The sequence below is a fragment of the Balaenoptera physalus genome (genome assembly GCF_965194825.1).
Source record: "Balaenoptera physalus genome assembly, chromosome: 8".
NCBI classification, from domain to species: Eukaryota; Metazoa; Chordata; class Mammalia; order Artiodactyla; family Balaenopteridae; genus Balaenoptera; species Balaenoptera physalus.
Genome location: NC_138887.1, coordinates 111,898,524 through 111,970,612, shown reverse-complemented (window position 1 = coordinate 111,970,612; position 72,089 = coordinate 111,898,524). Strand labels below are relative to the sequence as shown.

The window sequence follows — 72,089 nt, the reverse complement described above, 5'->3', positions numbered from 1 at the left end:
GGTGATATCCCATTGTGGGTTTTGGTTTCCATTTCTCTGATGAGCAATGATGAGCATCTCTTACATGCCCATTGGCATCTGTATGTCTTTTATGGAAAATTGTCTCTTCAGTCTTCTCCTCGTTTTTTAATTGGGTTGTTGTGTTTTTCATATTGAGTTGCTTGAACTGTTTAGATATATTGGATAGTAACGCTTTATTGGTTATATAGCTTGCAAATATTTTCTCCCATTCAGCAGGTTGTCTTTTTTTTGATCAGTGGTTTCGTTTGCTGTTCAAAGCTTTTAAGCTTTGTTGAGCTTTGTTATTCAGTTGAGACATCAGTTGAGAAGTGTAAAGACTAAAATGAAGTAGGCTAATGTGAAGTCTTGGCAAAAAACATTTTAATACATAAATTCCTTATGAGTATTAAAAAGTGCATTCATAATACATTTCTTAAAATAATTTTAGGAAAAACTAAGGAAAACTTCAACAAAATATGTGCAGGACATGTTCGATAAAAAAATACAAAGCCATGCTGAGAGAAGTTAAAAAGAACTCAGTAAAGTAGCATGCGGGGATGTTTGGGGAGGGGGAGATATTCTGTGTCTTGATTGTCATGTGGTTACGTGGGTGTAAAAACTTGTCAAAGTGTTTTGAAATATATACTTAAAATGGGTGCAGTTTATTGTGGGTATGTGATGCCTCAAAATTGCTTTAAAAACTTTCATGATAATAAGTGGTGCTGGGAAACCTGGACAGCTACATGTAAAAGAATGAAATTAGGACACTCCCTAACACCATACACAAAAATAAACTCAAAATGGATTCGACACCTAAATGTAAGGCCAGACACTATCAAACTCTTAGAGGAAAACATAGGTAGAACACTCTATGACATAAATCACAGCAAGATCCTTTTTGACCCACCTCCTAGAGAAATGGAAATAAAAACAAAAATAAACAAATGAGACCTAATGAAACTTAAAAGCTTTTGCACAGCAAAGGAAACCATAAACAAGACGAAAAGACAACCCTCAGAATGGGAGAAAATATTTGCAAATGAAGCAACTGACAAAGGATTAATCTCCAAAATTTACAAGCAGCTCATGCAGCTCAATATCAAGAAAACAAACAACCCAATCCAAAAATGGGCAGAAGACCTAAATAGACATTTCTCCAAAGAAGATATACAGATTGCCAACAAACACATGAAAGGATGCACAACATCACTAATCATTAGAGAAATGCAAATGAAAACTACAATGAGGTATCACCTCACACCAGTCAGAATGGCCATCATCAAAAAATCTACAAACAATAAATGCTGGAGAGGGTGTGGAGAAAAGGGAACCCTCTTGCACTGTTGGTGGGAATGTAAATTGATATAGCCACTATGGAGAACAGTATGGAGGTTCCTTAAAAAACTAAAAATAGAACTACCATACGACCCAACAGTCCCCCACTACTGGGCATATACTCTGAGAAAACCATAATTCAAAAAGAGTCATGTACCACAATGTTCATTGCAGCTCTATTTACAATAGCGAGGACATGGAAGCAACCTAAGTGTCCATCGACAGATGAATGGATAAAGAAGATGTGGCACATATATACAATGGAATATTAGCCATAAAAAGAAACAAAATTGAGTTATTTGTAGTGAGGTGGGTGGACTTAGAGTTTGTCATACAGAGTGAAGTAAGTCAGAAAGAGAAAAATGCTAACACATATATATGGAATCTAAAAAAAAAAAAAAAAAAACGGTTCTGAAGAACCTAGGGGCAGGGCAGGAATAAAGATGCAGACATAGAGAATGGACTTGAGGACACGGGGAAGGGGAAGGGGAAGCTGGGACGAAGTGAGAGAGTGGCATGGACATATATACACTACTAAATGTAAAATAGCTAGTGAGAAGCAGCCGCATAGCACAAGGAGATCAGCTCGGTGCTTTGTGTCCACCTAGAGGGTTGTGATAGAGAGGGTGGGAGGGAGATGCAAGAGGGAGGAGATATGGGGATATATGTATATGTATAGTTGATTCACTTTTTTATACAGTAGAAACTAACACACCACTGTAAAGCAGTTATACTCCAGTAAAGATGTTTAAAAAAAACCAGTCCAACAGTTCATGAACTGTTTTCAAATGTTAAACATGTAGGACTCAATTGGCACTTAGTATTTTAATTTTGCCAGTGTATTAGGTTAAAATGGTATCTCACTGTAGTTTTAGTTTGCAGTTTTAGGATTGCTAAAGGGATTAATATTTTGTATATTTATAGGCCACTAGTGCTTTTCTGTACACTGGTTGATTAGCTATCATTTATTTGTAACAGTTCTTTATATATTCTGGACACCAAACTTTGTCATTTATATATCTTGCTAGTATATTTTCAATTTGTTGCTTGTGTTTTTACTCTTTGTAATTGTTTTTGTTGATATTCCTAATTTAGTAGAGTCTATCATTCTTTTTTGGGAGGATATGCATTCTTTAATTCTTTGTAAGCAATGTTGCCATAGCTCAAGTTCATAAAAATGTACTACCATATTATTTACAAAATAGTTAATAATTTAAATGTTGCATTTAAGCATTTAATCCTTTTAGAATTTATTTTTGCATATGCTGTGAGAAAGAGTTTAATTTTTCCTTCTGTGGATACCACTTGTCCCAGAAGAACTTGTTGTATAGTGCATTATTCCCCTACATACCTGCAATGATAGCTCTACCATATATTAATTGCCTATATATGCATGGTGCTATTTTAAACCTATGATTTTTCATTTGTCCATTCATTTATTCCTTTTTAATTATCCTAAAATAATTAAAATATTATTGATAATAATTAAAATAATTGATAACAGTTAAAATAATTTGATGATTAGACGGGGAATTCACGTCACTTTGTACTTCTTTAATATTATCTTGAGTATTCTTTCCTCTTTCTCCACTTCAATTTCTGATTACTTTTGTCAAATTTCATGAAAATATCTTTTGTGATTTTGCTTAGTGCTGCATTGAATACATAGATGATAGTGCAGAAATTGGAATGCTTTTAGTATTAGTTTCACTTATTCATAATGGAATATAACTTCACTTATTTCAGATTTAAAATGCCTTCCTCTGAAATTGAATAAGTTTCTTAATTGCTTATCTTCTAATAGATTTGCGGTTTTTTTGTATTTTATATGTTACTATTTGTAAATGATCTCTCTTTAAAAATCTATTTTTCAACTGTTTGTTGCTAGTATATGGAAATAAACTGACTTTATTTTAATTTTAGTTAACTTACTAAATGTTGTTATAAGTAATGCAATGCTTCTTTAGATTCCCTTGTGTCTTCTAAACTTGTCATCTCTCTATAATCACTTTTTTCCCCTTCTTTTCTCATCCTCACCCTTTTTTCTTGTTCTACTGGCTGGGAATTCAGCACAAAGTGGAATAGAAATGGTGGTGGCATTCATTTACTTACTTACCAATTACGTATGACTAGGACAACTATAGGTACTGGATATGTGGTACATGCTATGGTCGTTACAAAGTGGACGATTAGATCCTATTTTAAGGACGTATTAGCATCCCAGGATATCTGCAAATCATTCTCGCAACTGTTACTGAACGAGGTTCATTTTGCCCTAAGCACGGGGAGCCAAAATATTGAGACTCTGATGTTTGCAACAAAGAAAGGGTTTATTCTCAAGGCAGCCAAGCAAGAGGATGGCAGAAAAGACCTCAAATCCACCTCCCAAAAGGCAAGGGGCACTGGGTATTTATAGGGTCATGAATGAAGAAGCAGGATGGTCTGACGTATGGGGAGCACGGGGCACTCGGGAAGCTTGGGGAAAGGTTATTGGGAAAAGGTGCATGAATCATCTTTCTGCACAGATGTAACTAAGCTAAAGCCTCTGCATGTTCATAACAGAAGTGCTTAGCAGGATCTGAGCATGGAGTCTTTGGTCCTCTGAGGTCAAAATGTCACCAAGCAGACGCTTGTGCATGCCTAGAAGGAGGGTCGCTGCTTCTAACCAGTCTTAACCAGTTCAGCTCAAACTAGACACAGCTGACTCTGGGCTCAGCTGAACTACGTGAAGTTTCCTGGAAAATAACTCAGGCAAACATCTTATTTAGGCTACGTGCCCCTTGGAGGCAAGTCTTAAAACAACCTTGATTAGTGAAGGCAGGTGCAATGGATTTGACTAATCATTACCCACGGTTCCAAACCACTACCTAAAGGATCTCACCTGAGTTCCCTGAAGTATCTAACAAGTCTTCTCAGATGAAGGAAGGTCTGTGCCTGCCTTTTATGCTCCGAGGTGTTTTACAGAAAGACCCACATCACCCCCTAGTGGTCAAAGGGGCACATTTCTCACATGCCCTCTGGTCTCTCAGCGCCTTCACCTCCTGCGTGGTGAGTGGGGAGTTGCTGGTTCCACACTGCGCATCCAGGCCCCCCAAGTATCAGAGCAGAACTAGGAAACACGCGGCCATCGGTGTGGTGACCTGCTGGGGTACTGCAGAGATCTACTAGTATTTAGTTACGCAAGTAGTCACTAATCCCATTGATTGGTATTATTGATCAGTATAATTAACCTTCTCAACCTCTTGCAGCCACATTCAAGGTGAGTGGGCTCCTCAGATCTCTGTCCTAAGTCCTCTGCTCTTTTGTTTGTATATTCTATCATCAAGGGATCATGTACACTTTCATTCTTCCAACTATGGAAATTGTCCTGAATTTTTCAGTTTCATCCAGGTCCTTTTTTTTGAGTCCCTGACTTGTACATACAACTGCTTTCTGCATATTTCTGGTCAGATTTCTGTCTCAAAGGCACCCCCAGTGTGAAGTGAATCATGATCTTCTTTCCACTGGGTCCTCCTAACCATCTGGCTGGTGGTCACAACCATCCTCCCTATATATTGCCTCTTGTGTCTAATCAATTACCCCATCCTTTGATTTTGTTTCCTAATTATGTTTTAAATCTCTCATTTCCCTGTATTTTAGCACCACCATCATTGTCCTAGCTTCATTATCACCTGGCTGGGCAATGGCATTGGCTGACTCTATTCTCTGCTTCATCCTTTCCACACTGCCCATTGTTGTTTCACACTGTAGCCAGAATAATTAAAAACAAAACAAAACAGTGCACACACACACACACAGCAAGAACAGCAAACAACAATTACTACAGAAGTCAAATACTTAAAACCTCAATGGCAGGGCAAGGAGTATATGAGAACTCTCTGTATCTTCTGCTCAGTTTTGCTGTGAACCTAAAACTGTGCTTAAAAATTGTCTATAAAAAAACCCTCAATGGCTCCTAGTAAATTTTATGTTAAATTCCACATCATATATGTTGAGGTTCCTCAATAATAACTTAGACTAAAATCTTTCTAAGGATATATTCAAACATCTTTTGCCCCCTGTGTAATGAGGAGAAAGTAATGTTTCTGGTAAAAGGACACACAAATCTTGATGTAAAGCATATAAGAATAATTTTTAGTGTTTTCGCTCATACCTTTCCCAAAGGGAGGATAATTTGATCGTCACCAGCAGTCACTTAGTCTGTTTTTGTTAGAAAAACAAAAGAATCTTAATTGATTTTAAAAAAATGGAACCAGAGAGAGAATTATAGATAAAAAAAACAGTAAGATATTTAGAGACTATTTGAAATTGACTCTTAATCACTCAAAAGTGTCCAATTGCTTTGCTTTCCGTGTTGCAGAATGGAAACACAGGGAAGCAGCCAATCAAATGATCACCTTCAGACACCTAATGTATATTATATACTGCAGCAATTGTGTTGAGAGTCTTGTAAACCAGTTCCAGAAATTATTTTTGTGAGATGTTGAATTTCAATGCCAGTTGACTCACAACCTTGCCAATCTCTTATGTGTAAAGTAGGGTATTGAGTAAGAAATGGACATTCAGAATGGTGATATCCAAGGATATGGAAGTCTTAAAGCCTCTTGACTCCCTCAAAGCCTCTGAAATTCTCCCCATGGCCTCTCTATTACTGGAGAACACTGTGCCTCTGTTGTGTGTGTGTGTTGGGGAGGGGGAGATAAAGAGTCTATCTCTTACTCCATCCATCACTGGCTCTCAGAGGCTAACTTGGTTTCAAATACAACAGAGCCCAGAGAGTAGAATATAGACTCAGAGCACGAAGACAAAGCATTACACTTAAAAAACTTCCCACTTGTATCATGAAAACTTTGGAGGTAATGTAGTAGTAGTACTACTACTACTACTACTACTACTATTATATTCAGTATACCATACTCCCCTAAAATAACACATGTGAACAGCAGGCTGACTCTGATAGTCAGCTGGATTGGAAAAGGTAAGTTCGGACGCAGCATCCGTCCATGCTAACTGACACTGGAATATGATCCTCTTACGTTTAATGTAGAGGAAGGAAATAAATGACAGCTTGAGATAGAGATGTTATCACTTTCTAACTATGTTTCATGCCAGAGCCTAAAATGCTCTTATCTTTTGCTTGCTGTTGGTGAAGGAAGCAGTGAGATATTTAAAAAATATTTTACTAGTTCTCTAGGCTGGAAATGCTGACACAGCAGGGGGCTGCTACTAAAATAGGTCCCTGGTTTCAGTGGAAATGAACAAAGTCTGAGGGCAGGTGACTGAACTTACGTGGGGTATTTAATCACAGTAACAAATGGACATGGTCATCATGTAGATATAAAGTGGCAGCATGTCCATTGCTGAGTCGGTTCCCATTTTTTCTGGTCAGTTCCACCTGGTCAGGGACAAGGTCTTATCTTCATGTCTTCATTTTCACACTTGGTGTCTACGCACCAACTCCCTGGTTCTCACTATATAATGTCCTTCATCCTGCTCTTTCACAAACTGTAATCCCTTCAGTTATTTGTTTTGTTTTTCTCTCCTTTTTGATCTCATAGACATAGGATTTGATTGGTCTTAACCCTTGGCTCATAACACACAGGCATTGTTTATTGATGCATGTTATTTATTTATTTAAAAATGTAGTGGGTACTTATGAAACATCTCCCCCGCTCATCCAATGATATGCAAGGTAGACCTTGACAATATTTAAATATTGAAACTATGTGGTTTACCCCCATCCCATCTCCTGCCACTCCCCATCCAAGTCCCATATTAAACATCACCCTGAACTTGGGTCATCATCCTCCCTTGCCACTGTGTGTTGGTAAATGTTTGACAACCAGCTCTCTCTGCAGGAAAATACAACAAGCCCTGATTTGTGGTGTCTGCTGATTACTGTGGCGTAAGCATCTCTGCTATGGCTGATTTCAAGCTATTAGCATGATGTCACTGACGTTAAAGTTGGGAAGGATGTGTACAATGGGCCCTCATGAGCTGGTAAAAGCCAGTTCCAGCAACAGCTGTTTCTTGCTTTACTTTTAATGTAATCTTTTTCTAATATATTTGAGGTTGTGAAAATTATTTTCTTGATTCAGTTGTTTTTAGCTTTATAAAAACTGTGTCATGCTTTACAAAATCTTACCAGGGTTAGTTTCTGTAGTTGGTATTATATTGCTAAGATAACCTATAACATTGCTCATCCCTGTACTGCATTCATTTTGACTGACGTATATAGTTTTCCACCACATGGATATACCACAGTTTATTCATTCACTCTCTTGTCAATGCGTATGTGCCTTGGTTGCATGTTTTGCTACTGTGAACAGTGCTGCTGAGAACAGATTTTTATTTATGTCATCTGATAAGCACATGCAGAAGCTTCCTTGATGTAGTGGATTTGTTGGGTCATGGAATAAAGGAATGACCAACAATATGAGATAATGCCAGTGTTTCCAAATTGTTTGCATCACTTATGCTCACAGCAGTAATCCTGTGGATCCAGACCCCCTCTAACAGTTTATATTTCTAAGCTTTTTATATTTTGCTAATCAAATGGGTATCAACTTACATATCATTGCATCTTGCTTCATGTTTCCTGATCACCAGTGGAGTCAAATATCTCCTCATGTGTTTATTGATCATAGATGATTCTTCTATTAAGTGTATGTTAATATCTTTTGCTTATTTTTATTGGGCCATACAAGATTTGTGGTCAATGTGTGATTTTTCCTAGAAAAGGATTTTTTTGAGGAGTTTACACTCACTGCTCCACTTACTATCTTGTGGCTTCCGACAGAACTTTCTAGTTTTGTAGACAAGAATTGTTGTCTGAAGTGTTTCTTATTTACTTTGTCTTCTCTTCCCTCTGACACCTTTGTTGAGAGACAGAAACACATTCCCTGTGAAGGTTCGGGGCATGCTCTGTACCTGGGTTTAAAGGGTGCACCCCATCCAGTCCTACCCTATTCATTCATCAACCCCAATACTATATATAGCACATCACTGAATTCTTTCAAGAGTGAACATCTCTACTTGGCCTCCTAATGATTCTGTTTATCTTGAGGGCCTAGGATGGTGACAAGACAGTGCAAGACATTTTCTTGGAGAGACAAATGCCAGAGTTTATTATAAAAATACACAGTGCATTATAGAAGCATTTTGAGATCTGCCTATAGGATTATGTGTTGATTTATCTAAGAAGATATGATTAACATATGGCAGAGTCAGAAGAAAAATCCAGGTTTTATAATTTTCAGCCCAGGGAACTTTCCAGGTTGGTTGGCCATTTATAGGACCAGCTCCATTCCCATATGGCTAGCTCTCTAACACACACCATACTTTCTCCACGCTCCGTACTCAGATATTTTCTCTCTCTCTCTACATACACATAGTCGCAGATGACTCAGTCAGAGAGGCTGTGGTTTTTCTCTCTCCACACCTCCTACCACGGGGCTCCATGCATTTGGTGGGGTGGGGAGTGGGAGCTGTTACAAAGGTTCTTGTTTGGGTCTCTGATCTCCGCCCAGCGCTGTGTCTCTGGCACCACAGAAGTAGAGGCTGCTGTCTGCAGGATGCACATTTGTCACCATCAGAGATGAAAATGTGAGGTTTGGGTGGCTGATGGGGTACTTGGCCTTGGTATAACCTTGTTCGTATGTGGCATCAGAGCCCTCATTAGAAGTGGCTATCAGCACGAGGCCCTGTTTTGGGAACTGATGATACCAAAACACAGTTGAGGCTTGAAAGTCCACTGAACGGCACTGGATGGTCACAGACGCTCCACTCTTACAGATAGCCCTGCTGGGATGTTGAGAGACGAGAGCACTGAGCCCAGAGCCTGCTGAGACAGAGGTCAAGGAGGTGAGAGGCCAGCAGGACAGACAGACATGACCACAGGCAGAAAAATCACAGCCACGCTCGCTCACCTTTCTCCCAGCTCCCAGAGAATCCTGTTTGTTTTGTGAAATCTTCCTATCCTAATCCCCCGTCTCTCCTGACTGGTGACTTCTCACCTTACCCTTTACAGCTCCAGAGAGCAAGGATGTCCCCTCTCATTTTGATCAGTGTAAAAAACCCACAATCTCTGGCTGTCACTTCACTCATGCCAACACACACGCACACTTGCCCAAATTACTCAGATAATAAGGCCCGTACTGGGTCCCAGAAGCAGCAGAAACACCAGCATCTTCAGGACCCAGCCTCACACCACACGTCTCTGAAGAAAGGTAGGACCTTGCTCTTCAGTCTTCCTTTTTCCACCCCTAGAAGGAGGGATGACTGTTTACGTAATCCTAAAGATGCTCAAATCTGCCTCCTGGTGGTCATCGTTGCCAATGATGCAGGACCCATCGCTCTTTCTGAATAGCAAAGAACCATACAAACATTGCTGGGAGGGGCCTCAGAGATGTTCTAACTCAACTCCCAATTTTATAGAACATAAATTGAGACCTAGATCATTGAAATGACTTCAGTTTCTTAGTCTTATATAAGGAAAGGGCTATATGTTTGTGTAGTAAATGACATTATAGTTAATTCTTTACTTCTGTTACATATCCTTAAAGTAACCGAGACAACTCACTAGAACTAGTGATTAACTATGTTAATCACTAGAACTATGGCTGAACATAAGAAATCCTAGACTAGAAGCTCAATGTTTCTTCACACTGATAAGGACACTTCCTCATCTTCTCAAAGAAGTATGTATTTCATGACTATCTTATACCAGGCCCCTCATACTGATGGACTTAATACTAAACATATCTATTTATTACAGTCTGTATGTCTGTGTAAATCAACGTGGAGGCTATGAGGATAAGTTATAGCTATTTCATCATGATACAGGTCGTAAGCTAAGCATTGGACAATGGAAATAGCTTATAGGAGATCTAGGGAATTATTTCTGTTTTGAACATGCTAGAATATGTTCTAAATGGCTCAAGCTTGGAAATGTATAGCAATTTCAAAGAGGTTAAAGATTTTTCTCCAAGGCAGTATACTTTCATTTTCATAACAACCTCCTAGTTGTGTTTTCACTTAATATTTAGTTCTTTGTAACTGGAATGGGTAACTAAAAAAAGGTGGAATTAGAATGTGACCCATCAAATTGTATTAGTACTATAGTGACATAGATTTTTATCATGGAAATGACTGCATACTACATAGTACTATACACATAATACTGATATATGTATTAAAGGCCATCTGACATGCCCTTGTGGTTGGTTTTATTTTTTTATGATTGGGGTAGATCACATTAGAATGGGATCATCTCCCATTATAACTGTACCTTTTCTGCTAAGAGCAGGTGAATGTGCCTTGTAATGGATTACTTCTGGCACAATATTATAACATATGGGATTAAGTGGCCGGAAGCTCCTGGGTCAGAAGACAATCTTTCTACTCCTTTTGACGACCACCAGCCATTAGGTATATACCTGCAGTGTTTTATATTACTGTGTCAACTTAACTAAGGAGGAAATAAATTTCCCAGAATTTTCTTCGGGTTATAGTTCTTGATTAGAGTTGACCTCAAAAACAGTATTTGCAAATGAAGCAGCTGTCATTATGCTCTGAAGTCATCATCGGTCCAAGGCAATGAGGAATAGAATCAGAAGTACCCATTTTTCATGCTATGGTAGCTACTCTTCAAAGATGGCACCAGATGAAACACACCTCCCAGTATCCACATTCCTCTAAGTCCCTTCCTCTTGAATCTGGGCTTGCCTGAATGGAGGTGATGCTATGACTTTCCAAGCCGGGTCATAAGTAGCCTTGTAGATCCCACCTGGGTCTCTTGAATTCTCACTCTCGGGGAAGCCAGCCACTAGGTGATCATTTTCACTACCCTGAGGCCACCATGCTGTGAGGAAACTCACCTAACCACATTGAGGGGCTGTGTGTAGAAAGAGAGACATGCCAGGCTGGTCCACAGCTGTTCCAGTCACCTCAGGCGAGGGATCAGGCATGTGCGGAAAGAAGCCACCTTGGATGTGCAGGCAACTTGAGCCTTAAGGTGTCTCCAGCCTCAGGGACTATCTGACCGTGACTGCATGAGAGGCCCCAAGTGGGAGCTGCCCAGCCGAGCCCGCTCAGCCCACAAATCATGAGAGATAATACATGTTTAAGTCACTATAGTTTGAAGTGGTTGTTGTTATCATGGTTTTTCTAAGCTTTTAAAATGAGATATAAAGTACATATAATAGACTGCACAAATCTTGAGTGTACAACGTAGTGAACTTTCACAAATGAGTACATCCTATGGAAAAACCCGAATGAATTTTTTGGCCAACCCAATATATAACTACCACCCAAATCAAGATATAGGGGCTTCCCTGGTGGCGCAGTGGTTGAGAGTCTGCCTGTCAATGCAGGGGACACGGGTTCGAGCCCTGGTCTGGGAGGATCCCACATGCCGCGGAGCAACTGGGCCCGTGGGCCACAACTACTGAGCCTGTGCGTCTGGAGCCTGTGCTCCGCGACAAGAGAGGCCGCAACAGTGAGAGGCCCGCGCACCGCAATGAAGGGTGGCCCCCGCTCGCCGTAACTAGAGAAAGCCCTCGCACAGAAACGAAGACCCAACACAGCCAAAAATAAATAAATAAATTTATTAAAAAAAAAAAAAGATATAAGACATTTTCAGAACCCCAGAAGCCTCCCTCATTCTTCTCTCCAAGTAAATTTAAAATGCCCTCAAATGTAGCCACTATTTTAACTTTGTATAGTGTGTACTCTGGCTTCTTTTTTGTTTAACATTATGTGTATGAGATTCATCCATGATTGTGCAAATAATATTTGTGTTTTTGCTATATTTTATCCTATTACTAAGTGTAACTCTATACATTGCATGGTTGATGGACAATTGGGTGTTTTCCAGCTTGAGGTCGTCATGAATAAAGCTGCTGGGATAGTATGTTTTTCTCACATCTCCTTTTCTATTTCCTCAGAATTCTGGAATATTTCTTAAGTTTGTGTACAGTTAAATTGGTTTTCTGACTTGCCTAATTTACTACTGATTGCTTACAGTATATTTAAATTCAGAAATTTGATTTTATTTTTCCATAAATTTTTCTTCCTAGGTGATAGATGCAATGGCTTCTTAAAACTTGCTAAGAAAGCATTTAGTGATACTTTATCTTTTTTGACTTTCATTTCATACAGTAACTCTTTTACAACTTGGTCATGGGAATGGGGGCTATTATGAAATTTCACAGCTAAAGAGTTCTTTTTAGTACTAGGACCACTCTGAAAAAGTAAATGGTTCAATAGTTTTAGAGTGGACGTTTTAAAATCAAGTAAAGTCCATCTGCTTTGTTTCATAAATTCTTCCACTGACAGGAAGAAAACTGTATCCTTTCTGGTTACGCCCAAGATAAAGAAAAACAAGATTACCTATCTCTTTTTTAAAAATTGTTTTTATTTTTAACATCTTTATTGGAGTATAACTGCTTTACAATGGTGTGTTAGTTTCTGCTGCATAACAAAGTGAATCAGCTATATGTATACATATATCCCCATATCCCCTCCCTCTTGTGTCTCCCTCCCACCCTCCCTATCCCACCCCTCTAGGTGGTCACAAAGCACCGAGCTGCTCTCCCTGTTCTATGCGGCTGCTTCCCACTACTATCTAGTTTACATTTAAGATTACCTGTCTCTTACTGTCCTCCCTTTAATTTCCTTTCTCTCATTGGACAGATAGCCTCACCCTTTCCCAGGATTTCTGGAGCATGGCTTCTACACGGGAGCAGAGAACTCGAGGGGCTGTGTCTCCTACTGGTCTATGACTGCATCAGCTAGCTCAGGAGAGGACTGGTTTGGAGGCATCTGTGAGCATGGTCTGGACAAAGTAAAGGATCTTAGATCCATCCATTCCCCACTATCTCCTTACTATTTCAGAGAACACTAGCTGCAGTGAGGGCTTGAAGTTCTCATCATGTCACATTTTAGTGTTTTAAATCCTATTCAAGGGGTTAGTATCTCTTTTCCACCTCTGTTTCTCAGTACTTTGGTCCTAGTGTGAATATGTGGGAGAATATATGGGAGAAGAAAGCCAAAGTTAACACAAAATTCAAGAAGGAACCCAAATAAAATGCCTGGAGCCAAGGCTTGTACGTAATGGTCAGGGACTCCCCACATGTTCCCCAAAATTGCTTGTCCCAAGAGACACAGGGTCACACCGAAGAGACTGGGACTCTTAAATTCTTCCAAGAATGATTTAAAAATATGTTTAATACAGCATTTTTAGCTGTATGCAGTGGGACAGTTAGTCTGAATAATATGGACTGTCAATCTTTTCTAGAAACAGAACTATGTGATTAAATAAATATTCGTGACAAAATGAAGTCCCAAGAATTAACACACTTGCCTCCTAATTTGATAGATTGGTGGCAGACCACAAAAGGAGAAAATATACACAAAATGTAAAGACCATTTGCAAAATAGTGCTGACCACCTGTCTGCTTATTAGTCATGCAAACATTTCTCTGAAGCCTGACTCTCTCTTCTAAGTGCCAAGCCTACATTTACAAGAGCCTGGTAGGTATTTCTATGCACACATCCAAGGAAGGCCCACTAGAACTAGAAGCCCAATTTTGCTTAATAATTTTGCTCCACCCATTTTTCCAAATTTTCTCCTATTGCCATATTCCGGGGAGGGGGTGGTGATCATCTTTTCCCTATTTTATCTCATGATTTTCTCCTGCCGTAGTTCCCTAAGCCTGTATCATTACGCTGGCGTTTGTCCATCTGGTGAAATCCTACTCACATTCGAGTTTCATCTCACATTTCGCCTTTTCTTTGAAGCCCTTCCTGATGTCAACAGACAGAACTGACCGTGTTATTTCCTGCACTCCACTAATACCTCTGACGAAAGCACACATTCTATGATACTTGATTACAGTATGTTTCTACACATTTCTCTCCCCACTAGACTTTTTTGTCTTTCTGAAGGAAGGGACCATTTTCTGTTCATTTTTTGTTTTCCAGTATTTGGTAAAAAAAAAAAAAAAAAAAAAAAAAAGCTGGGCTGTGAAATTACCCTCTCCTCTCTCTCTGATGTAGGTAGATATAGATAAATAGGTTTATGTAATTTTAAAAGTCAACTTAGTGGATCGCTGAATTGTGACGGTGCCATCCCACAACGTGTGCTGTTGCAGCAGCTGCTGTGTCTGCCTGGTTGAGGAGGAAGAAAGGGGGCTGACCAGGGTACTAAAAACAGAAAAGCCCCGCCACCTGGTGGGGAAGCAGGGCTTGGGCCGCATTTATGTGCAGAGAGGAGGTGGCTTTGCTTCACTGTGTCTATATTAGTGGCACAGAGATAGAGAGCCGTCTGGTTCTTTTGTGTCGATGTCAAGGTGAGAGGAAAGAGTGACTTCTTCTCCCGGGAGGCACTGTATCCTTCAGCTATGTCTCCTTTCCGAACATCATTTACAATTTGAGAGTAGTAGATCAGTCTCAGCCCTTGTCCTGGGTCCTGTCGGTACCAGTACATGACGTCGTAATCAAAATCCTGTTCACATTTCAGGGTCACATCTCGTCCTTCCACTTTGAACAGGTATTTTGGGGTCTGAGTGACCCCACCATCCACAGTGCCTATGGAAGAAAGGGAGTGGCTCTGGAAACACGGCCCAAGAGGGCGTCTAATGCTGCTGCCATGAGGGAAAGGCTTAGCTCTGGAGCTCAGCCCCTTTGGGACAGGAACTTGCTTCCTGAACCCAGGACTCACCTGCTCCGAGGAGACAAAGGGCCACACAGCAGATCACCTTGCCCATAGTGGGAAGGGGGTCTCCTTGTAGCTCTGAGCACAGACAAATGAGGAAAGAAACTTAGCTCTGGGGCTCCCTCTGGCTTAATGGGTGGAATCTGTCATAAGGCCAGAAAAGATAGTTGGATAGAATCCTGGAGATATTCAAGACAGGCTCCCTAATTTTGCAGATGAGGAGATTAAGAACAGAGATCTGAATCACTTGCTCCCCCTTGTGCCTTCCTCCCCAGAACTCTGCATTTTGTCTGGTCTGGGTGGGTGGTACCACCACATTTCCAGGCCAGAGCCTGGAAATGATTGGCCCACGGGTTTTCACCTTTCTGGTTATGGTAACGTCTGCTTACTATGGGAGCATAGTAGGTGCTCTGGTCACACAAGCATGCAGAGTTTATTTTTAATCCCCTCGCTGCCATAGTTACTGCTCCAGATCTGTAGCAGAGGAGGAACAGAGCTAACACCAGGTTGAAACTGCCTCCCTTACTCTTTAGCTTATGTATCCTATTACTTTAGCCCTGCACATCAAGAGTTAAACATTAGAGAAATGTTGCTTGTGCCCAAATAGCTCATTAAGTTCCCTTAAGAAAGTCCCCATCCCGCAGTCCCAGGTTCCTTATGGCTCTTACTTGTTGTAGATAAGTTTGCTTTCAGCCTAGAAACCTTGTGAATAAGCAGAGATAAGAGTGGTAAAGTAAAAATAACTGCTAACAACTTGAAGTTTTGCAGGAGCCTGGTGATGCAGCCTTGTGAGCAAGCAGAAGAACAAAGAAATGTTATGCCGCCCTTGAAGGCCGGGTGGCTCCAAGAAGTCTGTAATCTGCCTTTACCCTTAATTATTAAACCCTCCTGCTTCCCCTTTTTCCTTAGCATAAAAGCAGCCTGAATTCTACTGCAAAATTTAGGACATTAGTCTACCCTCTTGTCGTTTTGCTGGCTTTCCGAATAAAGTCGCTATTCTTTGCTCCAATACCTTGTCTCTTGACTTACTGGCCTGTGGTGCATGGGTCAGTAAGAGCTTGGACTTGGTAACAAAATTTGACAAGCCAGCCAGGAATCTTGCTGCTCGTGGCCAGCTGGCCCTCGTCAGGGAATTTTGCTTGGCAGGGCCCTAGCAGCAGTCAGGACCTCTTGTCCTGGGGATCCTCCTTCAAAGGTCCTCAGGGCAACACCAGCTGCCCTAGCGCTTAGCAGCTGGAGCAAGGACTTGACATTTGGGAGTCAACAGTCTCAATGCAGTAGGGCAAGTCACTTCAGTGTGTACAACCAAAAACTCCCTTCCCCTCCACTCTGGGCTTTTCCTGTCTGGAATAAGCCCATTTGTTTTGCATTTGTGTGGGGTACCCTGTTGAAGAGGTAGATAGTTGTTGGATTCTACCTGATTTGTGAACCAGTTCATTTGTTTCTTTAGATGCTAGCATTTGGTTTTGGGGGCACCACTTGCGCTTTGTTTTTCTTGCCTTTCTGTTTTTTGAAAGATGGGAAACATTTCATCCATCCCTAAAGAAAACTCTCTGGTCGCATTTGGAAAAATTGTCTGATTATAGCTGTGAACCTATGACAGAAACAGATGACATTTTATTGCAAAAATGTCTGGCCACATTATTCATCGGCATCTGAGGAATGGTGGCCTCTGAATGGTTCTCTGAATTATTATACAATCTTGCAGTTAGAGTTATTCTGTGAAAGAGCGGGGGAAATGAGGAGATTCCTTACGTGCAAGCATTTATGTTGTTACATCAGGATGAGAAGAAGTCAGACAGTTGCTACCTTATGGTACAAGGGTCTGAAAAGAAACCCAAGAGAAAATCTGTTCTACAGGAGGACAAGGAAGGGAACGACAGTGAGGATATATTGCTGCAAACCTTAAATCCTCCTCTGGCCATGCTGGCTGTCCCGGCATCTGCTCTAACCACCCTCATGCAACTGATGTCCATCCCTTCCATTGCCTCCTGTTTCTATACCCCAGCTCCTGACACTGAGGTGCGGGAAGTAGTCAGACTGGCTCCCCCTTCTTATAGGATCAATCGGAAAATCTTGTGTTGGTTTCTAGGGCACAGCGACGTGGTCTGGCATCGTCACTTAAGACCCAACTGGGCACTCAGTTTAGACCCGGAGCCACTTCCAGGGCAGGGCAATTTCCCATTATCCTGTAGGGAGCCTCAATGAGAATGGCCAGCCAACTGGGTTTTTGAGGATGCACAGTCCATTTTCAACCTCAGATTTGTTTAACTGGAAGGACTGAAACCCTCCATATAGAAAGGATCCTTTTCAAATGACAGAATTGTTCACTTCCATTTTCACTACCCACCAGCTTTCACGGCAGACATTTGTATTCCCAACGTGATGCTTACCGGGCGATGAGAAGATGATGGTCATGGATAAAGCTAGAGAGGTAGCACACCAGCTCCACCTTATGGACCCAAATGGCATACCCAAAACCCACTTGGCAGTACCCACTGCTGAACCAAACTAGGACTCCAGAGAAAGAGGGATGCTCTTAACAGAGTACTACTGTAAGTGCATCTTGGCAGGGCTTCAGAAAGGGGCACCAAAACAAAAGCGTGTAAACAAAATTCAAGAGATTCAGCAAAAACAAAGTAAAACCGCTCTGAGTTTTTGGAAAGAATATACTGTGCCTATAAGCATTACACTGATGCAGACCCTGAGGCCCCTGAAAACACTTGAATGGTAAACATGAATTTATCAGACAAAGTGCCCCAGATAGCAGGAGAAAATTACAGAAACTAGATGGTACATTTGAAATGAATCCTTCTCAGTTGGTAGACATTGCTTTTAAAGGTATTTAACAGCAGAGAACAGAAGCAGAGAAAGGAAAACTCAAAGAATATTACTCAGCCATAAAAAAGAACGAAATAATGCCATTTGCAGCAACAGGGATGGACATAGAGATTCTCATACTGAGTGAAGTTAAGTCAGACAGAGAAAGACAAATATCATATGATATCACTTATATGTGAAATCTAAAAACAAGGGGTACAAATGAACTTATCTACAAAACAGAAATAGAGTTACAGATGTAGAAAAAAAACTTATGGTTACTGGGGGAAAGGGGGTGGGGAGGGATAAATTGGAAGATTGGGATTGACACACTACTATATATAAAGTAGATAACTCAAAAGGACCTACTGCATAGCACAGGGAACTCTACTCAATACTCTGTAATGGCCTATATGGGGAAAGAATCTAAAAAAGAGTGGATATATGTATAACTGATTCACCTTGCTGTACACCTGAAACTAACACAACATTGTAAATCAACTATACTCCAATAAAAATTTAAAAAAAACAAAATGCCACTTTTCTGGCTGCCACATTGGATTCCAAAAGAAAGGTCAACTATCACTAGGCAAGGAAATATGCATGTATTATAAAGAGGAGGAACATTGGAAGAGGGGATGCCCCAGACCAAAGAAAAAGAGGATTGAGGAAAAGAAAAGGGTTGAGCCCTCCCAGATGGTAGAGAGAGAGGAATGCTCAGATGATGAATAAAGCAGCCAAGGGGCTCCCCTGGATTTGTGGCACCCAATTCAAATATCCTCACCAGAGCCCCAGTTAAAACTGACAGTAAGGAACAAATTGATTGACCTTCTAGTAGACATGGGTGCAACCCATTCCATGCTAAAACACCAAAATGGCGCACAGAACACCTCAGTCCACCCCTGATCATTTTTACAATCATTGGAACGTCAATTAGGAGACCTGACAGTTTCTTGTATGTGTCTGAATGCCCTATGTCCCTCTTGGGTTGAGATCTCCTTTGTAAACTAAATGCACAAGTGACTTTTTTGCCAGGACAACTTGATATATGGGTCCCACCAGAACACATTTTTTAAAAATTAATTAATTAATTAATTAATTAATTAATTTTTAACTGTGTTGGGTCTTCGTTTCTGTGTGAGGGCTTTCTCTAGTTGCGGCGAGCGGGGGCCACTCTTCATCGCGGTGCGCGGGCCTTTCACTGTTGCGGCCTCACCAGGGCTCGAACCTGTGTCCCCTGCATTGGCAGGCAGATTCTCAACCACTGCGCCACCAGGGAAGCCCAGAACACATTTTTAAACCTCCAGATGGCTCTCATAGAAAACCCAGAGAAGGAGATGGAACTTCCTCCCCCTGAGGTCTACGAAAAGACCAAAAGTATGGGGTGCTGGCACCCCAGGAAAGGCCAAAAATGCAAGGCCAATACAAATCCCATTAAGAAAGGATGCTGGGACACCTAACCTAAAATAATATCCTCGGATGCAAGAGGCCCAAAAGGGAATATAGCCAATTCCTGAGAGATTCTTAAAAACGGGACCGATTAGATCTTGCGAGCCCCCATACAAGACCCCTATCCTCCCAGTTAAAAAGCCAAACTCAGCAGAGTGTCACTTTGTTCAAGACTTCAGGGCTGTTAATGAGACAGTCCAAGATCTGCACCTTGTCATCCCTAATTCGTACACTCTGCTCACAACTGTTCTGGGAGAATATGGCTGGCTGTCAGTTTCACACTTGAAAGATGCTTTTTCTTTGCATCCCTACTGCAGAGAGTCACAGCAGCTATTCACCTTCGAATGGCAGGACCCAGAAACGTGGGTAACCCAACAACATTGCTGGACAGTCTTACCTCAGGGGTTTAAAATTTCTCCTACTTTTTTTTTTGGAGAAGTGTTGGCTAAAGACCTCCAGAACGTAACACTAGATGAAGGGTCCTTGCTCCAATATGTGGATGAGTTGCTGATAGCGAACCCCACGTATGAAAAGTGTCTACAAAATATCATTAAACCTCTGAACTATTTGGCTGAATATGGATATAAAGTCTCTCCAGAAAAGGTCCAGCTATGTAAGCAGCAGGCCGTGTATCTGGGTTTTGCTCTCTCCCAAGGACAATGAGATCTATTGCCTGGCAGAAAAACAGGCAAGTGCAGTCTTAGGAGTACCTAAGACTCACAGACAACCAAGGGGGAATGGCAAGATTCTGTGGGATTTGATCCCGAATTATGGGCTCACAGTAAAGCCCCTCAAAAAGCTTTAAAAGAGTGCCAAATAGCCTCTGAAACAATAAAAATGAAGTTAATCTCAGCCCCAGACTTGGGGCTACAAGATTTGAAGAAACCTTTCAAATTGTATGTCCATGAAAGTCTTGGGGTATTAATTCAAGCTCTGGGAAGTATTCCTTGACCTGTTGTCTACTTCTCAAAACAACTAGATCAGACAGTTAAAGAATGGACCCCTTCATGGTATATGTCCCTCACCATGTCCTTTGTTTGCTAGAACAAAAGGGGGACTATTGGCTGACTTCTGGGAGAATGGGAAAGTATCAAGACATTCTCCCAGATAATCCCAGTGTAAGACCACAGGTCACTTCGGCTCTAAATCCAGCCACATTGCTCCCAGTTAATGCTACACAATCCTCAGAGCGTGATTGCTTACATGTCATCGAGTTAGTATACTCCAGCAGACCAGACTTAACAGGCCAACCCTTGGCTGAGCTGAATTTGGAACTTTTCACCAGTGGGAGCAGCATCATGGATCAAGGGTAGGCAATGCACTGGGTAAGGTAACCTTAGAGAAAAATATTGAGGAAAAAGCCTGCCCCAGGGGAGGTTGGCTCAGAAGGCAGAAATCATTGCTCTGACAAGTACCCTCCTACTCACCAAAGGGAAGAAAGTGAGTATACACAGACTTTCGTTATGCATTCTCTGTAGTACAGGACAATCTGGAAGGAAAGGGAGCTTCTTGCTTCAAAAAATAAAGATATAAAACATGCTTCTGAAATCCTGTTACCACTAGAAGCAGTCTATAAGCCCTCACAAGTGGTCATAATGCATGGCCCAGGCCAGCACCAGGTGAGACTCATAATTAAAGGCAATCAGTCAGCTGACCAACCGGCAAAGAAGGCAGCAAAGAAAAGTGATTACCAAGCCATGATAGCTCACTTCTCCCACAAACTGATTTCTCAAAATATCAGCCAGTGTATTCAAAAAGGGACAAAGAAAGGGCCAAAGCATGGGGTTTCCCTTTTGATTACACCTCCCCACGCTGGAAATGTAACGCATAAGGAATGGTTTTGATCTGTGAGGCCCTTTTGAGTACCATGTTACGACACATTCATAACAGTTCCCATTATGAAAGAGATGTCGCCTAACAATGCATTCAGAAGTATATAATGGGGTCTAATCTGCAAAAGGGCATCCAGCAAGCCACTCAGAATTGCATGATAGACCCCCTCAAATGGGAACTCAACATAGAGGAACCTGACCCACCGAGGATGGGCGAATAGACTTTACTCAAATTCCCCGAGCCCCAGGAAATTTTAAATCTTTGTTAGTGTTTGTACCTTTTTCAGGATGGGTGATAGCATATCCCACCTGGACAGAAAAAAATCTCTGAAGTAGTTAAACCCTCCTTATGGAAATCACTCCCTAATTTGGATTGCCTAACACCCTTCAAAGTGACAATGGACATGCTGCAGTCTCTAGCATAACCCATCAAGTGTCTAAAGCATTGCGTATTGATTAGAAACTACATTCAGCCTGAGACCACAATCAACAGGAAAAGCTGAGAAAATGAATCATACATTAAAAAAAAAGAGTATTGCTAAACGATGTCGAGACTAAATTCACTTGGGATAAGGCCTTGCCGGTTGCCCTGCTATGGATTAGAGCGGATTCCGGAAGCAAGCTTAAATTAAGTCCCTTTGAAATTTTGTGTGGCAGGCGGTTCCAGGTGTCTACCCAGGCAGGAGAATCCAGTGATGTTTTCAAAGGACCTACTACTGCTAATTATGTCAAAATTATAGCCACTATACCAACCTCTGTTTATAAGCTTGCTTCCAATAGGTTGCCTATCCTCCTGAAGTGCCCCTGCACCCTATTCAACCCAAAGACCTCATCGTCCTCAAAAGCTGCAAAGAGAAAGGACATGACCATCAGTTGGCTGTGAAGCGGACAGGATGGGGCCACATGAGGTCTTGCTAACCACTTATGAGTGGTTATGAGTGAAAGCAGCTGGGGTTAAGCCGTGGATCCACCACATCTGTGAAGGCAGCACCCACAACCTCAAAGCACCAAGGAGCGCCTCTAAGCTAGAGGGAACTAGAGTAGACAGTGGACTTGTGAGCCTCTGAAGATCTAAGATTTCTGTTCAAATAAAGATAAGTAATAAAACACATTATGTTCTGTGTTTTGACTATCCTCTGGGGACTTTCCTCCTTTTCCCCAGCTTGGGAAATGAATTCTTTAGTCAGAATTTCTCAGTCAATAGTCTCTTCTGCTAATCTATCCCATGGCTGGGTATGCTATCCCAAATCACATTCTGTTCGTCATCATGGGGATCGCTTTGTTCACCCCATTTACGATTTTTCCAGTGTCCCCTTGTGTTGGTTTAGAAATCCATGGACCACTCGAAGAATAGTCTATTGGGTTCGGCTGGTACATCTACTAAATGAGGCTGTGACACCTCCTTGGTTTTATTTAGGACTCCCTTCCTTTCCCTTACTTCATCAAAGATGCTTTTGAGTTTCTAGAAAGTGAGGGTGATTTCAGCTATAAACGAGAAACTACATTACTGATCTGCACTAATCACACTGATCCCTGGTTAAAAGAGAGCCATGCAGAGATTCTCTTCCAACGATTTTGTAGCCTGTGCCCCAGAAGGATCCTTCCTTGTGTGTCATTAGGAAAATGTGCCATGGGCATATATTGCCTATGGAACAAACGGACAGAAGCCAATGTCTATTAGGGATTCCTACTACTCCCTTTTCAATCTACAATACATCAGAAACTGCTCATTGGACTAATTCCCTCCAGCTGTATCCTTCCGAGTTGCTGCAGTCCTCCCTGGGACATTCCTGACAGTTATTTCTTCGGATGTACTCTTCTTCCATGGTGGGGTGTAGTACAGCCCACCTTAGGAATTTGCCAAAAACCTTGGGAATCATTGCTCATGAGACTGCTTCTTTTCTTGCTAGTTTACAAAAGTCTTTAAATTCTCTAAGGTTGTGCTTGATAAATCACATTGCATTAGGTTATAGGCTTGCTGAGCAGGGAGGGGTCTGAATGGTAACAAATTCCACATGCTGCATACCTGTATTAATTCTTTCTCTGGTATAGAGATTCATATTGGCAGAATTCAACAGCAGACTACTACGAGATTTCAGACCATCAAAATGGAACTCACTGGGGAGACTGGTTTTCTGGACTGTTTTCCTGGGTCCCACAAAGGGTCCAGTCAATATTTTCAGGCATCTTTAAGCTTGGCCTGTCCCTTTTACTAATTGTTGTTCTTGTCTACCTCCTACTCAATGTCATTAAATGCCGGATAAGATGTTGCTCAAAAACCACAGATCAGAGTGCAAGAGTGATGATACCTAACATAGGAATATTTTCAATTTCAGGTTTACCAATTTCATTCCACGGGTCACCCCTTCATCACCCCATTCAGAAGGAAGTAGCCGAGTGTTGCCTCATTTCCCACTAGATTGTGGAATGGTACTGACAGTGGAGAATTGTAACAGAAGAATAAAACTAACACCACCTTGAAACTGCCTCCCTCATTCTTTAGCTTATGTATTTCCTTTAGCCCTGCAGGTCAAGAGTTAAACATTAGGGAAATGTTGCTTGTACCTAAATTGCTCATTAAGTTCCCTTAAGAAAGTTCCCATCCCAGGTCCACCAATTAGTTACGGATAAAATTTGTAGTTAAGTTTGCTTTCAGCCTAGAAACCTTGTGAATAAGCAGAGATAAGAGTGGTAAAGTAAAAACAACTGCTAACAATCGATTACAGCTAGCAACTTGAAGTTTTGCAGGAGCCTTATGATCTGGCCCAAGTGAGCAAACAGAAGAGCAAAGAATATTATGCTTTCCTTAAAGGCCAGGTGTCTCCAAGAAGTTTGCAACCAACCTTTACCCTTTAATCTTAAACCCTTGTGCTTCCCCTTTTCCCTCAGCATAAAAGGAGCCTGAATTCTACCCCAAGTTAAGAAGGTTCTTTAGGACATTTGTCTGCCACCTTCTTGGTCTGCTGGCTTTCTGAATAAAGTTGCTGTTCCTTGCCCCAAAACCTTCTCTCTCAAGTTATTGGCCTGTGGTACAGTGAAAAATTTGAGCTTAGACTTGGTAACAGACCCATTCTGCATTCACACCGAGGCCTCACTTTCATTCCCCCACCTTCTCGCTGGCTGGTTTTACTTCTGTCATTTTCACCCTCTTAGGTATTTCCCTGCCTACCTTCAATGCCCTCACTAAGCTTCCATTCTGGTTTATTCTTCCTTGGGTATCTTAATTTAGCCTTCATTTCTTAGATAATTGTCTTTTCTTTCCTTTTTTTCCTGAGTTCAATTAAAAAAAAATTTCTCCCTGCTTTTTCCATTTCTGTTCTTAATTTTTGAACTTCTGGTTATAAGTGGGTAATCCTATCTTCAACTGCTCCTGTTACCGAACTAGCTTTGCCTTGCCTGACGTGCAGCAAGCCAAACGCTAAGATGCTAAGGTTTCCAGCACCTTCTCCCCCAAGGCAACCTAGAAAAGAACAAACCAACTGCACCGAAAGGTAAGGGGCTGGAGTATTTATAGGATGACCAATAAAGAAGCAGGGTGGTGTGAGGTGGGGGGGTGGGGCATGTGGGGACAGGTGATTGGAAAAAGGTGCGGGAATCATTCTGCACAGGCAAACTAAGCTATGAGCCTCTGCAGGTTGGAAAGGTCACCAAGCAGCCGTGTGTGCATGCTCAGCTAGAGTGTGGGTGGTCCTAACCAGCCTTAATGTGCTCTGCTGAACCAGATGCAGCTGAGACTCCAAGTTCCTGGGCAATAACTCAGGCAAACATCTTCTTGTTCAGGCTGCGTGCTGCTTGGAGGACATGCAAGTGTTCAAATGACCTTGATTAGTCAAGGCAGGTGAAATGGATTTAACCCACTTTCCCTTGTTGGGTTATTGAATTCTGTTTGGAGTGTAGACAGATATTTTTCTGACTCATGATTTTTTTTGGGGCGGGTGGGGCAGAGGGTGAGATATGAGGGGTTTCCTCTATTCTATGAATTTTACTTTCCCCTTGTTCATTTTCCTGATGTTGGGGTGTTTCACAATATACCCAACTTCATGGTCTCCTTTCCCATTGTTCTAGCAAATGGAGACACATTTATAGTTCTGCTGCTTAGTTTTCATCTTGGGCTGGTTCTGAGTCCTCTTATTTTGTGATTCTCTTAAGTTTTGCAGGACTCGAAGTTTCACCCCTTTTCTTTTTTCCCTCACTACCCAAGTGCCAGAGAACGCTTCTTCTTAACTTTTTACTTTTCTTTTTTTCCCCTGGAAGAAGCTATGCATTTGGAAGAAGATCCCTTTAAAACACATGCCAGGTGATTTTAAGGGAGTTGTGAGCGCTTGGAAACCGTCCTGCAGGCCTGCTCAGGTCGGCTCAGGGGCTTCTTCTTCTGGAGGTCCCTCCACCTTCCCCCGAGCCCCCACTCCTTCCCCTGCCACTGGCCCCTCCTGCGTCCTCCTAGCAGTTTTTCTGGTCCTCCTCCTCCAGGACACGGAGGGGAGGGACTGGAGTGTGTGAAATAATTTCAGAAAATCAAAAGGCAGAAAATGCAGCAGTCACGTGGTTCCTGCTCCATCCTGGTGAGCGTGGACTTCCTGGCACACATATATTTGAAGTGACTTTGCATTCATCTGCTTTTTGATTTTCTGAAACTGTTTCATCAAAGAAAATGATAATAAACATTGTTCCATAGGTGCCCAACGTTTGCTGCATGATGAGAATTAAAAAAAATAAACTGAGTTAAAATTTTGAGGTGATATATTTCTAATGCACAATATTTGGAGACCAGATCTATCTCTCAAATTCCAGACCGATTTATCCAACTCTATTTCCACCATCTCTGGGATATCCTACAGATATTTTGGTTTTAATCCTGGCATCCACACCTACCTGCACGGGCACTAGGCAAGGGACAAAACCAGGATTATTCCAGAAAGAATAAGAAGCAGCACAGCATGGTATAAAAAGCATAATGCTTTTGGACAGACAGACCTGGGTTCTCTCTCTCTTTCTCTCTCTCTCTCTCTCTACACCACCCCCCCCCCTTTTTTTTTAGTTTGAGAAAGAAAAAGTGAACTCCTGGATCCATATTTTCTTTTGTTGAAAATGAAGAAAATATTCCCTTTGCTTATCTTGGTGATTAAATAAAATTCTATATTTAAAGCATGCAATAGAGAACTTGAAATAGAGTTATGAAGTAAAGAGAAATATTAGTCAATGAATATCTAACATGAAAAATTATGCTGTTTTAAATTATGTTCCTGTTTTTGGGTAACAGAGTCTTAGTTCCTGAGCTTGGGCTGGGATGTTCTGGTCCTCTCCTATTTCCATCTTCATCCCACAAAATGTTTTATAGCTGATTTAACTAATCCAACATGTCACCTTTCCCAGCTCCACCAGCTGTATCTTTAAGACATTTGGTCCCTCTTTGGACAATTTGGCAGAAAAGGCTTTCATTGGCATTCTTGACTCCTCTATGATTTTTTGCTTCCTAAAGGTAAATCATGAATTTCAGATCTTCCTCCAGGAGCTGCTGATACCAGTAAACATAACTGTGTTCTTTCACTGGGCTGCATCTCAGTGTTGCCTCCTGTACTTTACCCCTGACCAGGTGTCTTGGGTTCCGGGTAATGCGAACATTCGTGGGACCTCGGAGCAGAAGAGATTGCATGAGACAGAGTCTTAATAGTAGAGGAAGTGAGTGCCTTACAATGAAGCAACCCAAGGGGAGCTCTCAAAAATCTTTGAAGTCTCCTGCATTCATTTAAAAATTCACAGGAATTTTGCTTTATCCTCCATAATGCAATTATGTCTTTTTGTATGAATGTCAATACCTTTCAGAAAATCTCTGGGCAACATGGCGGTCCAGGGCATATTTGAGACACAGCTACAGAGCCACAGATAAAGCCGAGTGATACTGACCCATCAGCCCAGAACTGATGGAGAGCTCCGGTTATCCCAGGAGCCAATAAGCCCCCAGCACAGTAGTCTGCTGCCCGTGGCAGGGTTGGGCAGCAAGGGGAGCCTGCAGGCAGGACCAGGAAGGGTGTTTACTGCATCAGCTCATGGAGCTGGATCTCAAAGCTGCCTTTTATGAGGCGGATCTTCCTGTGAGGTCACCATTTCCAGTGGATCCTATTGTCTCTAGAACTAATCTTGTACATCAGTTGAATGGAACATCTTTTTTTCTTATCTATGCACACAACCTGGTTTAGAATGTGTCAGTATGGGGCATAGTGTTCAGAGATGAGTACCTTCGTCATTGGTCCTTAGCTTCTGAAACAGTTTGTACCGCTTCCCTTTCCACTTTTTCTTATCTTTCATTCCTTTATTTTCTTTCATTGGCTTGTATCATCTTTCCATTTTCTGTTACTGAGTAGAGGTGACCACATGTGATATTTAGGTACACATATTGAGAGACAGGGAAGTGGAGACCAGGATTTCTGGCAAAAAAATTAGAGATAGGAAATGATTTGACTCACTTTCCTTCTTGTCTCCACCTCAGCTAAGCAATGGTTTCAAGCATCTTGAGGGAACATTATTTTATGGTTTATAATTCACTCTTCTCATCTTTTGTTATTCTACTTGAATTTTTGATGTAATTCAAAGAACAGTTGTTAGAGAAACCATAAACTCTCCCTCTCAAACCTTTTGTCCCCTGTTTCTATTTATTTGTATTATTCTCTTCAATCATGAATGGAATACCTATGTGTGAGGGCTCTTCCTTCTTTCCATTCTTCTTTCCTTCTTTCCTACCCTGTGGTAGTAAATGAAAATTATATGAAAGGAAGTTGCAAAGAGGAATAAGGCACAATCCCACCCTATTAGAACGTACAGGCTCCCTGGAGGAGATGTAACCTGTACATCTAGGATGCTTCAAGGCTTCAAATAATAAATAAGATCATGGTAAATTTTAGTGTCCAAATAACCATGGCTTAAGGCCTTCTTTTATTAATTGCAAGATCCTAGGGCCTCCTTCAAAGGGTCTCTGTTATTTGGGAAGGTATTCAGTAGGCTTACCCAAAGGTACACTTCAATCAGAACTCAGCTGCCATCACCACTTAATCAGCTCAGTTATTTCTCCTGGAAATACTCCAAGTTGTTCATCAGTGCTATTGACGAAAATGCCCATCACTGAACACACACAACTAGCCTGAAGGGACTCTTCCTGGGTGCTGCCAGACCCAGAATCCTCAGGCTGCTCTAGGGCGGTGGGTGAATGCGTTATCTCCCCATCATCTCTGAGGTGCTCTTGTTACTTAGGGTCCAAAGCAACTCTGCTTACGTGCAGAATCTCACCAAGCAACTTGTGAATGTTTCCATCAGCTGCCGATGATCAGTCTTCCCTCTTTCTGGGTTTAAGCCCAATCAAGCGGGTAAGATAAGGAGCAGGTGCCTTAGCATTCCTTTTCACTCCCTCCTGTTCACTACTGCATGTTCCAAACCCAAACTTGTCGTTCTGGTCTTAGTTACCAATCAAACATCGGGATGCGTTATCCATAGATTTAAGCAGTAAACTGTGTGTTGGAATAGGAAGCGTTAAAGAGCACTGGTCCTGATGTTCTGGTGGGAGTGACGGTGATAATCTGGGGGATGCTGACAGCTCCGATGTAACTCAAAAGGCTGTGGGACAATTGCTATAATGTATGTAATTGCCTTTGGCACTTGAAACTTACCTGGTCAAAGGTTCACTTTCAGCCCTTCAAACTTGGCTCTTCTGACAAAATAGCAGGTACTTCCCCTCCACCACAAGCACACAAAGGGCTAAAGGTTCATTTCAATGGCTAAAACCTCAGAAGACAGCCCTCACTTTTTTCCCTCATTCCCTCTCGTTTGAAGCCCTGATAATGTGCCCCTACTCTTCAATTGAGGGAACATTTCTTAACAGGGTCCAAGTTGACTAAACTACAGACAGGTGGATAATAAAAATTAATTTGGGAAATACTGAGTAAGTTTAGGAGATAAGTCGGGCATAAAATGTCATTTAATTTCCCTTATCTGTCTCCAAGCATGTCAATTATTGGCTTAAACACTTTGCCAAACACTTTTGGATTTCCTTTCCATTGTTATTAGTATTATAAACTTCAAAGTTGCTAAGAGACTAGCTTTTAATTGCTCTCATCATTAAAAAGAAACAATAATTATGTGATGTGATAGAGGTGTTAGCTTGACATAACAGTATTATAACTACAGTAGCCATATTGTAATATATAAATGTATCAAAGCAACACCTTGTATAGCTTATACAATGTTATATGTTAATCACACCTCAGTTTAAACACAGTTTTATTGAGGTATAATTGACATACAAATAAACTGCACACACTTAAAGTTTCACATACGTATGCAAATGTGGAACCATAACCACAATTAAGATAGTGAACTTATCCATCACCTCAAAAGGTTTCTCTGTGTCATGTTGTAATCTTTCCCTCCCAACCCTTCCCACCTGAGCTATCCCTAGGCAATCGCTGGTCTGCTTCCTGTCAATATACATGTGTTTGCATTTTCTGGATTTTCATATAAATAGAAAAATATATTGATAGTATGTATTCATCTGCATCTGGCTTATTTCCATCATCGTAATCATTTTGAGATCCATCTATATTACTATAATCATCAATAGTTGGTTAATTTTTTAGGCCACCTAAAGAGTGCATTTACTGAGAAGCTTGTAAAATGTTTTATACTTTTAGAAGATTGACAAGTTCATCAGTAAAGCTGTTACACAATACAAAGTAGACAACACATTCTCCTATTCACAATGATGTCTCTTGAAAACATACTCTTTTTCTCTGAAATTCAAGCTAGAATATTTGAATCTTTTTAGGTTGAGTGATGTGCAACCATCACTACCATGTAGTTCTAGAACATTATCGTCACCCTAAAAACAATCCTGTACCAATTAGAAGTCACTCCCTGTTCATTCTTCCCTGGAGCCCATGGCAACCATTTGATACTGCCCTCTGCTGGGGAAGGTGGAGGGAGGAAAAGCTGATGTGTGCCTTTACATGGATGTGTGTACATATGTGCATGTCCACACATGTGTGCATGTCCACACATATGTGTGCATGTGTGTGCATGCGTGTGCGTGTGTGTGCATGTGTGTGCATGTGTGTGTGTTAGCCTTGAAATGTGGAACAGCAGTGGGTGAGGCCACTGGTCATGAAAAAAGGAAAAAGATAGGTTTTGTTTTGGTTTTTTCATTATAAGGCTATCCATGTGGATACATCAAATGTACCTCAATTTCAAAATGATCCAAACTGAATTTCTTCACTGAATGTTCTTTTTCATCTCTGCTCCCTAGATGTGTCGATCATCTTGTTATTCTTGAAACCTAAGGGTCATCTTTGTCTCTTTATTTTCCTTCACCTCTTACAACAGATAAGTGTTAAAATTATGTCCGTTCTCCACCTCAAGAATCCATTCTCCTTTTTTTGAACTAGGCCCCGTTCTTGGGCAGTCTTCAAGAGCCCAAATTTAGCAAAAATCCTGCTAAGTCAGTTAGCCAGAATCTCCCACCTTCAATATCTGGCTACCCTTAATATCTGACCTAATTCCTCTTGTCCCCCTGCCCCCCAGGTGATGTCTGATCATCCTGGCTTGCCTTCAGCAAGAACTCAGGTAGCTCAGTTTAGCCAGAAGCCCTCTTAGTGTTTCCTGGTGTTTCCTCTTAGTAAATCTCCATCTACTGACCCCCTCCACCTCCCTGCTCCTTGGCTATAAATTTCCACTTTTCCTTGTTTGAGTTGAGCCCAATCTGTCTCCCCTACTACAAAACCCCATTGCTGTAGTTCCACTGAATAAAGTCTGCCTTTTCATTTTAATAAGTGTCTGAGTAAAATTTTCTGTAACACAATTCACTGAGATAATAAACAGTTTGCTTTTCACAGAGAGATGCTGCAGTTTGTGTCATGATCTACAATGGCCATATAATTTGTTGTCCAAAACGAACCCTTTAATATGTGAAATAGGGTACTCTTAATAATGATGCCAGGACAACAGGCCTGAATCAGGGTCGCTATGTAAATCAGAGCGTTTGATCTCCTTACATGGTCGACTTTCTGACACGCTCCTTTACTGCCAGCTGGCAGCAGTTGGGGAGACTTCAGGAAATATATACTAGTTTCTGTGACAGGAACACGTTTCAAGTCAGCATCCGTGTTGAGGCACGTAGCGATGTCCTATAATGCCCCTTCCAAGCAGATGTTCTCTGGATTGGTGTTGTCTACCTGTATAATTATGCTCAGTTATTGTCAGATGGTCATGTCATGTCTTCCCCAGCAATCCCTGTGGTCACGGGTGTGGGGGAAAAATGGAGATATATCCTGAGTCAAAAAATCATAGTCATGTCGGATCTTGGAGATCCAACAGATAAATGGATCTTGCAAATAAATGGTGCAAGTCTCTAATTTGAAAGAGAACACTGAGTTTCAGGGAGTTGAGGGCATCTGCCGACGTCTTACAGCTTAAAATAAAAAAGCCAGAATTGCGATTAGGAAGCAGGTTTCCTGAATTCCTAATGTGTCTGTGGATCTGGAGCCTATGAGAGAGAAGGGAGGAGCTGAGGGGTTGAAATCATAGAGTATAAGTTCATGCTCCCCTGGGCAGCTGTACCAGGATGTGAGATTTGAATTTCCTACGTAATCTCTGAGTGGGGTGTTACTAATCAGTTTCTCTGTCTTCCTTCCTCTCCAGAAGACTGTGGTTGCTCTTTCCTCAGTTATTCCTATTTAACCATTTTAAGGGACTGTCGGTCTTGGAGGGGCCAGACCTGAGATAACAGGACTATTATAAACCCCTGGTAGTCTGCATTCTGTGGTTCCACATAGAGGTCACCACCTCCGGAGGGTACGTTGATGGAGAAAGAGTTTGCAGGGCAGTTGTCTTTGACGTAAACTCAGAAGGAATTTCTTAGCATTTTTGAGATATCAACCTCAGCTATCTGGTCTCTCTGTACTTGAATCTGGCTGGGGGCAGGGAGGGGTCTTTATGCCTAAACTCACAATTCACAGACTGCCTAATTCTGCATTACTTTTAGGAATTTCAGAAGCCCGGGCCCCAAAGCATGCCCATCATGATAATTTAAGAGATGGTTTATGGTCCGGCTTCCTACCGGCAGCAGCTGGAGCCACAGCAATCAAGCTGCTGCTTCTGAGGCAGGAGGACGGGGAAGCGCCTTTTCACACGTCTTCCTAGAGCTCAGGGGGAGGAGAGAAACCAGGGAGCTCGCACACTGGAAGAAACTGACTCCGCCACGTGGCGCCGCCCATGCCGCGCGGCGCAGAGATGCACAGCCGAGTCCCCAGCTCCGCGGGATGGAGCTTCAGGGTGGAATAGGTGTCATTGGGTCTTTCAGCTGAGAATCGTTCCTTGGGCATCCTGACTCAGCTGCGGTGGTTTGGGAATGAAAGGAAATCAGAAACTCCATTTCCAGCCCCAGATTTTGTTGATACCAGTAAACAAATAGGTGACCAGAAATTGGATCACATCTGAGACTCACCCCTTGTCCTATCTCTCTGCTCCAGTGGATGGGGTCTGACTGACTCCAGGGACTGCATGTCCTGTGGGAGGAGATGGAGGCATCGAGAGTGGTCCTACAGTAGCTCCAAGTAAACATCTTCTACACAAGTTCTCATGCACTCCTGAGTCACCCAGAAGAGGAGCCGGTGTCCATGGCAGGGTCGGGGCAGGATGAGCTTTCCCTGCAATGGTTTCTGAGGCACAGCAGCCAAGAGGAATGGAGGTTCTGGGCTCCCCTGACAACACCCACAGACTCCGGGGCACCTTCTGCAGGAGATGGGGAATCCTTGGTCCAGATGTTCGGTGTCTCGTTTATTTTGTTACATGGATGGTGTAAACAGGCTCCAAACCCACTTGAGGGCTCTTAGGGAAGTTGAAGTTTAAGGAAAACATAAGAGGAAGTGGAAAAGGGAAAAGAAGAGAGCGAAAATAGAGCAAGAAGAAAACGATAGAGCTCTACACAAGTTTGCAATTCTATCGATCTTAGAAAGTTCTCTTGGCAGAAGTTCTCAACGTTTCACATGAACAATAATCACCAGGGACTCGGCAAAATTATATGCATTCCTATAACCCTCCTCCAGAAATTCTGCCTCTGTCCTAGAATTTACCTGTTTAACCTAACACTCAGGTGAGGCAAGTTGTCTCAGATCACACTTTACAATTTTTTTGAGTAGAGATTCTTAATAGGCTAAACTAACCAAAAACAGAGCACTTAATGCATTAAATTACATGTTAAAATGTAAGTAGAACAAGAAGAATTATCCTGGGAAAGAGAATATTTACTGGATAAATTTAGGTTCTGGGAATTGCATTAAAAGAAAAGGATCAATAGGAAATGAGAAACCTAATTGAAGACGATGTAAATGAAGCTGAGAGAAATTTCCAGGGCTTAGGGTATAGTCAGTACTGTCAAATGCTTCAAAGAAATCAGGCAGGCAGAGAAACAGAAATGTCTTTTTTCCAGCATGTATATAATTTTAATGTTTAGGAGAATAGTTTCATAAGAATGGAAATATTCCCCTAAAAAGCTGAAGATAGCATTCAAAGGAGTGACTCTTTTGCAACAAAAGCAAAGGTGTTGGTGATCAAGAGTAAGACTGGATTTGGAGAGGAACACAAATGGACAATATGGGGCACTTATTTTTGAGCTTCTGTTTCAAGGGGTCAGAATGAAATTTTGTCTGAGAAAAGAAGAATTATATCTGGACTTCTGGGAGTAAAGCAACTGGGTTCATCTTATACTGAAATAAGAGCAGATGTGACTAGAAAGAGTGTATAAAAAAGCCTCGTGGTAGGTGGTGTAGAAATGACCAGTTTTGTGAAAGGACTGGATCATCAAATTTTAACAGAGGGATTTTGAATTCTCTATCTGCTCTATGTCATGGCAATGACCTCCCTAGGTCCTCTCACTTACACTGATGTGGAATGTATTGTCCCTCATTACACTTTGGATCAGATACCTGAGGATTCTTCAACTGTCTGAATATCAGTTTTCAGTTGTCTGCACATCAGGTATTTTTCCACTGAGAACATATTAATCTGTCTCCTCCCTCAACTCCATAGAAACGAATTAGTGACTGTGGGGTCTGACATGGTTACACTTAAAATTAACATGCTTTTTGTGTTACCTGGATTTAACTCCTTAAAAAGAAAGTAACCAGTGTTTTCGCTTGGTCTGACATTATTCTAAAGACTAAGGATTTGATCCCTTCTCTAATTCTTTCTCTTTTCCTATCCAGCAAATGCATTGATTATCCTTCACACCTCATGTGTGACGGACATCTCTTGGGTGACCCGACTCCTAATTATAGAATTCCTCTCTTTGGAATCCTTGATCCATAAGGCCAAAGTGACAGACCCTCAGCTGCCATGTTGTTCAAAATAAGTCAACTCATTTGACTAATGTACTTTCCAAAGCATGTTTCTGAGTAAAACAGGATCTTTTTTTCCCCCTATTTTCTGGATTTGGAATCTAGCATGAGAGAAAGTTGGTTCTTCTCAATGTGGCTGGAGGGCTGACATCTGAATCTAGAATCATCCGCTACTATGAAATCTAAGAAATAGAGGAGAGGGGGCAGGCTTGCCTGCACGGCCGGGCTGGGGACCTGCGTCCCCCGGCGAGCAAGGCTGACTCCTTCGGCTTCATGAGACCCCAGGCTTCGTGAGACCCCAAGCCGGGACGCCAGACCCCTCAAGAATGAAGGTCTTCCTGCCCGTGCTGCTGGCTGCCCTCCTGGGTGTGGAGCGAGCCCACTCCCTGGTGTGCTTCTCTTGCGTGAATAAGAACAGCAACTGGTACTGCCTGAAGCCCACCATCCGCTCCAATACGGACAGCTACTGTGTGACCATCTCTGCATCCGCTGGCATCGGGAACGTGGTGGACTTGGGCTACCCCCTGAAAAAGGGCTGCTCCCGGATCTGCCCCATCCCGAGCGTCGACCTCTGCGTGGCGTCCGTGGGCAGCCGCTGCTGCCAGAGCTTCCCGTGCGACGTCAGTGCGGCCGACGGCGGGCTGCGGGCCAGCACCACCGTGCTGGGCCTCGGGCTCCCGCTCAGCCTGCTGTCGGCTCTGCTGCGATTTGGCCCCTGACCGCCGAGACCCTGTGCCCGGCCCAGACTCCCAAAGCTCAGGAAGGAAGGAAAGCCCAGCCCCTCCGAGACGCAAGAGGATCTCGAAGCCTCCTCCTCTGATTCTTCACCCTGCTGAGCGGCCCCTCTAGGCCCTGGGGCCCCCTAGGCCCCCCTGCCCTCTGCACCCACACCCCTGCCAGCTACCCTTACTTCCCGGACAGCCTTCCAGGGGGAACCTGGGAACGGAGCCTGAGGGTCCCGGAGTCAGAACTGAGTCCCAGGGACGTGCTGGGAGGGACACGTGGTCCCAGGCCTGCCCCTGTGCAGGCCCTGTCCGCCCGCAGGTGCAGAAGATGCGCTGTGTGGACAGGCGTGTGGTCCGCGTGCCCTGCCGGGCGTGGGTGAGTGTGTGGCCAGGTCTCGGCCTGTGTCGGGGGGAGGGGATGCGAGTAAGCGCCAGGACCCCGGCATCCACAGCCCCTAGAGCCCCAAGCGCCAGCACAGAACCCCTTTCCCTGGCACCTCTGCACACCTCATTTCACTCACTTCAAGGGCAGCCTCTGGGGAGACAGGGCTGTCACTATCCCCAGGGCTAGGCTGCTGACCCAGGAATCTGCTCCCAGCCCGAAATCCAGCTGCGACTCGGGCCCCTCCCTCCACCGCCACACTGGAGCCCTCCTGCTGCTTCGGTGCCTCAGATAAACACAGGTGTTCCCACCCTTTCCCGCTCTGGGTGTGGCCCAGAGCCCGAGACCGCCCCTCCCATCAGGGTCCTAACGACGGGGAGGGGGCAGCAGAGATGCAGAGCCTCAGGTGTAGGGGGTCCGGGGGTCCGTGCGATCGGGCACCACAGTGAGGCCCACTGGGAGGCAGTGGGGAAGAGGGTCGCCTGAGTCCACAGCTAGCTGCCCTCGGCCGGGCAGGGCTGTTCGGGAAGTTTATCCTCTGGACAGGACTGGACTGGACAGAGAAACCAGCGGAGGTCAGCCTGCTTCTGGCTGGAAGGCAGGACCCTGCAGAGGGAGGGATGGGGTTGGGCGGCAGGGGACCCCCCCCCGGGGGTTCTGGGACTTGGGTACAGGGTACCTGGGCCAGTCAGGCTGAGGAGGACACAAAGCACGGCAGGGGGTGAGGGCGTGGGGGGAGGAGCTCAGTAAGTGGGTGAGCGAGACATCCATCCCAAGGGCCTATGGGAGCAGTGGGGGGGGGAACTCCCCTGGGAAGGCCTGGACCCCGGCTGGAGGGCAGGGGTGCTGCTGCCGGAGCCGGCAGCCCTCCCTGCTGCACGCCTACTCCCCCGGCAAGCCCGACTGTGGTCTATGGCTAAGCCAGGGGTTCCCAGCATCTGCAGTGGAGGAGTGTCTGAGTTCTAAGCCAAGGGGATGGTTTGATTGGGCTGGTGGCCGAGGAGGAGCAATGAACTGAGGGCTGCAGCTGGGTGTCCTGTGGAGAGTGATGTGTTTATCCCTCAGGAGGCTGTCACATCTCCCGGGTGGCGGGAGCGAATGCAGCAGGGCTGGGTCCGGGCTGGCCAGAAGCTCTGACGTGCCCGGGTCCAGGGTCCAAGCATCGCTGTGCAGCAGGGCAGGACAGTGGTCAGTGCGGAAGCTTGGGCTCCGGCCCATATCCTGGGTCCCGGTCCCAGGGGCAGGTGAGCAGCTCTGCACAGGATGGGCCCTGTGACATACATGAATGCAGCGGCCTCAGTGTCACTGCCACCAGGAAGATGCCAGCCAATACACGGGCTTGAGCACCAATGCAGTGATAGAGCTCCAGGGAGGGACGGGAGGAGGGGTCTGCCCGGGGAAATCAGGGTGATCCAGCGGGACAACGAGGGGAAGGAGATCCAGGCCCAGCCAGCATCTTGTGGAAGGGTCCAGAAGCACATCACAGCAGTCTGGTTGAGACTCATGGGGTGGTGGAAATGTTGAGATTCACTTGAGTGGGTCAGACCAGCATTAAAAACCAAAGCAAGAAAAAGAATTCAAGGGGATGAAATCAGAATGTCCCCCAGGAATGCTGGTTACCCCTGGAGTTCGGAGTCCTGTAAACAGAACGTTGCAGGGACTTCCCTGGAGGTCCAGTGGTTAAGACTCCGTGCTCCCACTGCAGGGGGCACGGGTTCTATCCTTAGTCGGGGAACTAAGATCCCACATGCCTGCCTTGCGGTGAGGCCAAAAAACAACAACAAAAATGCTGCCCACCATTCCAGTTCCACAAGGATTAAATTGCAACCCCCTGCAGTCGCCCAACTGCAGTGCGCCCTGCTGCGAATTCAGGATGGGGGAAAGCAGGAGGAGGCATGCTGTGTTTTGGATGTGGGCCCCTAATTAAGATGTGGATCTAAGGGAGAATTTCAATGACCACTGATTCTTGCGTCTTCCCAAACACAGAAAGCACTAAAATCAGTAACTTGAGATGTCTGTCTTTTGTGATTAGCAGTAATCTTTTACCAAGATGTATACTTGACCACCTGTACTTCCCAATCAAAAAACTCATATATATCCTTGCTCCTCCCCTACCTCTTTAGAGCATTTCCTCAGAGCTACTGAGAGGCTGTCTCCCCAGGCCAGAGTCCTGCGAAACTGGAAGCTCACTGTGTAAGCAGATAGGTTAGGGGGTCCCCAGAGAAAGAGAACCAGGAATGGCTTTCTTGACATAAGAGAAGCCATTTTGGCCTAAGCCATTCTGTGATCTAAGCCTGGCCGCAATGCTTCTCCTTGAACAGGTCTCGGTCATCAAAGGAATATACATAATAGTATATCTTTGAGTTCTGTAAGGAACTAAGGCCCCCCCCCCAGGAGGATTATGGGTGGAGGATTATGTTGACCCTTCTGACGTCAATCAGCTCAAGCTTGGACTCCGTCAACCTTTGCCCCGATTCTATACTGAATAATCCTCTGCTCAAGCCCCTTCATGAATATGCACAGACCCTTAGCTTAAAACTTCCCCAGTGTCGCTGTTGGGGAGACTCTGCTTTGGGTAGGATCCCTGGTGTTCTCCTTACTTGCTGCCCGTAATACATCCTTCCTTCTCCTGCTCTTTGGCTTGGTTGCGCCTTTTGGCTCCACACCTACTAAGAGGTGAGCTCAGTTTCCAGGCAACAACTGCTTTCACATTGTGCATTTTGTTTGCTTTGTTTATTGTTGACAGTCCCCATGTAGAATGCATCCACTGTGCTATTCACTCAAAATAAATCACAAGAGACTTTGCTAAAAGGACTGAGACCAGCAGGGTGGGGCAGTGGTGGTGATAGGGACAGAGTGAAGGGACAAAGTAGGTGATTAATAATTACTCCCACTAAGGGATCATAAGTAAAGAAAAAAGTATGGGAGACCCCTGTAAGTTAATGATCACTGAAGAAAGCAGGCATGCTTAGCATGGAAACCAAGCAGGCCTGCCTAGCAATAAGACTTTGCAACAGAAGCACAAGACATGCCCCAAAGCAATGGTGGAATGAGACCCACATCCTGCCCAGTGATGTCGGTAAGTTAATGATTCCTAGGACATGTTCCTCTGCGCACACTTAAAACAAAAATATAGGGAAAGGTGACATTATACTGAAACCTGAGATGATTTACCGCATTTTAGTATATGTTTAGTATATGTTTTTGCCCATTTCCATAGCACCATGACAGTCCTGGTTTGACCATGTAGGGACAAGAAAACTTCCCTGCCTGACGTGGAGGAGGAGCTGATGACGGAAGTTTGACGTCTACTCAAGGATGAGGAAGAGGTGGTCTTCTTCCCCTCCTCACTTTTTCTACATTATAAAAATGTAGCCCACCCAGCTTTCATCACGGCTCTCCCTTGCCTGCCCGCTTGTATCTCTCACAAGCGTCCTATACTAATAAACATTTTCCTTACCTGTCAAAAAAAAAAAAAAAAATAGAGGAGACAGTTTATAATAAGGGAGAATAAATGGAGCTAACAAGGTGGAAAAAAAAATGTTATCAAATCCGCCATGTCACAGTTCCAGGACTTCATTCCAGAGAAATGCCTGTGCTCTTGTTTTGAGGTTTTATAGGATATACATTTAGCCTTGTAAGAAATTTCCATTTGGCTTAAGATAGCTCTAGTTGGCTTCTGTTATTTCCTTTCAACCTATTATACCACCTGCTTCCTGAGCTGAGCCCAGATTGAGTTTGTGCATTAAGATTAGCAAATATTTATCACTGTGGAATCACTGCTGGCACAAAGATACACGGCTGAATCCTGCAGCTCCGCAGGCTGGATCTCCAGGCTACAGGGTGAGTTTGGGGGGCACTCAGCTGAAAACCTCTCCTTGGGCATCTCTGTTTCATCCAAGACATCATTATTTTGGAAGGAAATCAAGAACTTGAACTCTTTTGCCAGGATCTGTTGATACCAGAAAACATAAACGTCTCCTTTTCTTGGAACACAATACATTTTCACTTTCTGTCCTTTCCCTTGGACCAGGTGCCCTGGAGTCTGGCTGACTTCTGCCTCAAGGAAGCCTGTGAAGAAAGCACACAGAAGTTGGAGACTTAGCCCTTGAGGGCGTCTGATGACATGGATGAAAGGCTTAGAGCAGGGGGCTGAAAGGTCAGAACAGGGACTTACCTGCACCCAGGAGACAAAGGACAATGAAGCAGGTGAATTTTGGGCACATGGCAGAAGTAGGAAAAGGGCAGAGTCAGGTGGCTTTCTCTCAGGTTCTTACATCCCGCATAAGCAGCTTCTCTGTGACGTGATCACTTCCTAAAACCCAATAATCTTTATATAAAGACATGTTGGTTTTTGCCACAAAGGAATCACTCCTTTAGATGCCATCTTCAGCTTTTTCATGGAGTATTTCCATTCTATATATTCTTATGAAAATATTCCCCTAAAGAATAACATTATGTATTTTCTAGGACAAAAACTTATTTTTGTTTCTCTGTCTGCTTGATCTCTTTCTAGCATTTGACCACACTAACTGTAGACTATCCACTAAGTCCTGGAAATTTCTCTTCCTTCAGTTTCATTCACATTACTTTCAATTAGGTTTCTTATTTCCTATTATTTTTTTAAATGCAGTTACCAAAACCTAAATCTATCCATTAAATTTAGAATCCTGCTGTGTATAAGCAAAAAAAATGTAGAATATATGAAACAACTGTACTCAATCATTGGAAAACAGGCAGCACAAGACTGTGATTCTTCTAAAACCAGAAAAAACGGGGAAATATCTGCGCACAGTGAGGAGGGAAAAACAGAACATGTAAATTTTGTGATGAGACAGAGGTTAAAAGACAGAGGGGACAAAGGCCACTAGAATTTGTGAGGAAGACTACCAGAGAGGAAGAAGCTACACAAAGAACTCCAGAAATCTTCATAGGGATCATAAGAAATTTTTGTCTCAACAGTAACGTGTCTGTGTGGAATGAAACTAACAAGCATTAGAGAGAAACCACAGAAAAGATTCACCAGCACCCCCAGAATGGCCATGCTTTTGTAGTGGGACAAAATTAGGCTAGAGCAAGAGTTGGCAAATTATAGCCCAGGGCCTGTCCACCTGTTTATGTAAACCGTTGCGTTGGGATGGGAAGCACTTCCAGAATGGCAGCATGAGGAGCTTTGAATACCTGATTTCCAGGGAAAACAACATAATTGCTGAAAATTTAGAAACAAGCACTTAAAGCCTCTGAAAATTGTCCCAAGAGCATACAGCAAATGGAGAAACAGTTACTCAAGAAAATCCACTAAATCTCAGTAAGAGCCGTGAGTCTGTGGCATCTGAGCCATGACTCCCTCCCTCCTGCTCTGTGACAGAAGCTCTACCCCACATGCACGTGGTCCAGAACACAGGGATCCTCCAGTTTCTCCTGGGGAGGAGCCAGCTGCCAGCACGCCTTACCCCCACCAGCTCCACAGTGTAGAAACTCTGTTCCTGGCCAGTCCAGCCCAGAGGTCTGGACTCCCTTCCTCCACCTAGCACCGACTCATACGGTGAACTCTCTATACCAGAAACAACTGGCCAAGTTGTTCTGGAATCTTCCTCTTTCTGGCTTGCTCATAGGGTGGAGGTTCCACGCTGGGAGGCACAAGTCAAGAAGACCAGGGCATCCCACCCCACCCAGGGACCCATTCAGACAGCAGAGGGGTATCATTCCAAGAGAAGCGAGCTGTTGTCCCTGTCCCCCCATGGCGAGGGGCAGGCCACGATGGCACTGAGCTCTACAGCTCTACTTTGACTTAAGGACCAGCCCAGCCTTGCTAAGATTTTCTTAGAACTATATTGCAGCCTAAGACCTACTTTTCTTCCTTTCTCCCTTTTCCTCCCTTTCCTCCTTTCCTCCTTCCCTCTCTCCTTACAAGGCCAGATCTGCATCACAGCTGGATGGCTTTCCCAGCCCCCTTGGCTTCCTTCCCATTTTCCCCGACAGGCATTTTCTCTAATAAATCCCTTGCATGATTAGCCCAGGCTTGGCTAATTTACTTCTTAGAGGACCTGAACTAATGTATCTTTCTTAGGTGAGTTTGGGGCCTTCAGCAGGGGTCATAGTCAATGCTAAGCTCTGCGGAAATAACTGTCAGTTCTGGAAAATCGTTGGTTCCTGTAAATCCATCTGATGGCACTGGATCGTCACAGAAGTTGTACTCGTATAAGATGCCCTTGTATGGCTGTTGGGAAATAAAATCCCTGAGTGTAAATGAGAGAGATTAGAGGAGGCTGCAGGTGGGATGAGATGTAAGCCAGAAGAAACCACTCACGCCTGGATCAGTGGAATCTTGTAGCTCCTATCCTTCTGTGACTGGCTTATTTCACTTAACATAATGTCCTCAAGGTTCATCCATGCTGTGTCATATTGCAGAATTTCCTTCTCTTCTAAGGCTGAATAATATTCTACTGTACGTATATACCATATTACACTTAAAATGTTGTGAGGAGGGTTAAATGTTCTTACGACAATAAAATAAAAAATTTAAAAAAGACACCACTCACTCTTGCCCCCCTACTCTCTCCAAAGTCCCAGAGCATCCAACAACATGACTTCCAATTTTTTTCTATCAGATTCTCCCAAGATTTTAATTTCCTCCTTCCCAAGTGTGTCCTCACACTTTTAGTCACCTTCATATGCCCTAGAGAACAAGGGCATTCTCTGCTGCTCTGCTTATCAACAGCACACCATATCGACAGCCCCTTTCCTCCTCCTCCTCCCCCATCACACCTCCCAAAGCCGTCCAGGTACGAGGATCAGACAGGGTACCAGGAGCAGTGGGGGCATCTGCATCTTCAGCCCCGGTCTCACCTTTCATCTGGGCCTGGAACGAGCTGAGTCTGTGCTCTTCTTTTCTCCCCTCCTTTTATTCAAGAGGACATGGAGTGTTTACAGAATGGAAAGGAGCTCTCACCTGCCCCCTGGTGGACATCTATGGCCATGGCACTCAGGATGCATCAGTTTTCTAGACTTTGCCATGGAACCATACAATGTGAGAAGAGGCCCCAGAGAAATCTAGCCCCAACATCTCCTTTTATAGAAGAAAAATCTGAAATTTAGGCAGATGAATAAAGAGACACAGGGTTGAATCAGATGTGCAGATGTGTGGTGAGCAAAGAGAGAGGAAAGCAGAACATGGAAGTTAGATGGTGGGTGGCCCAGATGCCGGTTTTTAGCTTCTCTGATTTTTACTTAACATCACCAGAATTGGATATTGGGCAGTACTTCTTGGCCTCTTGATTAAAGAGTTGGACGCATGTGATGTTGTTGATGACCGTATGCAGTGATGTAATAAATTATCGCATACTGGGAATATCTCTGTGTTCTTTAAAATTAAAATAGAACACATTCTCATCTTCTGATTCAGGCATCTCACAGCTAGCAGATGCCAATTCCTTCTTGCCCTGACGAAATTTATTCCCTCATGCATCCATTTATTCAATCAGCCATCATAAATATTTCAATCTAGTAAAGTACATAAGATACCTACTGGCTTTTAGAAAGCTGTTCTAGTAGACTGCAGAAATCCCTTTTGTTTCAATCAAGATGCAGTACTTAAAATTTTCTATTAATATTAAAAACACAGGGTAAACTCTAGTAATTTTAATGTATCTTCCACGGTGCTGCTTCTAGATTTTGACATGAGTCCTATTTGTGCCACTTAAATGGTTCATAGACACATTTATATCAGGCACAATAGCTAAAGGCATTGTGAATAATGCATGTCCCAGGCATTTCATGTGTCTTCAAATCTGGCACGAATTTTTAGCAGTTCTAATTTTCCCTACTTGATCAGAAAAATGTGAGACTGCATTCACATGCCTGTGAGGGCCGTTTCTTCTCCTAAGTGCAAGGACTCAGGACAGTGGGGCTACCTCATGCCTGGGCCTGTCCTTTAACATGTTTCTGAGTCAACAACTCAGACTTAAAAACAACAACAACAACAACTGAGAAAAAAAATTCCTATTTATCTACTGAAGAGAACAGAATGGGTGATTAAGGTGATCCTGGGAAATTACCACAAACTGAATGCAGGTAAGAGTAACCACTTTTCCCACTCTTGGCATAACTGTCAGTGGTTTTTGTAAGTTTAGGCCCAACTTCTGTCTGCAAAGGAGATAATGACAGCCATAAACCCACTTCCTCTTGTGGTTGTAGGAGGGGAAACAGGTCTAGAGGAGGCTCTTGGATCTGGGAAACAGAGGTTTATGAACAGAGGGGAGGTAAGGCTTCAGTTCTGTGTCTCGACTGCTGGCACAGAGATACATGGCTGAGTCCCCCAGGCCTGCTGAGCGGATGCCAAGAGAACAGAAGGAGGTGTTCGGCCAGCTGGACTGCAAGTTATCAGAGATGTCTTTTTCATTGTTGAATTCTTTATCATAGTAGTAAAACAGCAGGCTTGGTGCTGGGCTCAGCTTCTGTTGGTACCAGAACATGACTTCATGATTCAGATTCTGAGAACAACTCAGGGTCACTGGTTTTCCCATCCTGGTAACCAGGTACCCTGGGTTCTGGATGACCATGGCACCCATGTGACCTGCAGAGGAGGTGGAAGATTTAGAGACAGAGTGAAGAAGGAGAGTCATGTTACCCATAAACGAAAGGCACAGACCTGGGGACAGGATAGCTTTAGTCAAAGATGTCCTTTCTGACCGGGACTCACCTGCTCCAAGGAGACAAAAGGCCACACAGTGGAGAAGCCTGGGACCCATGGCAGGGCCGGGACAGGAATGAGACTCTGATCTCTGGGTTGAGAGGTGGGAGTTCGGAGAGTCCCTGGTCCCTCATAGGCATATCTGCCTGTGATGTCGATTTCACCGGGGCAAGGGCACTCCTCGCTGTGATACTGTACATAGCTTTGTGTTTGGCAGGGGCATCTGGGCTTGGCTTGATCAGGTATTAAGCAGATGTGATGGTCCCTTATTTGCCTCTGTTCCTATATCTGCTCCATTTCATCCTGGCCTCTCCATCTCACTTCGCGTTTCTTTTATCCTATAAGATAGTTCAAGGTTCCTCAACACATGAATAACTTTTGCTAAAGTCTCACTTATAAACCTGTTGAGATAATGTCTGTTTTGCTATCCACATCACGGATGGATGACCGATGTTTGCAAGCCATCCTCACCTTGATGCAGAAATCAAGTCCTGGAATCCCTCTATTTATGTCCACTTTTCAGAGAGTATCAAGGAACTTTTCTACACCTTGTGGTCATCAGTAACGCCAGAACGCCTCCTTGTGGCCAGTAGAAATGTACCTAGCAGCAGCCTTCCCCCACTGGCCCGAGGAAATCTGTGCAAAGGGTGATATGCATCAGCGCTTAGAGATGTATCTAGTTCTTCATTCTGCTCCGACTGGATCCAGAGCCCTCAGGCCACCATACCAGTACACTAGCAAGCCTCACCAACACGCCAGAGCCCTACTGTGGCAACTGGACCTGACCTCACAAATGTTCAGGATTGGCTGACACACATCTGTATTTAGTGCTAACCCGTGCTTTTTACGTTAAAAAATCAGACCCTACAGATAAAGGAAAATCAACTTTATGATAATTGACCTGGTTATTCCACTCAAAAATGGGGTTTTTAAAGTGTTTGGAAATGGATTTGTGCTAGACAAATGAAACTTAAACTTATTATCCCCATTACCACTATTATCAGGGAACAACCTACAAACCAGGAGTAAGTGCATTTTGATTCACTATTCTTATTTCCATCTGGGAGACTTGTTTATCTTGTGATAAAAGGGCATATAAAGATGTGGCCACAATCAGCATCACAATTCCTTTTAGATCAGAGCAGCAAGGTAGGCAAGAGTCTGCTGTGTTTTACACCAGGATAACACACACACACACACACACACACACACACACACGCTAAAAAAAATAGATTTACATATGGATTGGGAATTTGGGATTAGCAGATGCAAACTATTATATATAGAATGGATAAACAACAAGGTCCTACTATACAGCACAGGGAACTATATTCAATATCCTGTGATAAACCATAATGGAAAAGAATGTGTAAAAGATGTGTGTATATATATAACTGAATCACTGGGCTGTACAGTAGAAATTAACACAACACTGTAAATCAACTATACTTGAATAAAATAAATTAAAACAAATAGATTTGTCTAGATTGAGTTCTGTGTAAGAAGCCCCAGAAATACCCCAAATCACAGATCTCTCCACCCAAATTTTCTTGAAATACTCTTGTATTTCAAGGGTTAATTCTGGTTCTTCCTCTCCTGTCTTCCTTGGGGGAGCAGGCACAGGGAAAGTCTGTTCAGGGCTGCCATGAGTTGAGAGGAGTGGGGAGGGTGCGGTTTTGCACAGCAAGGACAGGCTCTGAAGCACTGTGCCTCAGCTACTGGCACAGAAATAAACTCCCGAGTCGTCGAGCTCTGAGGGGTGGATCCTCAGACTGGACGATTCCCCTTCAGTCCTTTCCGCTGAGAATCGGTCTTTGGGCATCCCTGAGTCATCCTGCATAGACTCTTTTAGGAAGCATATCAGGAACTTCATTTCTTTCCCCACAGCACATTGGTACAAAAAAAAAGATAATCATGTCCAGAAATTGGGTCACATCTCAGATTCACGGCCTGTCCCTTCTCTACGACCCTGTGGCTGGGGGACTGGGGGACTGGGGGACTCCAGCTGAGATGTGTCCTGTGGGAAAAGACAAGAACATCCATGACAAGAATGGACAGGAAAAGGGCCAAGGGGAGATTTTCACATATCTCAGGACTCACTTGCTCCCAGGAGATAAAGGGACACTAAGCTGAGAAGCCTGGAAACCATGGCAGGATCCAGATGAAAATGAGACCTTTCCCAGATGAGGGAACTTGCACGTATGAGCAGAAATGAAAGCAGATCCTGTCCTGGTGGCCCTCTAAGGTGTGGGCAGGCAGTGACATCACCCTGTTAGCAGACGTCCACAGTCTCAGGAGCTCCCTCTAGGGAAATAGAAGCATAGAAGAAAGAGCACGTTTTCTGCAAAGGTCGCCCCTTGAGGGGTGATGAGGAAGACCTGATACCAATAAAAATTGGCCTGTTTATGCATTTACTAGGTATTGACCTCATATGTGTTCAATCTTTGCCTCCGTGGTTACCTTGCTTTCTCCTCTTCCATCTGTGTCAAATCTCCCTGTGTCTCCCTCTTATACAGACACATGATCTCATTAGGGCCCAGCTGGCTAATCCCAGATAATCACCCCTTCTCAAAAATCTTAACTTAATCACACCTGTAAAGTCCATTTCTGCCATCTAAGGCAACACGCACAGGTTCCAGGGATGAAGACATGGGTATCTTTGGGGGTGGGGGGCTGGGGATTATTATTCAGCCTACCACACAATACAAAATGTCCTGCTGATCAGTTTGGAAATTTTTATGGGTATTGTTTTCCTGTAATACTAATGAGTCAACTTTATATCCTTCGTGTATAAATCTGTAACTGGCATTCTCTTCACTGTTAAGCTTCAGTGTTTGTTAGCTTGCAGAAACTAGCGATGGCAGAGTCAGTGTGACCCCAGCATATCTGGGGGCTGTGTGCAAAGGGGACAGAAGCGGAGCCTCAGAGAAGCATCAGGGCAGCCTTGGGGGTGGACTTCTGCACTTCAGGCTTCGGCTCAGCCTGCCTTGCCCCGCCTGATGTTTAGGAAGCAGTGGAACGGAGACCAAGAAGAAGCAGCTGCGTCTGGGTCTGTCCGAGTGCTCTGAGCTCGGGGAGCAAGTACAATTAACAGCAACATGACAAGCTGGCTTAGTAGGGACTCCGGAGACCCAGCGCTGGAGAATTTATTTCTCATGAGCTGTAAAGATACTACGGTTCCTCTATACCCTTCACCCAACTTTCCTTAATGTTAACATCATGCATAACCATGATACTTTGCTCAAAACCAAGAATTTAACATTGCTACAACTCAGCTACAGGCTGAACTCAGATTTCCCTAGTTTTTCTACTGTTCTGTTCCAGGATCTAATCCAGGATACCACACAGCATTTGTTATGTTTCCTTAGACTCCTCCAACCCATGAGAGTTTCTCAGCCTGTTCTTGTTTTTAGTGATTTTCACACTTTTGAAGATCACCGGTCAAGTATTTTGTAGAATACTTTTCAAACCGGGTTTATCTGATGCTTACTCAATCTTAAACTGAAAGCTCAGTGGGTGACATTTACCCTTAGCCATGGACTGTCACCCTCTGTGAGAAATTTGTGAGAAATGCCAGGCACCAGGCCCCTACTGCCTTCCCACCAAACGTTTCCTAATGTGATGGCTTGTTACATTCTGTCCGTGCCTTCCCTAGGGACAGGAGAACACCAGACCCCCGTGCTGCTAGGGGCGGAGCCTAGGAAGACTTTTACTCAGGACTCAGCATGGCTGGGGGCTGGAGCCAGAAGGGGAAGCGGAGGTTTTCTGCATGGGGTGGGGTGACTCTGCAGCACCGTGTCTCTGCTGCTGGCACAGAGGTACGTGGCCGAGTCCCCAGGTTCTGTGGGCTGGATCTTCAGAGTAGAGAGTGATGCCTTCGGCATCGTAGCTGAGAATCGGTCCTTGGGCATCCCTGACTCGTCCATAGGAGCTTGGTTGAGGAAGTAAATCAGAAACTCCAATCCCTGCACCAAGGTCTGTCTGTACCAATAAAGCACAGTGTGGTCTGAAATCGGCTCACAACTCAGAGTTACTGCGTGTCCCACTTCTGTCACCTCATGCCTGGGTGTCTGGGTGACTCCAGCATCTGTGGGCTCTGTGAAAGAATTTGGAAACAGAATACGAAAAATACTGGAGTCACAATAAGGAAACCCTACATGAGGACGCTGAATATTCCAAGGACTCACCTACTCGCAGGAGACAAAGGGCCACACAGCACAGGGCTCGGATGCCCATGGCAGGATGAGAACAATGTGGAATTGTCCAGACCAGGGCCCCTGTGCAAACGAGCAGAGAAGTGCATTTGGGACGGCTTATCCCCACAAATGTGTTTGTCAGTGACACCACTGAATGAGCCAACCCCCGCCCCCTCCCCCCGGGCCGCAACTCAGAAACTCCCTTCAGAGAAGAAGGCCGCATCACCAGGAGAGGAATCAGGAGGGACTGAACTCAATTACAAATGATCTAAGATAGAGATTTACACATCCAGAGGCTCCCTGCAGATGTTTTGATATTATCAATTCATACTGCCTTCTCTATACAATCTCTTAGCTAGAGCCTGCCAACTATTTCCGTTTGAACCTCAAACTCCAAGTATTTCAAGATGAATTCATTGTCTCATTGCAAGCCAGCTTCTCTGTGAACCCTCATATTCCTCTCACTGGTGGCTAGATGCTCCTGGTCATATCACACTCCAAATCATCCATCAGTTAGGAGGTGGGCTCTGGGCTCTCCAGGAAAAACAAGAATAGCAATTGCATTGTTAGCGCTTCAGGGACCGAATTGACACCTGGAGAACTGATTCAATTTGAAAGCTCTTTTTTTTGCAGTGAAAGACCTTTCTGGGTTCATTTATCCTTGAGCACTATTAAATGCTCAAAGCCCATAGCATAGAATTTCCCTCATTTCTCTATCCCCACCATGAAATAAGCAGAGGATTTTCATGTTCTCTTTGCAAATCAAATTCTCTAGAGTTGATTTAAATTGTATTCTTACTCCTAGAAAAGCTTGATGTTTTCAAATGAACACTGGGCCCCTTCCCTATAAAAGGGGTCTGCTGCCACAAACCCACTCCCTCTCACGGTTGAGGTTATGAAAAGCTGAGGGAAGCTTTCTGTTTACTGGGCTGTTCAAGCAAGTTATTTGCTGACCAGGAAGAAGGACCAGTTCAAATCCATATTTTGTGATTAGCACAGAGACACACTGCTGAGTCTTCTGAACCCGAGGAGCACATGCCAATTTTAAAGAGAAGATAGTTTACAGGCTAGATTTTGTTACCAGAGGTGCCTGTTTCCCACGTGGGTTCCATCCCCTTGGTTTCTGTTGGACCCTGAATGTAAAACTGAGGCCGTTATTGTATTTTTATAAAAGGCCATTGTTTGTTCCTTCCTCGTTACCGGGTACCTATAGGCATGGTAGACAGAACGGTGACTCCACAAAGAGCTCCATGCCTGATCCCTGGAACGGTGCATGTGTCACATTGCGTATCAAGGGGGAAGGAATTCAGGTTCTAAATGGAATTAAGGTTGCTAATCAGCTGACCTTAATATAGGGAGACTAGACTGGATTTTCCAGGTGGGCCCAATGTAATCACAAGGGCCCTAAAATGTGGAAGAAGAAAGAAGAGTCAGGGTTACAGCGATGCAGCCTGAGAAAAGACTGGATCCATCACTGTTGGCTTTCAAGATGGAAGGGCCCACTGGTGGAGAAATCTTGGTGGCCTCTAGAAGCTGAAAAAAGCAAGAAAACAGATTCTCCCCTCCAGCCTCCAGAGGAAGGCAGCCGGGCTGACACCTTGTTTTAACCCACTTAGACCCATTTTGGACTTCTGACCTTCAAAACTGTAAGATAATAAACTTGTATTGTTTTAAGCCACAAAATGTGCGGAAATTTGTTAGAGCAGCAATAAGAATCTAATAAATTACAGTATCCTTGGGGCTCATGAGTGAAAGAGGCCGTAGCTAGATACCAGATACAAGGGGGGAGACTGAGGTTTAATCACACAGTAAGAACTTGAAATCAGGCCAAGGGAAGCCCAGGCAAAAGACTTCTTATCTCTGCCAGACCTCATCTGCTTCCAAGAGACACATCGGAGTCTGGCAAAACTCGATTTTGCCTCTTCCTGCTGAGAGCAAAAGTTCTTGGGGAGAAATCCTGTTGTTCTGATCCACCCCAGTCCCTGCCTGACACATGGATTTGCTGGTGGTATCACTGTGGTTGTCAGCTGCCTGGGGCCAGGGTCCCTCTGATGAGGTCCAGGGTAGCACCTGCTGTTCTCCCGGCCCTACCCTCTAAGTACAGCAGAGCCGGTGGGCTGGCCTGGGCTGGTTTGTTTCAGGCTCACTAGGCTGCTCTGACCCTCAAACTGCTTCTCTGCTCTTCCCAACCCAGAACGTGCAAGCTTCCCCACCCAGCTCCTTGTGCAGCCATGTCTTAAGCAAACTTGGAGGAATGCCCACTGCAAGCATACCTACCATTCAAAGCTGGCTCAGAGCTCCAGTCAGAGCAAAACCCACCTACACAGCAGAGGAAGAAGGGTTGGTCTCTATTTCCTTCATTCTCAGCCATTATTCAAGACACCTGCAACTCCCTAACTCTAAACCCAGCCCTATGGTTTCCCTTAATGCCATCCTTCCAGGCCACATAGATGCTAGATGACAATGAAGCCACAGTGTCTCCTAGTGGTCGGTGGGCAGAAGCGACACAAATATGCTGTCTGCCCGGCACATAAGGGGGGTTGTGTGTTGTTCCACTGAGTACAGGGGGTGTGGGTATTATGATTTGTTGGTGTTAGAGGGTCAATAAATAATATTGACTTATTATGGCCTAAGACGGAACCACCTGTGAGTTAGACATCGGAGTCAGGCAGAGATAATAACATCAGTTTTGATATTGGTAAATAACAGGGCTCAGATGTGAAACCAAATGGGCTGGCTAACACTATGCTGAATCAGAATTTAACTCACTTTCTCTCCCCTCCAAACTACAGGCCGACCCTCTATGGATAAGAAAATTCTCCGCTATTCTTAGTGCATGTTGAGAAAACACCAAAGAATCTATCTCTTTTCTCTGTAGCCAGGAACAAGGCAAGAAGATGAGAGACTAAAGAAGATAAAGAGATTAAATAAGACAATCTATTTCCCTTCCCATAGAGAAGATTCAGCAAGGAATAGGAAGATTAGAACAGGAGGATTACTTTAGGGAAGTCCCCGAAAATGGGAAATGTCAAATAAAGTGTTGTCCTAAGAAACTGGGTTTAAGGGGAGAAGAAAGATAGACACGTCAGTTATTCTTCCCAATTCCAACAATTGCTCCTTGAGTATACTCGCAGAAAAACAGCACAGATGTGTCCTGACAGCATAGCAATTAAACACATTCCAAGTCCGTTCTGTACTCTGTGATCAAGTCTACATAGTCACTCCCTATTTCATTTCCCATCCTGCCACATGGTCCAATGGAACATCAGAGGTTATGCAATGAAAGTAAAAAAAAAAAAAGAAAAATTTAAAACTCCAATAATAAAAATGACAAAAACAAATAGATGTCTCAATTTGATTATAAATACCCTTTAAGTTTTTAAAAGAAATACTTTGGTTGAAATTAAAGTTCAAGTGTAACATCTCTATGTCGTTTAAGTTAAATATCAAAGAAATCTCAGACTAAGAATCTAACATTAATTGGTTTTTTATTTAAAATTCCATATAAAATTCTTTTGACTTTAATCCCAGTAATTATAAATGAGAGCACTCAAGTTAACCCTTCTTTGTTGTCTAAATAGTTGGGTAAAAAAAACAACATCAAAAACTTCAGTTAATTAAAGTCTAAAATATAGTGAGGGATTCTTGGCTAGAATCTTGGAGAGGTGAGCGTCTAAGGAGGGGAGCATAGCAGTCCTCTTGCCCTTAAGGACATTTGCCTTCCCTGACTCAGTGCTCGTGACACTGACTTACAGTCCAGGGGGACAACAGTAAAAGACCAGAATGTCCAAATGTGGGACATTGAGAAACTCAATGTTCTCTCTTGGTGATCCAGGACATCTCAAGCCTTGAATTCCAAATCAGGTAGCCCCGGACTGTTTATACCTCACACAGTTGGCAGAAGCAAAAGTTTCTCTGGTCGATGATCTGTCCATCTTAGATGAGAATTATTCCTACAAATCTAGTGCCTGGCACAAAGTCAAAGATAACCAGATTCATGAAGAGAAATACAAACACCATAAAAATACAAACATCATGACTGAGAAGCAGCAGAGAAAGAAAATCAACAAAAATAGTCCCACAAAGATCTCAGATGTGAAAATTACCAGACACACCCTAAAACAACTCTGTCTCCTATGTTTAAAGAGATAAGATACAATCTTGGAAAATGTCATTAGAGAATTAGTGACATAGGAGATTGGAAAAAGAACCAAATGAAAATGCTGGTGAGGAGATGGTCATCAATGACTGAGGTTTTATCAGACAAGTCAGCTGGATCAAGATATGGGCAGAGCAGTCAAGGAGATATGCTTTGAGTGAATGGACGTATATTATGACTTGCAGTGTTGGTTGGGTAAAGAGAGAAGTGAAACCAGCAGAGATTGAGGGGCAGTGAGCATGCCTTTAGGAGAATCTCAGTAAGCTGCTTTCCAAATAGTTCCAACCAATGCTTCAGAAAGATTTCTAGAATTATCTTAGAGAATCCAGGCAGAAGTTAGAGTAGAGGATACATTATCAGAGGGAGCAATTGGATCGGGGGTAATTGATTGTTTTAGAAGTTCTTACTAAGGAATATTTTAATGTACTAAGGAACTATTTTAATGTACTAAGGCAAACAGCTGGAAATATCCTCAACATGCAGTGTTCAGCTGTGTTGGTTACAGTAACAAACTCCAGAGTAAGAATTTGTTTTGAGCTAAGATTTGAGACTGGTTGCCAGGATACCCATTTGTGTATATTTCTTTGAGGTTGGAAAAGGGCTGAATAAAATAGCTAAAATTATCATCACCCCCACCAACATCATTATCATCAACACATTTCCATAAAAATGGGAAAAAGGTGTTTTCCAACCACATACTCTGTGTGTAGACTTTGTTGCCTAAAACTTCCTAAGTAAAAGCAGAGAGAGAAGGAAATCAACTTGAATCATTCAGATGGTGAAAAAAACCTCAGTGAGCCTGCTGTTTGCTACACTCATAGAATCGCCATCTGTATTATTCAAGTTTATTGGACATGTTTTGTGACTGCATATTTTTATAGGAGAAAAACCATCACTAGCTCCCGAGGGCTGAATCTGTGACAAGTACTTTCAGTTTGGGATTCTTGAGTTTTCACCACAGAACGCTTCTAATCCCTGAGTCATAATTATTTTCAAACAACAATTTCGGCTCTCGCGTTTTAAGAGATAATGTGTGTCCTCCATTTATATGCATCACAGCTTATCTCTGCAAACCCACTTCTTCCCCTTGCATAATGAGGAGTAAGGGGAGGGCTGTCTGGAGCCGCCGTGAGCAACACAGAGAGGGAGAATCATGAAGTTTGTGCACAGGCAGGAAGGGTCTCTGCAAGGCTGTGGCCAAGCTGCTGCCACAGAAACACACAGCCGAGTCGCCCAGCTCTGCAGGCTGGATCTTGAGAGTGGGGTCTGCTCCTTGGGGCCTCTCTGCAGAAAATCGATTCTGCGGCAACTACAAAACATTTATTTCAGCCTCTTCCTCAAAGAGAATCAGTAGCTCCAGACCCCTTGTAAAGGATACTGTGGCCTGAAATAGGATCGCATCACCAAGCCATGGCCTGTCTTTTCTCTGTGATCTTGTGCCTGGGGGATTGGGCGACTCCACCTTCTGTGAGTTCTGTATCAGGAAAAGACAGAATTTGAAAATGGAAAGAGGAGATGATTGAAATAATCACTGGAAAGAGAAAACGCAGAGAGAGCTTGGTGTTCTCAGGACTTACAATTGTACGTTATGTAACAATTATGCCCCCCACCAGGAGACAGAGGGTTTCGCTCAGCAGAGGAGCCTGGAGCCCATGGCAGGGTCATGGCAGCAGTGGGAGGTTCACCAGCTCAGGGTCCTTGTGAGCATGAGCAGAGGAGGAGGGGCGTCCTTGTCCCCACTGGCAATTCCCATGGTGACATCACTGTCTCTGCAAATGCCCATCGTCTTAGAAACCAACTGTTATTAACTAAAACGTATCTAGACGTTTGTTGAACATGTTCATAGACTGCATGTGAATTCATCCAACTGTCCTCATGCATCGTTCCAGGGCTGAGTGATTGGATCTCCCATCACCATCTTCTAACTCTCTGCTGGATGTTTCTACTTGGATGTGTCAAAGGCAACTCACATTTGACATATCAGTTAATAACCTTTTTGTGTTATCTGTAATTATCCTTTTCTTTGGAGGTGTCTCTTTTACCAGGTTCTCTATTTTCCCAATCAGATGAGCTTAGACAAGGTAAAGCCAGAGTAATTGCCACCGCTTTATCCTAGAAGCACAGCGAACTAACTGACACAATTGAAGGTAGAGGGATAAAATGATGCCCTGAGTGTAGATTTGAGTTGGAAGCTTTTATTCTGTCTGAAGGTCAAAGACCAGTTTCCTCTATGCTTTCACTCATCTGCATGATGCATTCAGAGAACTCTCTTATCCCTGAAAATACCAGGATGGATACAGTAACAGTAAATACAAAATTGAACTGACCTTCTGGAATCTTAAAAAACATAGCATAACATACAATTGAATTTCACTGGTTAGTATCTGACTTTTTTTTTTTTTTAACAGGTCAACATTTGTTCTGAAACATTTCTTTTCATTGTCTGAGTGGTGAGGTAGAAAGGGTTAGAGGACTGGAGAAGGCCCCAAGAGTTGGTATGAAACACGAAAACAAGGAAATGTGTGTCAGAGAGGTGGAAACAGTAGAGTCGTGTTCTCAGAGATAATCTTCTGAATACCCACAACCTAGGGCTTACATGCCAACGCTATCAAGTTAAGACCCACAGATGCAGAACTATCAGAACCATCCGTTTCCCTCGTAAATTCTCTATTATTGAGATAGAAAAGCTGCTGGTCTGAGTCCAACTTATGTTGGTACCAGTTAATCATCCCATGATGGGAAGTTTCTTCACCCTGAGGTGTCACTACTTGTTCCATCCTTGTGCCCAGGGGTTAAAAGTTCTGAGCGATGGCAGCATTCAGGGTGGCAGGAGACGGCTGATCAGGCTACATACGAAATGCTTGCAGTTGAGGCTTGCCCATTCCAGAGGAGAAATCCCCGCTGCGTTCCCGGGCCTCACCTGCTTCCTGGGCAGCACTGAACAAATCCAAAACAAAATCCAGGCAGGCATGGGGCATCTTACTGCTCAAGGGAGGAAAGGCAGGAGTTCTGGGAGATCTGATACTTATTAAGGATATTTGCAATGTCTTAGCCAGTAATTTGAGACTAGCCTAGACAAGGTCTAGAATTATCTACTCTCCTCCCCTGCATTTCCCTTACATCATCCTATACAGCATCTAGGACACACAACTAGTGGGGGTTAAGTTTGGGGTACAGGTGTATATCTAGAGTTTCTCTGATGGTCTCCCAAGGCAGATGTTTTCAATCTCTCATGGGTCCCTGAGAATTCGGCCGGCTCCTGGCTCTTCTTTGTCTACACCCCCAGCAGGGTCAGAAGATTCTCCACTCGGTGATTTGCTCCGTTTTTACGGTTCAGGTTCACTTCTAAGCAGAACCCACCTGCATCCATAAAGGAAGAAGAGTCTCCATTTAATTCCTCACATTCCACTGGCCACTCACATCTGCAAACCAGATGCCGGATACAAGGATGAAGTTGCACTTTTCCTGCCTCAACTTCTAAGGCAGAACTAAGTCCTGTTTCAAAAACATCTACAGATTTAATGTGATCCCTATCAAATTACCCATGACATTTTTCATAGAACTAGAACAAATAATCCTAAAATTCGTATGGAAACACAAAAGACCCAGAATTGCCAAAGCAATCCTGAGAAAAAAGAACAAAGCAGGAGGCATAACCCTCCCAGACTTCAGACAATACCACAAAGGTATAGTAATAAAAACAGCATGGTATCAGCACCAAAACAGATAAATGGATCAATGGATCAGAATAGAGAGACCAGAAATAAACATGCACACCTACAGTCAATTAGTCTTCGACAAAGGAGGCAAGAATATCCAACGGAGAAAAGACAGTCTCTTCAGCAAGTGGTGTTGGGAAATCTGGACAGCCACATGTAAACCAATGAAGTTAGAACATACCCTCACTCCATACACAAAAATAAACTCAAGGGCTTCCCTGGTGGCACAGTGGTTAAGAATCTGCCTGCCAATGCAGGGGACACGGGTTTGAGCCCTGGTCCGGGAAGATCCCACATGCCGCGGAGCAACTAAGCCCATGCACTACAACTACTGAGCCTGCGCTCTAAAGCCCACGAGCCACAACTACTGAACCTACGTGCCACAACTACTGAAGCTCACGCACCTAGAGCCTGTGCTCTGCAACAAGAGAAGCCACCACAATGAGAGGCCTGTGCACCTCAACAAAGAGTAGCCCCTACTCGCCGCAACTAGGGAAAGCCCGTGCACAGCAACAAAGACCCAACACAGCCGAAAATAAATAAATAAAATAAATAAATTAAAAAAAAATTCAACCCCCTCCAAAATAAATAAATAAACTCAAAATGGCTTAAAGACTTAAATGTAAGACATGACACCATAAAACTCCTAGAAGAGAACATAGGCAAAACATTCTCTGACATAAATTGTACCAAAGTTTTCTTACGTCAGTCTCCCAAGGCAATAGAAATAAAAGCAAAATAAACAAATGGGACCTAATCAAACTTATAAGCTTTTGGCATTTTCTCACCTCCTGAGATGGCCCACACTCTGTCTGTGGAGTGTGTTTCTCCCTAAATAAATCCACTTCTTACCTAAAAACAAACAAACAAACAAACAAACAAAAAACCAACTTATAAGCTTTTGCACAGCAAAGGAAACCATAAACAAAATGAAAAGACAACCTACGGACTGGGAGAAAATATTTGCAAATGATGCGATTGACAAGTGCTTAATTTCCAAAATATACAAACAGCTCATACAACTCAATAACAAAAAACCAAACAAACAAATCAAAAAATGGACAGAAGTCCTAAATAGACATTTCTCCAAAGAAGACATAGAGATGGCCAATAGGCATATGAAAAGATGCTCAACATCACTAATTATTACAGAAATGTAAATCAAAACTACAATGAGGTACTACCTCACACTGGTCAGAACGGCCATCATTAAATAGTCTACAAATAACAAATGCTGAAGAGGGTGTGGAGAAAAGGGAACCCTCCTACACTGTTGGTGAGAATGTAAATTGGTGCAGCCACTATGGAAAACAGTATGGAGGTTCCTCAATAAACTAAAAATAGAGTTGCCATATGATCCAGCAATCCCACTTCTGGGCATATACCCAGACAAAACTATAATTCAAAAATATACATGGGCCCCTATGTTCATAGCAGCACTATTTACAATAGCCAAGACATGGAAGCAACCTAAATGTCCATCAACAGAGGAATGGATAAAGAAGATGTGGTACATATACACAATGGAATATATATAGCAGACTCAAACTATTGTATATAGAAAGGATAAACAACACGGTCCTACTGTATAGCACAGGAAACTATATTCAATATCTTGTAATAAACCATAATGGAAAACAACATGAAAAAGAACATACATATATAACTGAATCACTTTGCTGTACACCAGAAACTAATACAACATTGTAAATCAACTATGCTTCAATAAATAAATACATACATAAATAATTTAATTAATTAGTTAATTAATTAAATACAAAAAAACCCCGATCTGCTTCTCCATCCAAAACCAATGCCTCCCGATGGCCAGTGGTTCGGGGTCACTGAGGCCCTTCATCCAATGGCCCAGGGAGCCTGGTGCAACTTGTACACTATTTGCACTAGAACTGGGGCTGACACCAGGCAGTGTTTGTGAAGGTAGGTCCTCCCGGCTCCTTCTGTTCCTCCTGTTTCCTCATTATGCTAATACATACTGTCCAACTACAACTTGGGATAAATACTACTTTTCCTCCATTTACACTCAGTCAACTTCCCAAAGTTTGTGAGTGTTTGGCTATCCTTTAGAACACTCAGCCTCTCTTGACACAGAGAAAATGGTCCTGTGCGGCTGTTATATAAAGACAGTGAAAGGAACCTAAGTAATTTGAGTATTTTGGTAATTTATCCAGAAGTGCTGTTGTCAGAGTATATCCCACAAAATGTTCTCTGATATAGCTGTAATTTTCTTTTATTTATTTTATTTTTGGCTGTGTTGGGTCTTCGTCGCTGCACGCAGGCTTTTCTCTGGTTGCGGCGAGCGGGGGCTACTCTTCGTTGCGGTGCGCGGGCTTCTCATTGCGGTGGCTTCTCTTGCTGCGGAACATGGGCTCTAGGCACGTAGGTTTCAGTAGTTAATGCACACGGGCTCAGTAGTTATGGCTCGCAGGGTCTAGAGTGCAGGCTCAGTAGTTGTAGCGCACGGGCTTAGTTGTTCCGCGGCATGTGGGATATTCCCAGACCAGGGCTCGAACCTGTGTCCCCTGCATTGGCAGGCGGATTCTTAACCACTGTGCCACCAGGGAAGCCCTGTAATTTTCTTTTGTAGTGTAAGAGAGTTTCCAGTAATCGGTACCTTTACTCAAATTTCAGACTATCACTCTTTTGAAAATTTTCCAGTCTGGTAAGTTTGAGGTCGTAACTTACTGTTTCAGTTTGCAATAGTTTGATTCTAAGTAAGGTTGCGAATGTATTCACATGTTTAGTGAGAATTCATGTTACCTAGAATTACCTAGATTAAGTACTGCCATTTTTACTGGGTCATCTTTTCCTTATTAAGTAATAAGAATTATTTATTCATTTTCAATACTAACTCTAATAGACAAGGTCAGCTATGCTACAGAAAATAAAGCAAACCCTAAAATCCCAGTGGTTTAACTCTAGAACATTCTATTCCCCATGACCATGAAGTCTAGTGTGGCATGAACAGCTTCTTTCTGTGGTTGTCCACCAAATTATGATCCGGGGAGCCAGGCTGCTTCCACAGTTTAATTAGCCAGCCTCTACTGGGGACCTTCCAAGTTCCCCAAAGCATGGCAAAAGAGAGTTGAAGCCTGCCCATGCAGAAAGAAGCTAATACAGCAGATCTGAGACTGCTGTGTCTGGAAAGCCTGCTTGCAAGTCTGGCCTTTGGCTGGCATCTGGGAACTTGGCTGGTGAACAGCTATCTATATTGATAGAAAGTTTTCTTGAGAAGAGTATTTCACGGTGCCTGGACCACTGGTGTGAACGACATAGTTTACGCTGAACACTGGACTTCCTTCTGGGAGACTAGATTTTCCATTCGTGATAGGCAGTGGGTGCCTATGGGATCAGCTCCCAGTAAAACCTTGGGCACTGAGTCCTCGGTGGGCTCCCTTGGCAGAAATATCATACCCACGTTGCTGCATTTTTCTTGCTGGGGGAAGTGTGAGCTCTGTGTGAGCCCTCCCAGGAGGAAGAGAGCGTAAGGAAGCCTGTGTACGGATAGATTCTTCCAGACTCCATGTCTTTTCCCCTTACGATCTGCCACTGAATATCTCCTTGGTCACTAATAAATCTTAGCCATGACTACAACTCTATGCCATATCCCGTGAGTCCTTTTAGCAAATCTCCAAATGGGAGGATAGTTGGAGACCCCACCACAGTGCCACAGAACGTTATAAAGGGCACAGCTTGAAACTGGCTTACATAATTTTCACGCACATCCCATTGCTCAGGACCTAGTCTTAGGTTCCCAACCCTCCAACTATAGTGATGTTGGAATCACATCGGAGCCACAGAAATTTGGTGAGCACGAACGGTCTCTGTCACACTGATTCTTTATCATCTGTCTGCAGTCTTCATGTCTTTTCTCAGTCTGTGGCTTACCTTTTCATTTTTTACAGTGTGTTCTGATGTACAAGAGTTTAATTGAATGCAACTCACATTATAAATATTTTCTTTGTAGTTTGTGTTCTTTTGTGTCTCCATTAAAAAAAAAAAAAAAACCCTTCCTCAGATGAATGCCCCAGAATATTTTTTTCTTAATTTCTCCTAGTAAAATTTAATTTTGCTCTTCACAATTAAGATTAAGTATACCTGAAATAGATTTTCATGTAAAGAATGAAGTAGAGAGTTAGAAAGAAGAGGGAGGGATATATATTTAGTGAGAGAGAAATAGCCTATAGAAATAGCCTTAGGATGGCAAAGAACATGGCACAGAAGAGGAAAAAACTAAATGTGGATGCATGTGGCTGGAGCAGGGAAAGTCAGGGGAAACTTGTGCAAGACGATGGTGAGGGACAGACAGAAGGCAAACATTATAGGACCTTGTAGGGCTATTGCCCAGTAGAAGAAAGGCAGCCAGGAGCAGAGACCATGTGAGTGAAAATTTCTTTTTTTCTTTAATATGTATTTATTTACTTCTGGCTGAGTCGTGTCTTGGTTGCAGCATGTGGGATCTTTCGTTACGGCGCATGGGCTCTCTAGCTGTGGCGCACAGGCTTAGTTGCTCCGTGGCATGTGGGATCTTAGTTCTCCGACCAGAGATTGAACCCGTGTCCCTTGCATTAGAAGGCAGATTCTTAACCTCTGGACCACCAGGGAAGTCCCAGTGAGTGAAGGTTTCTGACTTGTAAGGTGAAGGATAGTAGAGGATGGGGTAGGCAGTAGATGAAGACGTCACAAAGCTCACAGGGGAGAGAAGGATGTGGGCCTTCGAGATTATCAAGGTGATCTTCATGTGTCTCAACTAAAGATGCGTTTTCCTTTCTGCAAGCAGAGGGGACCTCAGAAGAGAGAACTAGCTAGCTATAGTGTTGAGTTGACCTGCAGTCAGGCTAAGACTGGCATGGGGCAGACTTCAGCACTGAGAGTCACACTGCCCACTGCCGTCCAGCCCCCATGCTGGCAAGAACTCTGTGCCTTTGATGGAGACAGGGGCTTCTGAGGGTTTGGGCCAGACCTCACGTGTGCAGGCGACCCTCAGTCTTTCTAACTACGCTTTATGTGCAGAGAGGAAGCAGCTGTGCAGTGCTGTGGAGTCACTGCTGGCACAGAAGTACACAGATGTCCGGGAGGGGATAACAGACTCCAGGGTCAGGGGGAAATCCTCTGTTTTTGATCTCGAGACGTTGTACCCGTCAGGGATTTCTCCTTTCTCAATGATGCCAACACCATAGGAGTAATGGATCAGCCTCAGCCCATGTCCCAGGTCTTGTCGGTACCAGTACATATAGTCATAGTTATCAGTCTGGTGACATTCCAGAGTCACTGTCTCTCCTGTCACCGTGATCTTGTATCTTGGTTCCTGGGTGATCCTCGCCTCCACAGGTCCTGTAATAGACAGAGCTGATGTCATCCCAAGAGGAAGGCTAGTATTGAGGTCTTGAGAATTCCAGGGACGGGAGCCCACCTGTACTCACCTGCCCACAGGAGATAAAGAGTCACGCAGAAGAAGAGCCTGGTGACCCTTTCTGGTCCTGGACAGAAGCTCATGTCATCCAGTTTTGTTTTGGGGAAACAGAACTTGGGCTCTTGGGAAATCCTTGGCCGTCCAGTGGTTAGGACTCAGCACTTTCACTGCCGTGGTTGCCTGGGCTCGATCCCTGGTCCGGGAACTAAGCTCCCACAAGCCTCGAGGCCCGGCCAAAACAAAGACTTGGGCTCTCAGTAACTCAGTGATGTCACTGTCCTTGACACATGCTTGAGCTGCAGAGCTCAGCTGCCACAGCCCTTCCCACAAGAACAAGTCAATAATACATATAAAGTTGAACAGCTCAGAACAGGAAGAATTAGTAAGTCTGCTTTAAAAAGAAATCTTATGTCTCTACGCTTTTTCCCTGCCTTTTAGTAAGGAAATTTTTTCTTCTCTGCATAATAAAATTCCTTATTTGGACACTGTTAAAATTTTTCATATTTCTGTAGACTAAGAAATATTCTCATGGCAGTCCTGGTACTTTTGTGACTTCTCTGCTCAAAATTTTACTAGTTTTTTTCCCTTTGCCTAAACTCTGGATAATTGACTATCAGCCAACAGTGATCTTTTCATTTAAAAAGAACTACCTGATATCCAGAATGTTTTCAGTCTCAAGGTCAAAGTCATTGGAATTTGAAGAATTGTTTACATTGGGAGCCCCACTATCCGTGCTCAGGTCTCTATATCCTTGGGGGTAAGAGTCCTCCCTTTTTTTCCGAGGAGGCCATGGAGGACTAGACCACTTACCCCCGTGACCGTGCTTTCTGTGAAAAAGAAAGCAGGCGCATTAGCAATGAGGATGAGAGACCCATCCAGAGGTACACGTGCGTGATGCCTCCAGGGTCACAGGGAAATGTTCTGTCTCCATTTGGAAGGTCTCATACACACCAAATGAGAGAATATTGATTGAATCATATTTTATTATATTGAATCATAAATTGCTGTAGTGCAAGACTTACAGCTAGACAATATCAGGGCATACTGTCATTTCAAACATAGGTCATGTGAGTGTATGTGGCTCCCCTATTTCTGTGATTATATATCTCCATGTTATCTGGATGGGTAATTCCTATAATCACACAATAGTGAGAAAGGATATGGAATCCAAAATCAGAGACAAGAAGGAGGCTGACGTAGCACTGCATGGAAATGCTTGTGACTGGGGTCTGGCAAACTTGGGGAAGGCCTTTCCCATCTATGCCCAGGACCCACGTTGTCCCAGGGACCAAGAGCCTCACAGCAAAGCAGCCTACTAACTATGGCTGGGTGTGTGCAAAAAAAGGGAGTTTTTCAGCGAGGACTCACATTCTTTGGGGTAGGGTGCATGGAGTCCTAGGAAGCTGAGGATTGTTCTCATGCTAAGGTATGATCTACCTATAATATTAATATTCTCAACGATACTCTAATTTTTTTTAGGGAAATAAGTATTTACCAGGAATATTTCCTTTATATTTTTAAATTAATTAATTATCAAGTCACAAATTCGGTGTTGCTGAAAACATACACCTCATCTAGAAGCTTTGTCTGTTTTTTGGCTTTTAGTTTTTTTTTGTTTGTTTTCTTTGTTTTTGCACTGGTGTTTCTAGGTACCTGGAACAGTCTAGAACAGTATCTACACACAGTAAGTAGTGAAGAATAGACTGGCCATGAAGTCAGTGAAGAATAAAATAACTTCAGGCCTTCTCAGTTGCACAGAAACTTTCCAAGACTTTAACATTTTTTTTCTATTCTCTTTTTCAAAGAACACCCTAACATTTGATAAGGTTTAGGCCACACCAGAACCTGGATCTACTCTGCCTTCAATAAGTGTTTGTTGAATGACTGAAGAAAAAAAAGATTATCCGAGTCCAGGCCGACTCTACGTTCGTAAACATAACTCTAGTCTATTCAGTTGCAAATATCAATAGGTTCAGAGCTTTAAGGGAGCAGAGACCATGTAAGTCTGTTGGGAATTCAAAATGAACCAAACTGAATTGAGAAAGGTTCATTCATATATGTTATGTAAGACTTTTTGAATGACTGAATGGCAGTATGAAGAAAAGAAAAATGGTGGTCTCTTCCAAAGAGAAGGGTCTTCTTTTTTATTTATTTATTTATTTATTTATTTTATTTTTGGCTGCGTTGGGTCTTCGTTGCTGTGCGCGGGCTTTCTCTAGTTGCGGTGAGCGGGGGCTACTCTTTGTTGTGGTGCATGGCTTCTCGTTGCGGTGGCTTCTTTTGTTGCAGAGCACAGGCTCTAGGCACGTGGGCTTCAGTAGTTGTGGCACGCGGGCTCAGTAGTTGTGGCTCGTGGGCTTAGTTGTTCTGCAGCACGTGGGATTTTCCCGGACCAGGGCTCAAACCTGTGTCCCCTGCATTGGCAGGCGGATTCTTAACCACTGGGTCATCAAGGAAGCCCGAGAAGGGTCTTCTGATGTGACATCATTCCATCACTGTCAGAGAGCAGGGAGAATGAAGCGGGGAAGGAGAAAACCAGGATAAGGCGCCACAGTGAAATTGTGCTGGGGCAACGGAGATGGATTCCTTTGGGACCTTCTGAGAAGCCCAGGATATGCCTCTCTGAACTATCTCTGAATGCTGACTCTGGAGCTTTTGTCCCCTGGTTCCTGGCCCACAAGGAGCTTTAGCACCCCTTCAGCTCTGGCTGCCCTGTGTACAGGCCAAGGGGGCTCCTATGACATCACAGAAGACCCTGGGGCAGAAAGCAGAGGGAACCCCAGCATGCATGTGAAGGGGAGCTGTCAGCATGGGGCAAATGGACGTAGGCTTGCACATAACCCTTAACCGCAGTCAAGGATGAAATCAGAGGTGGGCTGAGGATGTGATGGAAAGCCCTAGAGGCTCCTTGATGGCCGCTCTTCAAGTGAAAGTGTCCCTTCCTCTAGCAGATCTTTCGTGTGACTACTAATGGCTTGGAAGCCGGAATTTTCTGGAAGCACCACACCTTCTTGCATATCAGACTTAATATCAAACAGGAAGGGCTGATCTGAGTCCCATTTTCATTTTCCCTTAAGAGGCAACTCTTTGTGGTTAGTTTCACATAATAAATTATCAGACAACTGTATTTGCATTTCAGATGACTTTGCGTCTGGAACACAGGTGACTCAGGCAAAAGTAATCTGTGCCTGCCTTTGATCCCAGAATTGAACACAGTCAGTAATTGTGCTAGACCACAGTTGTGTCAGAGAGTTAACAGGGAACTAAGATTTCTTAAGCCTGTACTTTGTATTACGCAATTTGTTTCATTTTCTTGCATAAAATCTCGCAAAACAGGTATCATTGGTCTCAGTTTACAAATGGGAAAACTCAGCCAGATCTTTTCCAAGTCACCAGCTCAAGGCAGGTCGGAATAGTCCAAGGCAAAACAGACCAAGGTTTCTGAAGTCAGAACTCTTTTCTCTTTAGCCTCCCAGGTGAAAGATGTTGTGATGATAACTTGTGTCAGAGTCAGTGTTTCTGAAAGGGACTTTTGGGTCAATGTTCCGATTCTGAAGATGTCCACCTCTACCAAAACGCAGAAGGGGATCCAAAGCGTGGGTGGGTTTGAGACCCAGTTCTAAGATTTGTTAGCTGTGCCTGCTTTAGCAAGTTATCTAAACTCTCCAGCAATCAGTTTTTTCACCTGTAACGTGGATACAGCGCTCTATCTCACGTGGTTCTTAAGAAAACTAATCGAAATAACGTACTTAAGTATATGGCACAGAGAAAATGAACGACAAATAAAGGAATTTTCTATAACTTCACCTAAAAAGGGTAGAATGAAAGCAGTCTGCGTTCACTAGTAAACTTGTGCCCACCGTCTGTGAATGGCTACACCGTGCATTTAATAGCTGTGACCCTCAGCTGTTTTCTGCAGTTACTGACCTGGGCAGAAGTAGTAATTTCACATTTTTTGATTGAAAGTGGTCAGACTGAGAGAAAGCTGCAGACTTCGGGGACCCGCCCTCCTCCAAACCCACAATGGGATATCATGGTCCCACCCCATATCGAACTATGACAGGACAAACACATTCCCTGGCTTGAAGTCATAGGTCCTAGAAGCTGGCGGGCTGTAAGCTTATAGTAACAACACACCATGCTGTGTGACCTTCCACTACAGCTCAGCCAGTCTTGAGATGGAGGAGACAGTGCTCTGCTACATCTTATTGACCAAGGCCCGGGAAACCCCATGGAATTTTAGGAGAATACTGATTTTGGAAGCATCAAGATGTAGGTTGGGTCCTGCCTCTGATACTTTAGATAGAAAATATTTGGAAAGTCCATGACCGCCAGCTTGCTGTCTATTATACGGTGTACTGAGAACTTTCCTATCTACAGAGTGGACATACCCGTGCCTATCTTACATTAAAACACAGAGTGAATACCTCCGCTCTGGCACAGAGGAGGAGCTCCTGTTCTTTGCTAGGACCTGTGAGAATATTCAGGGAACCTGGGCCCTGAACAGTCAGGAGTGCTCTGGCTTGAGCTCAGCAGGGCGGAGAGCGTGTTAGAAAAGAACTAGAAACATCCCTGGAACTTAGCTAAGGCCCCCCTCCCTCTCCGCATTGTATGTGAAGCTGGGCCAGGAAGGGTGGTGTACAGAAAGCCAGGAACTCTGCAGGGCTATGCTAAGCTGCAGACACAGAGGTGCGAGGCTGAGTCCCCCAGCTCCGAGGAGCTCACGTTCAGCTCAGAGGTGTGGTCACTGAATTGCTGAGCTGAGACGTGATCAGGGATGTTTCCTTTGTCTCTCTGTGACTTTTCATAATACTAAGGAGGGCGGGGGGCCCTGTCCCAGAGCCCGCTACTACCAGTGTACACTGCTGTGTCCAGAGATCGGAGAGCAGTTCAGAACGGTCTCCCGCCACTGCCTCTGATTAGGTACCTTGTGACTGGATGATTCCAGCATCCACTGAGCCCGTGGAGGAAGGAGAAAGAAGCTGGATACCTAGCACAGGAAGGGGTCTGATACTAGCAACAGTCAAAGCTTTGGGGTCCAGGGCTGTCCCACCCGAGCTCAGGACTCATCTGCCCCAGGAGACAATGGGCCACACAGCCAAGAAGCCGAGTGCCCCAGGCGACTCAGGCAGTATGAAACTGGTCTTCTCCCTACTCAGGGCTCTGGTTTCCAGGGTGAGAGAGCAGATGTTTGATCCTCCCTTTTCTCTGGAGGGCTTACCTGTGATGTCACTGTTCTGATGTCCCTGTCCTTGTGGGCTCCCGCAGGCGCCCTGCATCCCCAGACAGGCTCAGCCGATCCAGGCCTTCCCACCCTGTCTAGTCACCCATGCAGCAGGTGGGGCTGGCTGTGCTGAGCTAGGCTGCGCAGGGCTGGGCCAGGTGATCAACCCTCACTGCTTCTCTATTGCCCCAGGGCAGGAGCTCCTTTCTCTACACCTGCCTTGGATTACCCAGGCTGCCCCACTGAAGCCCCATCACACTCTTCACTAAATGTAGCCTCCCAGAGACGCCTTTACTCCCTGCCAGGCGACGTTCACGGTTCCCCGCTGGGACAAACACACCTGCATGTTTGTTAATGCGAGAAGACGGTGATGAGCTCTTCAAATGCCAACACTGACTCTGATTCATCAAATAATCTCCCCGACGCAGGGACCAAGCCAGGACTCTCTCGCCCTTAACCCCGCCCCCTCCTCCTCTCCCTCCCCCTCTCCCTCCGCCTCCCGGACGCTGCTGACAGAGGCTCGCTCAGTGGATCCACAGTGCCCTCAAGTGGCCAGTTGTGCGGTAGCGCAGTTGCTAGAGCCCAGGCAGGCCGAGTACTGCCTAAATTACGATCGAAATCCGGATCCACCAGGGCATACAGGGCACAGGTCTTGCTGATTTGCTCTTTATCTGTCTCGGGCTCACCCTTAGCACGTGGTAGTGAGGGAGGCCTGAAGTAAAGATTTTTCCAAGAGGGAATAAAAATTCTAAACCTTATCAATTAGGGTTCTAGGAAAGAGGATACGGGCCAGTTGCCAGTTGCCCTGGGAAGGGGTGGGACGTCGGGCAAAGCTTTCTCTTTAACCAAAGATAATTCCTGGAGAGACTGACAGTGGAGTTCTATCAGCCAAAACATCTTCCAAGCAGCCAGGGAAAGAAGCCCATCAAGTCCTTGAAGAGGAAACTGCCTCCTTACATATTTTCTCTTATCTGAATATCCTGTTCAAATTTTTTATTTATTTATTTATTTTATTTATTTATTTTTGGCTGCATTGGGTCATTGTATTGGGTTTTAGTATCTTTTGACAAACACAATTTTTAAAATTTTGATAAAGAATAATTTAATTCTTTTTAAAATTAGAACATTTTTCATCCTCCTAGAAATCTTTGCCTACTACAAGGTCATGAAGAGAATCTGCTGTGTTTTCTTTTAGACTTTATACTTCAGAAGCTTTATAGATCATTGGAAATGTTGCTGCAACTCATATTAATTTTTGTTTTTGGCAAGGCGCAGCAAGCCTTCTCTGTAAAGAGTCAGATAGTAAATATGTTTGGTTTTGTGCACGCCATGCAGTTTCTGCCAGAACCACTCAACTCTGCCATTGCAGTGCAAAAGCAGCCAGAGGCAATACGGAGATGATTGAGCTTAGTTTTATTCCAACAAAACTTTACTTACGGATACTGAAATCTGAATTTTGTATAATTATCACCTGGCACAAAATGTTATTCTTTTTATTTTTTAACCATTTAAAAATGTAAAAACCATTGTTAGCTTCTCGGCCATATACAAACAGGCAGAGGCCATATTTGGCCTCTGGGCCTTAGTTTGCCAACTCCTGGTTCATGGACTGAGATAAAAATTGAGATGCATTATTTTTCCACATGGATATATATTTTTTTCCAGCACCATTTGTTGAAAAGATTATTTTTCCCCTCTTTATGCTACTTTTAGTGTTTGACCTAGGGATTACAATGTGCATCTTTAACTTATCATGGTCTATCAGTGAAAATGTTCTATTAACCATAGGTTTTCCATAAATGCTTTTTATTAGGAAGTTTCCAGTTATTCCTAATTTGCTAATTTTTTTTTTATCAGGAATGGATGTTGGACTTTATCAAAATTTTTTTGAGCATCTATAGAGATGATCATATGGTTTTCCCTTTATAGTATTTGATATGATAAATTGTAAAGCTATAGTAAATAAAGCAGTGTGCTATTTGTGTAAGAACTGGCAAAACAGACTAACACATACACAATGACTGATACATGACAAAAGTGAGATCACAAAGCGGTGAGGAAAGTATTACTCTTCAACAAATAATATTGGGTCAATTGGATAACTATAAGGAAAACCATAACCTGACCTCTTCCTCATTTCATATACAAAGAACTCCAGTTGAATTACAGATCTTAATGTAAAAGTTTAAAATATAAAGAATTTAGAAGGAAATATAAGAAAACATGATCATTTTGAAATAGGCAAAGATTTCCTAAACTAGACACCAAAATACAAACCAAAGAGGGGGGAAAATGGACTGATTTTTGGATTAAGAAGTTCTCCTTATCAAAGGACACAACTAAGAGAGTGAAAAAGTAACCCAAAGAGTGTGTGTGTGCATGTGTGTGTGTTCATGTGCGTGTGTGCCAGTTGAAAGGCTCATATACCTTGACAGGAGTGTAAATTGGAAACCTCAAAGAATCCTGAATGCATGATATAACTCTTATTGCAGTCTTCTTTGAATTACTCCCCTTTAACACCTTCTCTAGTGGGGTTACCTTTTATGAAAGCCAAACTGAGTTTCTATTTAAAAAATAGAGAAGAAAATTAGACACAAAATGACAGCAGGATTGTCAAGAAATAAAAAAGCAATATATGGACGTACATTAGCGTGCATTATTGTGGATGACAGTTCCCTGTGGATAATTTATTTCAGTGGCAGCTGTTGCTAAGGATTCTAATTTATTTATTTTTAAGGTTGGTAGCTACAGATGACCTTAACAGTGTTCTGCATTGGCTGGCCCACATCTGGGCATTGTGTGGTCTGAGTTGGTGACATTCAGTATGAGGAGTTTATTATAAATGTGCTGAAACTAAATAGTCTTACAAGAGGATACTTCACTCTACCTGAGACTATGGTCTGATATTCCATCCCAATTATAGAATCTTGAACTGTATGAAGGAATCTCAGAAACCCAGATGCTCTAATCTTTCAAAGGTTATTTTCCGACTTCCTACTATCAGAACAGCTGAAGCCCCAAATCCACTTATTCCCCCTGCTGAGGGAAGAGTGGGGTAAGTCCTTTATATGGGGATTTCTGGGAACTTTACAAACATGGGTGTTTGTAAACAGGAAGGAGGTGACCGTGCCACGCCATGGCTAAGCTGCTGGCACAGAGATACACGGCCGTGTCCCCAGGCTCTGCCCCCTGGATCTTCAGATGCGAGTACGAGCCCTCAGGCCTCTCAGCGGTGAACCAATCACTAGGCATCCCCGATGCGTCTGGTGCATCTTTTCTCTGAAAATAAGTCAGAAACTCCGGGCCCTGCCCCAGCATCTGTCAGTACCAGTAAAAGACTTGGTGACCAGAAATTGGGTCACACCTGACAACTACAGCCTGGCCCCTCCCTGTGACCCTGTGCCTGGGGGACTGGGACACTCCAGCTCCTGTGTGACCTGTGGGGACAGTAAGGAAGAAGATAAATGTAATCATCACACACACACACACACACACACACACAGAACTGCTTGGTTTGCTGAGGACTCACCTGTCCCCAGGAGACAGAAGGTCGCCCAGCAGAGGAGCCTGGAGCCCATGGCAGGGTCAGGGCGGCAGTGGGAGGTTCACCGGCTCAGGGTCCTTGTGAGCATGAGCAGAGGGGGAGGGGCGTCCATGTCCCCACAGGGCAGTTCCCATGGTGACATCACTGAGCCTCCGGATTAATTAATTAAGTAAGTATATCTAAGATGCCTGCAATGCGGAGATGCACCATTCTATTATGTACCATTAAGAAAAAAATGACTGTCAGTCATGATCAGAAACATTAAAAGGTGAAAACTTGTGAGGCATAGAATTAATGAAAAATGGAAATTCAGAAGTGGGTTTAAATAGGCACTGACTCTGTTAGGCTCCTTTCTGTCACCCCAGTGTCCCGGGCCCTGAATCCCAACTCCCTACCTGGCCTTCGTGCTTCTCTCCTTCTTTTCTCATCATCAGCTGGACATTTCCACCTGGATGCTTCAACAGCACTTCACATTTGAGGTAGGAAATGCTGATTTTATCAACTCCAGCTGAGCCTCCTATTTCTTTTTTTTTTTTTTTTTAATTTTATTTATTTATCTATTTATTCATTTATTTTTGGCTGAGTTGGGTCCTTTGTTGCTGCGCGCTGGCTCTCTCTAGTTGCGGCGAGCGGGGGCCACTCTTCGTTGTGGTGCGCGGGCTTCTCATTGCGGTGGCTTCTCTTGTTGTGGAGCACGGGCTCTAGGCGCGCGGGCCTCAGCAGTTGTGGCACGTGGGCTCAGCATTTGCGGCTCGCGGGCTCCACAGCTCAGGCTCAGCAGCTGTGGCGCACGGGCTTAGTTGCTCCGCGGCATGTGGGATCCTCCCAGACCAGGGCTCGAACCCGTGTCCCCTGCACTAGCAGGCGGATTCCCAACCACTGCGCCACCAGGGAAGCCCTGAGCCTCCTATTTCTGACCTCGTTCCTGCATTCGCCTGGTCCTATGCATGATCTGGGCAGGAGTGGGCTATGTGTGTGTGTTGGGGTGGGGTGGATGGTGGAATCGCCACGTCTTTGTCCCAAAGGCAGTCTGAACTCACAGCTCTGGGCAAGGGATGAAACGGCGCCTCTGGTGTGTACCGATCTAAGTTCAAATCTTCTAGTAATTCTGGAGGTTAAAACAAAAACAGTTCCCTTTATTAATTCATGAATCTCCATACAGTTTTTGTCCTCAACCCCCTATCGTGGTGCCTCCTGTGTTTCTAAGTCACTTCTAAAATAAATAAATGTTACAGAACCTTACCTTGAGGAGTCAGAACTGTTTTACCTTTAACATTCGGGTGAGAGTCATACAATAAAAACGCGGTGGGGGGTTAAACTGATCCTTGGGACTCCTAACAGGCTGCATTATGAGTAATTCATTTCTCATTTTCACTCCTAGGCTAACTCTCAAAACCTGACTGGTGGCTCCCTTCAGAAAAGGAACAAGACTCACGATCCTTTCCAGAAGAAGATGGGATTCCTCCAACCTGATTAAGCAGGAAAATT

At 43.8% G+C, this 72,089-nt stretch overlaps 1 long non-coding RNA gene, 1 pseudogene and 1 gene segment (V, D, J or C); 1 reads left to right on the top strand and 2 right to left on the bottom strand.

Moving 5' to 3' along the window:
• Positions 1-32,790: 32,790 nt before the first annotated feature.
• On the top strand, positions 32,791-36,130 carry LOC309665963 (lymphocyte antigen 6E pseudogene; annotated as a pseudogene). Its single transcript has one exon. The product of its transcript is annotated as a lymphocyte antigen 6E pseudogene (transcript).
• A 1,701-nt stretch (positions 36,131-37,831) lies between these two features.
• LOC309665957 lies at positions 37,832-57,927 on the bottom strand. 3 transcript variants are annotated; one of them, XR_014266809.1, is made up of 3 exons: positions 48,516-57,927; positions 39,814-48,424; positions 37,832-39,707 (listed from the first exon to the last, which is right to left on the bottom strand). It is a non-coding gene; the product is annotated as an uncharacterized lncRNA (long non-coding RNA). The 3 variants fall into 3 exon arrangements; XR_014266810.1 differs by having other exon boundaries at positions 37,832-39,951; positions 42,405-48,424; XR_014266811.1 differs by having other exon boundaries at positions 37,832-46,345; positions 46,429-48,424.
• A 19-nt stretch (positions 57,928-57,946) lies between these two features.
• LOC309665956 (T cell receptor beta variable 10-3-like) lies at positions 57,947-67,513 on the bottom strand. The segment is given in 2 exons: positions 67,055-67,513; positions 57,947-61,754 (listed from the first exon to the last, which is right to left on the bottom strand).
• Between the last annotated feature and the right edge of the window lie 4,576 nt (positions 67,514-72,089).